The sequence below is a fragment of the Hakea prostrata genome, chromosome 7 (genome assembly GCF_041222555.1).
Source record: "Hakea prostrata isolate BN-2017 chromosome 7, UWA_Hpros_2, whole genome shotgun sequence".
Classification (NCBI taxonomy): domain Eukaryota; kingdom Viridiplantae; phylum Streptophyta; class Magnoliopsida; order Proteales; family Proteaceae; genus Hakea; species Hakea prostrata.
The window spans coordinates 27007987-27080075 of NC_142606.1; the positions used below are offsets into that span (position 1 = coordinate 27007987).

The 72089-nt window shown below is 38.6% G+C and overlaps 2 protein-coding genes across 2 annotated transcripts; both read right to left on the reverse strand.

The window, feature by feature from the left end:
- Nucleotides 1-23285: 23285 nt before the first annotated feature.
- On the reverse strand, nucleotides 23286-23798 carry LOC149010833 (uncharacterized). Its single transcript, XM_089162480.1, has one exon. It carries the CDS (start codon nucleotides 23796-23798, stop codon nucleotides 23286-23288), a length of 513 nt encoding a protein of 170 aa, XP_089018606.1.
- Nucleotides 23799-46379: 22581 nt separating this feature from the next.
- Nucleotides 46380-52649, reverse strand: LOC149010834 (uncharacterized). Its single transcript, XM_089162482.1, is given in 8 exon segments — nucleotides 46380-46857; nucleotides 47079-47617; nucleotides 49318-49393; nucleotides 49560-50006; nucleotides 50142-50727; nucleotides 50730-51036; nucleotides 51139-51188; nucleotides 51191-52649. Coding segments are annotated over 8 exon segments (3942 nt in total).
- Between the last annotated feature and the right edge of the window lie 19440 nt (nucleotides 52650-72089).

The following is a 72089-nucleotide window of genomic DNA, read 5'->3' on the forward strand; positions in this document are numbered from 1 at the left end:
ATATAACTTAGCAAATAATCTCGTTCAGGTATTTTGTAAGAATCTTCATGTGTATTATCATTTTTTTTTGGAAGAAAGAGGTCTATATATTAACGCGTGACCCACGCAAGGCATCAAGATTACACAAATCAAGAAACCTAGGATCTAAAATAGGCCAAAGAGTCTGGCACGCAACGGACACAGCCTGACCAGCAAGGAAGTCTGCAACAACATTACACTCCCTTTTAACATGACAAAAGGAAATACTCTGGAGGCGAGATGCTAGAATCACTACATCCCAAACAAAGTTTTGAATGTCCACTGGAATCAGCTCCAATTTGGTCACAAAATCAATCGCCTCCGCAGAATCTGATTCCATCAGGACATTTCGATAACCTTCCTCCAGAGCAAACAGAATCCCTTCACGAATAGCCATAATCTCACCAATTAGAATTATGTCGAAATGGGCCGGGACCGCAAAACCCTTGATGGGCTTTCCATCCGAATCTCTACTCACTAGGCCCAGCCCACTTCCAACATTGTTAAGAGCGGCATCCACATTAATCTTCACAAAACTGACTGGAGGGCACGACCATCGGCATCGCCTGAGATCCTCCGAAGCTTCATCTCTTCGAACGGAGTTGTCGCCGTCGCCATGCACGATGGAGCATCTTGAGAACTCCAAAGAGTCAGCCACCGCCTTTTCAACTACCTTCTCCGGAGGCCACTGTATTCCTTCAAATATCAGGTCGTTTCTTGCTTTCCAGATTCTCCAGCAGGTGTGAGCAATTAGGGATGAAGCTTCTTTATAACCCTTTTTATCTTTCGGCAAACAACTCTTCCACTCCCCAATCGACTTATGCAGTATGGGATTAGCTGGTGGTAAGAAGGACAAAGGAGAGGCGAACCAAACCCTTCGTGCAAATTGACAGTCCAGCAGAATATGATCAGTAGATTCCAGTTCACCGCATCTGCTACATCTGGGATCGAAGTGTTCAATTCTCTTTGCCAACTCCATAGCTGAAGGTAAAGCCTCTGAACAAGCCCTCCATAACATGTGCTTAATTTTTGGTGGGGAGTAACAGTTCCAAATGTTTTTCCATACATGCGAATACACATTGATTTTATATGAAACTGCTGATGTTGATGGTTGAATGCTCTTCTCCCACTCTTTTATATTTATGATATGATGATATGCCGATTTTACAGAGAACAAGCCACTTCTAGCCGGACCCCAAATCCTTTTGTCCTCCCTGGTAATTAGGCTTAGCCCAATCCTTAGAATCGCCTCTGCATCCTCTTTATCAAACACTTCATTGATCAGCTCTCTTTTCCAGGCTCTTGTATCTTCATCAATTAGTTCAGAGACTCACACAATTCCTTTCTGGTCTCGATTACAACTTCTAATTTTGAAACCTGGATTTGATGTGATCCATAAGTCCTCCCATACTCGGATTGAAGTCCCAGTGCCAACAACCCATACTAATCCTGAGTTTAGGATCTTCCTCCCCTCAAGAATACTCTTCCAAGCCCATGATGGATTAGAGCCAGCCTTTGTAGAAAGAAAGTTTGAATTAGGAAAGTAAATCTGCTTCAAAAATTTTACCCAATAAGCTTCAGGATTGCTCCACACTTTCCAAGCTAGTTTGCCTAACAATGCCAAGTTCTGGCACTGAGGATCCCGAAAACCCAAACCTCCTCTATCTTTTGACTTGCAAAGTCTCTCCCATGATACCCAGCAGATCTTCCTTTTATTCTCTTTTCCTCCCCAAAGAAAGCTGATAGCATCTCTTTTGATTTTATCATGATGGGACCTGGGAAGAATAAAATGGGAAGCAGCATAATTGTTCATGGTTAATCCAATAGATTTTAAGAGCACTTCTTTTCCAGCCATAGATAATAAGTTTGACTTCCAACCCTGCATTATGTTGCTTGTTCTTTCTTGTATCTCTCTAAACCCCTCCTTCTTAGATGCTTTGAACTCTGATGGTAGACCCAAGTATTTCTTTGGAGGCCCACCAAAAGGAATCTTCAGTATTCTTGAAAGCCATCTCTTAAATCTGGGAGCAGTATTGGGACTGAAGTAGATAGAAGACTTTTGACGGTTAATTTGCTGACCACTTGCTTGCACAGAAAAGATCCAGACAAGCTTTAATATTATGAAACTCCTGTAGACTAACCTCTAAGTACACCACTGTGTCGTCAGCAAACAACAGATGAGAAATTGGGTTAGTCCTATTTCTCACTTTCAGCCTCGATATGAGTTTTTCCTATAAGGCAACTTTTGAGGATAGCATTAAGAGCTTCAGTACACAATACAAAGATAGCTGGAGAAAGTGGGTCTCCCTGTCTTATCCCTCTAGAAGGTTCAATTTTACCTCTAGCAGCCCCATTACCCCATTAATCAAAACATGATAAGATACAGACTTGATATATGACATAACTAGCTCCACCCACTGATTACAGAAACCCAGTTTAGAGAGAATCTCTTCCACAAATTTCCACTCAAGACTATCATAAGCCTTCTTGATATCTAGCTTTAATGCCATTACTCTCTTTTTTCCTTTCTTTTTGTTTTTGATGTAATGAAAGCATTCATAAGCCACTAGGATATTGTCCGAAATACTCCTATTAGGGACAAAAGCAGACTGGGGTTCACTAATGATCCTATCCAAAATGCCCTTCAGCCTAGATGCAATAACTTTTGTAGCAATTTTTACAAAGACATTGCAAAGGCTGATAGGCCTGAATTGGTCAACAGTATCCGGTTGTTTACCCTTAGGAATTAAGCATACATATGTAGAATTAATTTCCTTAGGCATAAAACCGGTAGAGAAGAGATCAGAGACAAACTTACAGATATCATCATCCACTAGGTTCCAGTAGTGTTGATAAAAGGCTGGAGGTAGACCATCAGGTCCAGGAGACTTCAGAGGATCCATCTCTAACAAGGCAGCTTTGATCTCCTCCTTACTAGGACTTCTCATTAGCATATCATTGTCTTCTTGAGTCACTTTTGGATGGATTGATGAAAGAACATTTTTGAGAGCTTCTTCATCAACACCCCTAGTAGAGTAGATCTCCTTATACCTGCCCAACACCTCCTTAAACACCTCATCTTTAGAACTAGTCCATCTTCCAGAGCTTAATTTTAATTTCAAAATTCTGTTGTGGTTTCTTCTTTGGATGGTAGAAGTCTGAAAAAATTTTGTGTTTCTATCCCCGGCTTTCCGGGCCCACATTTCCTCATCTCTTCTCAGCTCTATCTCCAGCAAATGATGAAGTTGTACTTCCTTTCTTTCATTATCTTGTGATGGCTGATGGAGAACCCCTTCTAACTCCTTAAGAAGATATGCAATTTTTGTTTGCACATGGCCAAAAGTGTCTCTATTCCACTTAGAAAAAGTTTTCCTGACACTTTTAGTCTTGACCATTAACTTACCAGCAGTATCACCTCCTCCTTCAACACTCCAAGCTTGATTAGCTATATTTTTATACTCCTTATGCTGAAACCACATTGATTCAAACCTGAAGGGTCTTATGCCAGCACTCCTCCCCCCCCCCCCAACAGTATCAATTACAATAGGCAAATGATCTGAACCAGTTATAGGATGAACCACAACTGAGGCTTCATTTAATCTTTTATAATTTATTACCATTCTAGTTTTTCCTCTAATTTGTTCAGCGTGATTATTTACAATGAAGGCTGCACTAGAATGTCTAGAATTTAATTTTTGTATTAATTTATATTTTAATAATTCTTTCATTATCTTTAGGTGTATATTTCACTTGTCCTGTATCTATTCGCATTTCAGGATTAATTATTTCTAATTTACAAATTGGTTTTGTAACATTCCAATGTTTGAGTGGATTATCATTTGCTATGATTTCTAGTTTTTCTAAATTTCTAATTATCTATTGGATTTCATTGTTTGAGTCAAGACTATAGTATAAAGATTTTCCTGTAATCAGATGTTCAAAATGTTCAGGTTCTATTATGCAGAAGTCATTCATTGTTCCTTTTTCAGAAGTTTCTGCAATATGTTCATTATATTGTAATTGAAGTGGAAGTGGAGGTAATCCACATTGATTTCGTGTACATGCGCATGTGTTTGAAGAAATGTTAATAGGTTTTGTTTTTTGAGTTTTGGAAGTCATCTTAATGATGCCACCACGCGAAGTTGCCGACTCTGATTGGGTGATGCGATGGCGTGACGCTCTATATTCATTGGTAGAAACCGTGGGTGTAAGGGTAGAACCATCAAAGAGAAGAAGGACCTCTTTGGTGATAAGAAGACCCGCATTGTGATTTAAAAGGAAATTTAATCCTAAAATCATATCAATAGAAGGGGGCATGTCGGTTTTGATATAAACGGTGTCAAGGGGGTAGGAAAGAGAATATTGTTTACAATGGTTGTGAAAAGCAATTGTGGAAGGTTTGAGTTGATGAGCATATATATGTGGAATATTATCAATACCATAACTGATCGTGGTTTGTGGGTCAGATATGGGCTGAGTATCATGTTCAGAGATAAAATGGGAAGAAATGAGGTTTTTTGTACATCCGGTGTCAACATGGGCAATAAGAAATATCTCTTTGTTAGTTGAAAGAATTGTTAGTTTGACTTTGACCAAAAGAGTATTTAAAGTTGGTTGAGGTGAACATTGGAAAGTAGGAAATGGAATGGGGTCAGAGTTTGTGGAAAATTCAATGTTATATAGCTCGTTAGGCGGTGATTGAGACTGTTGTTTTAATTGTAATAATTCAGTAATATATTGGACCTGTGATGTTAAGGTATTTAGGGTTGTGTGCATAGTTTGAATATCAGATTCGAGGGCTGAAACACAAGTTTGAAGTTGTGCATTATGTTGGCGAGAATTTGATTCAATTTGTGTTAATCAAAGATCAGAAGGTGCAGTTGTGGTTTGTGTAACAGGTGTGTTTTGGGTTGAGATAGGTGAGATAAGAGTTATATTTGAATATTCGGGTATTCGTAAAAATGGAGAGGTTTTGCCAGTAAGGCAAGATTTACAGGCTTCTTTATAACATTTGTTACATTGATACCTGTTTTGTAAAGATGGCCAAAAGCCACAGTAGAGACATCCTATTTGTAGGTTGCCTTTGTTGTTTATCCAATTATGAGAACAACTTGTCATTTAATAAATATGGTTTAAATTGATGTTGTGGAATAATTCTTCTATTGGTTTTTGTTCAAGATCTTCTTGTTCTGTATCTTCCCTATCATGTATAGTAATTATACTATAAATGCTTTCTGTATTTGAAACATCTTTGTCAATTTCTAATAACGCTTGATTTGTATTTTGTACTAAATAAGCATTCTGAGTATATGTATTTTGTAAATTTGGGCAATTATTACTAAAATGTCATGTATTGCCGCAGGTATAATATTTTAATTGTTGTTTATATGTCCTTCGAGGATCATATCTTCTAACATGTTTTTCTTATAATAAAAATGGTTTTCTAGCTGTAGATTTTTGGATAGAGTAATTTGAATTTGTTTTTCGAGGTTTACTAGTATAGCTATTTTGGCCTTTAGTGGAATTTATATTGTATTTCGGATTCTGATAATTTATATTTTGTTTAGCTTGTTTTCTATAGAAGGGTATATTTCTATTGTATTGTTGTGGGACATACATTATATCGCAATAGTATCACCCTTTAATTGTTTTTGTGCTAATTGGTCAGCACATTTAGCTTTGAGTGTTTCCATTATAAATTGTACTTTTATACTGAGGCCGTGCATATCTATTTTATTTATAAGTTCAGCCTTGTCTTTTAAAAAATTATCCCAAGCTTCGAGTATTTGTTGTCCTAATATTCCGGGTAATTTTAAAAATAATTTGTCACTAATTTCTTTATTAAAATATAATCCAGATTTTATTCCATAATACATGTAATCATTACAAAATTGTTTAATATATCTATAATTTGTTAAAGACATTTGTTCTAATGTTTTTAGGGCATCAACCTGTTCTGTAGTGTTTCCTAAATTTGGGTCTTTTCCAGTGACTAATTGTCCTACATAATTTAAAAAATTGAATGGATTATTTCCTAGATTTATTAAATATTGATTTGTGGGTTAATATTCTTGTTTAAATTTTTCCCATATCACTTTAACTGAGTCACCTAAATATGTTTCTAATCTAGCAAATAATTCTTCTGTTATTAAATTTTCTACATTAAAATTTTTATAAATATCATTAGTAACTCTTTGTTTCCAAATAGATATAACAGTATTCCATTTTTGTGGATCATGATGTGTTATATTTACTATAGCTCATTGTTCATGATTCTGGAGTATTATTGGTTCATCTGTAGGGTATCTTTGTCCTCTAGATTTCCATTGTATATTATGATTAAAATTGTTGGTATTTCCCGGTAACCAAAATATATCTCTATGTTGTGCAGATGGTCTAGGTATATTCATTCCTGATTATCCATCTTCAGTATTCATTGTTGTATCTCGTATGTGAGTATTTTGAGGTGGATTTGAAGCACTAGCTCTAGATTCTTGTGGTTCCATATATTCATTATTTATATTATCTATAATTTCTTGTATATACTCACGTTCTGGATCTATAACATATTCCGTATTAATAATATTTGATATTTCTGATTCGAATTCTATGTCAGATTTGTTGGAATTTATTAATATGATTAATAAATTAAATGCCCAAGGGCAATATTGGAAACTCACTATTAGGGCGGTTACAAAATAGGGTTATATATTTTGGTAACCACCGCATTAGTGAGTAAGTGTGTGATTCATTCGCACGAGATTTATCTCTGAGAAACGGCAGCTCCATCTCTCTCTCCCTCTCTCCTAGAATCGCAGCTTGAAAAATTTTTTCCTTTCCTCGTTTTTGATCTTCATTCCATTAATCCACGGCATTTGGGTTGTGGATATCATTCCCTTTCCTCGTGATTGTGGAATCGCCCTGATAGAGCTTTGGTGGTTGAACGAGAACGTGGATCTAGACTTCCGCTGCGAATACTTCATAAAAGGAAAAGCAAATCCAGGTAAGGAATCTTTCCCCCGTCAATTAAACAATATTGATATATATGGAGTATTACCAACAAGATTCATAGGTAGTATTTATATCGGGTGTTATAACAAGTTCTTTCTGTTTTTCTATAGCCTTTAATTTGTTTTCTTGTTCTAACTTATCTTTTTTACATTGTTCTTCTACTAATTTGGTAATTATTGCTATATTATTTGTTAATTTATCTATTGATTGGTGCATTTCTTTTAAAGTATTTTTTATATCTATTTTGTTTTGTTTAATCACTAATTGATTCAGTATCAGTGTCTGTCTTAGGTTGAGCTAGAGTTTAATAAATTGTGAATTTTATTAATGTCTCTCCTTTAGCTATTTGATACATTGAGTGATCAGATGGAGTTATTGTCATTTGTGTATCGTTTTGCACTATTTGAGAAATGTTCCATGGTAATCCTGCATATTCAAAAGAGTCTATTTTTAGGAGGTGTTATGGCTTTTACTCCTTTACTAGCCATACTTTCTACTATATCTTTTATATTTATTTTATAATTAGTGGTTGAATTTTGTATTCCGGCTCTTAAAAATCCTGTACAAATTATAAGATTGTTTCCTGTAAATCCTTCATATCCTTTAGTTTGTATTCCTATCTGTATATTATTTATAAAAGCTTCTTTGTCAATTAACATATCAAGAGTGAAGAATACTAATCCTACATTATTGTTCATATCTATTTCCATTAATTGTATTATTGAATTTGTGTTTTTCCATATAGAATCATATATTGTTACTAAGGCTTTAGTGCCTAAATGTTTTCGTGTAAGGAATTTTATTCCAACTACAAATATTCCAGTGTATATTAATTTAATATCTTTAGGTTTTAGGAGTAATTTAAGTTCTTTATCTACCATAGGTAATCTTACTGTTTGTCCTTTTGGGCAACTAATTATTTCTTCAATTTTTATGTTTTATAAAAACTGTATTTCTAGGGAATTTAGCTGTATTATATAAAGATTTAGGATTTAATAGGTTTAAGGCATTGTTCCTAAAAATTTCTATGTTTTCATTTATATCAACGATCTCTGTTATTTTATTATCTTGTGGACTTTCAGTTGTTCTTAATGATTGTTCTATCATTTTATTATTATAAAATTGTCTTATCATTTTACTTATGATTTTTGTATGTAAAATTTAGCTAAGGGTTTTGGTTGTTTGAGTCTATCTATTCCTGTTGTCTTGTTAATATTTAGATTTTCCATTTGAGATAATATATCATTTACTGTTGTTTTCTTTGGTATTGAATCTTGTAATAAAAGTAAATCTTTGTGTAATTGTTCTATGTTATTTAGGAGTTTTAAATGTAATACTATTATTACATTATTTTTTTTAAAGAGAATTTTATCAGTGGGTTGTCATGGATCATATTTTGATAAACCTTCCGTTTCTGGGTGATATTATTTGGCTTGTTGTAAAATTTGTTGATATATAAGGTTGTCTTCCATACTTAATAGCTTAATATCCTATTTGTTTAATTATCTTTTCTAAATATTCTAATTTTTCCATTATTTGATCACATCTAATATTTACTTTATCACATCTTTCGTTTAATAAATTAAATATTTTTTTGTAATTTATATGTCTATTTTGCTCTTGTTCAAAGAAAAAGATTAGTTTATGTATATCTTCACTTGTTGGTAATTGTTGTAATTTAATTGGTTTGTTACAGACATAATTTGTTCTAATTCACTTTTTATATAATCTTGATTTTGTCTAAGTATTATTAGTTCATTTTTATAATTTTTATTTTCTTGGTCCATTTAGTAATATTCTTCTGAATTATGATAATCTTCAAATAAGCTGTCATTTTCTTCATTTACTCTAATTATTTGTTCAAATTGTTTTAATAATATTCCAATTTTTTCAAATAATTCATTATTTTGTTGTCTAAATTCTTTTAGAAGTTCTCTTTCATCTAGGGTAGGGCCTTGCGGGCCTAAATATCTTGGAGCAGTTAATCTATGTATACTATCATAATTATTTATGATTTGTTGTTTCAATATTACTATCTCATCACTTATATCTTTTTGTTTTTAGATTTCTATTTTCATTTCTTGAGTTTTTATATTTATTGTTTCGATTAAAGTTAAACTCCTATCAAATGGTTCATATCCGTAAGATATAGCTAATTTCATTTTCATATTTTCTATATTTTTATACCAAGGGAGTTCTTCGTCAGGTTGATCGAAATAACTCGAAAACCTATGTATACAATATTTTTGTCTTTTTGATCTTGTGTCTTCTTTTAATTGTGTAAATTGTGATAATAATTTTGAATTTGTGGATTCTATGGATGACGCTAATTTATCAAATATGAGTTCCCTTATTTCACTGGGTAAAGTTATTCCTTGAATAATAGTTTCTTCAAGGAGTTCAATAATATTTACTGCATGTTTAAAATATTCTAATAAGCTACATAAAGCTATTCTCTTTCCGTTATTTGTATGGCTATTTTGTAAAGCAGCTATATATACTATGTATGTTTCTACTAGTTTTTGCATAATTATTCTAATTCGTAATTATCACTATCTTCATTATAAATTGCTGTATTTAATTCATTTTGTTTAGGCTCCATATATTGTTGAATATTTTCATAAATTTTTATTAAATTCTTAATTTGTTCAAATAATTTATGATTATTTCTTTCAATTTTATTCATATGTTTTCTATCTTTTTTACCTATTAATACATGACATTTACTCATAATATTATAGATTCTGTTATAATTTTGTTGAATTTTTGTTCTTAGATAAACAAGTTCATCACTTATATTTCTTTGGTGTAAAATTTCTATTTTAAGTTCATTTTTTTTTATTTCTAATGTTTCAGACATGAGTAATTCATATGTATAAGGATCAAATCCCATTGATGTGGGACTTTTATATTTTATTCCTTTTATAAGATCATACCAAGGTAATTCTGTTTCTTTTTTGTCAAAATAATTTACTGCTAAATATATCACATATATTTGTCTTTGATTTTTAAACTTATTTCTTAATTGTTCTTTTTGTATTATAGTATTGGTTTGTTTAATAGAAAATGCTAACTTGTCAAAGATAAGTTCGTGGATTTCTATTGAAGGAGTTAATCATTGTTCAACATATGGTCGTGGAAGTTCTATAATATTCACAATTGTTTTGTAATATTCAAGTAAACTGCAAAATACATATTTTATTTGTGAAAAATTATTACAATTATGCAAAAGATGAATATAAACAGTAAATTTATCTACTACTTCCTTCATTATATAGAGTTTATAAAAACAGTAAAGAAAATTAACTAGAATTCAGAAATGTAAACTTACTAGTGGTAGGTGAATAGTAGAATGAATAGTGCTTGTGAATAGTGAACAGTGAATAGTGAAACGCAAAAGAACGATGATTGTGTATTCCTACTCAGTACTACCTGAGTGGATAAGATTTGCTAATCTTGGCCTGATGCAAATTTATACTAAATGAATGCAAAGATATCGAAGGGTTTACGTTTCCCGTGGTCATTACTGGCTTTTTCAGTCAACTTGTCGAACATCCAAAGGCGCAAAACACCAAGCCTACAGGGCTCCTTCTATTCATTAGACCGAGACTTATAGCCAAGCTCGCTCATCAAAGTCTTAACGATAGAATTTCCTTTTGGGCAAGGGAATGCATTCCTAAGGAAACTATTAAGAGACTCTCAAAGTTTGATTTTAAGGGAACTTATGACCTTCATAATATCTTAATGAGATGCGATGAAATGATCGATTAAAACCACGCTCTGATACATATATATATATATATATATATATATATATATATATATATATATATAGGTTGCAAAGTGGCTCACGAGTCCACTTAAAATCATTTGTAAGTCTTTTAGCTTCGTATTCTTTGCTTTGAGAAACTGACTTCATCTATGGAATTAAATAAATATATATATATATATATATATATATATATATATATATATATATATATATATATATATATATATATATATATATATATATATATATATATATATATATATATATTAATAATAAAATGCATGTATGATGTGTTGAGCAATTAAAAAAGTATGAAAATTGTTTCATCTCAAAGATCTAGATTTAGAGGTCCATCTCCTAAGATTGTGCCCCTACCACAGGTCCATCTCTTGAGGTTCAACCCCCACACTATTATGCATCAATCCTTGCCAAGGAAAATTGAAGTTGAAAAATTTTGGGGGTTGTTGAGTTGACAAAAGATCAATGCCTCCAAGTAAGAGGTCACAACTTGAATCCTCTCAAGATCTATATTTAGAGGTCCATCTCTTGATGTTGTGCCCCCATCACAGCTCCATCTCCTGAGGTTCAACCCCAACACTATATGCATCAATCATGGCCAAAAGAAAATTGCCAATGCAGGGTTGGTAGAGTAGTAGAGATCCATGCTTTTCAATGGAGAGGTCGTGGGTTCGACCCTTGCAGACGCATCTCCCCCACAACTTGAATCAATCTAGGTGAACAGCTAAGCTAGGTTACCAAAAAGGAAAAATAAAAAAATAAAATAACGCACGCACTCTAAATTAATTTTCCATATATTGTCCTTTTCACACCAGCTTTCATGTTGTTCTAGGTGTTGCCTTTCAGCGAATTTTTGGACTATTTATCTGTGATTGACAATGATGCATACAATTTTCTATCGTTATGGCGAACCAATTCTATTAATGCAGCAGCAGGTTTGGGAAAAATTAGAGGATCTGGGAAGAAATGGGTTGAGGACTTGCTATTAATCAGAAACCTTAATTCTCATTTAAAATGGCAGGAGAAAAGAGGTGCTGCACCGTCTAATAATGGGCAAATGTCTGCCTTTCAAGATACGACAGGGCAGTCATGGCCACTTTATACATTTACTAATGGAAAAACAAGGAATGCTTAATATGTTTGAATCGTGTCTTATCTAACCCAAATGCTGTTGTCTACTTGGGTCTTCTCAATTTGTAGAATATGGTTTCCAAACTCTATTCTGATTAAGGAGTTATGGACAAGGTCATCTCACTCACAGGTAGTCCCGCCTTGACTTTCTGGCTTCCATCGCTTTCTCTCCTACTTTCTTGTGCATTGAATCTCCTCTCTAGCCTTATCAAAAAAACTCTAAAACGGCATGGTGTGACCCCCTTTTAAAATTTAAAAATGCCATGGCCGTTTCACTAATAATGTGAGACCCCTTTAAAATGTAAAACGGCATGGTGCCGTTATGTGCAACTGTGAAACCGCACTATGCCGTTTCACTTATTTTGTGTTTAAGGGTCTGAATGGTCATCATGTACACAACCTTACTCCCACTTTGCAGAAAGGCATTTTCCTTACTTGAAACCATGATCAAGTCAATGAAGCAACTTCAACGTTGCACCAAGGCCTGCCCACTGCACGACGACAACTATATACAGAGAAACTGGTAGTTTGGATGTAAATCATCGTTTTTTGCCGGCTATAGAGTTTGTCTAGTATAAAACCTTTTCCTCATACTATGCCAAATAATGGTTCCAGATTCAAAATCTGACACCAAAAAAAGATGAAACTGCAAAAAAAATTTGTAAACATGTTCCTATCATGTCAGAGTTGGACTCTGTTTACACAAACTGGACACAACTTCATCTCCTCTTCAAAAGTGTCCAGGAAACATAACCTTATCCCATAAAAGGGGATCAAAGTCATGACAGGGGATAAGGAACCCCAACTACCTAATCATAAGGTTGATTTAAGAAGCTCATATTGCTTGGTCCACATAAGGCCATCTAAGCATGTTCTCTGTAGTCATTTAGTTTTGACCTTCCCAACAACTTTGATCTGGCAGTTTTAGTTTTCTTCATAGAGTCTTTTATTTGAAGCCTTGATCATCTAAATGTAGAAACAACATCATGTTCACTGGATTACCATATGATAACAAGAAAAAATATAGTTCATGTTAACAAATTAGGAAACCCAACAACACCTATGTCATTGAGCTCCTTAGATCTGACATTAATATAAAAACACTAGGAAACGTCGAGACACCCATTATACCCAATCTTAACCAGTTAAGGTGTCCAAGATGTACACAACACCAGAGCACAAAATCCAAATCCATTGTTTGGAAACATCACCACTAGAAAATCTAAAACCCAAAACAGAGCAGTCTGAACAAAAAAAACAAGTTATCCAGGGAGAAATGGATTTTTGTTTAATACATGAATACCTGAGTGGCCTAACAAGAATTTGGTTAAAAGATTTTCATATTTCCATAAACTTTGTCATAGTTCAAAGACACAACATGTATGTGAGTATACAGATTTAAACAATTAAATGAAGGCAACGCCATTCACAGGTATTTTGATCACATAATAATCCATCTTGGGTTGAATGCATTGATTTTGCACTATTGCCGCTTTCAGATTCCTATGAGGAAGCCCCCTCTTCACCTATGAACGTCCTCACCTTGACATTTTCATGGACACCTATTTGGTCCTGCATCTTAAGCTTCTGGTAAGCATCATATGATAAGTGATCTGCAGACGATCCTGTGTCAACTAGTACTCTGTGCACCTCCCGACGGCCAATCTCGATCTTGATCACAATCGCATCTTCATGGGGTGTGCGTACACCTCTTTCATCTTCATTGAATGTGATACTCTCCTCCACATTCGGTCTTTTTCTTTTCTATGCCTCTCCCGAACCCATGAATTTAGTTTTAGCTTTCAATTTTCTGAGAGATTAGGGCTCCGGGCCCCTGAATATGGTAAGAATTGGGGATTGGCTAGCTCCTACAATTTCCTTTCCCTTCTTGGATTGGGGAGCTTCGGCCCGACAATCTTTGCTTTTCGAACGGTCCCTTCTTTTTTGACCAGTCATTCTTCTTTCTCGATCATCGGTTCGTCCTTTTACAAAATTGGTCAAGTGCTCCTGAGATATCAGCCTTTCAATGTTCGCCTTCAGATGTCTGCACTTGTTCATATAATGTCCGTAGTCTTTATGGAAACGGCAATACTTCTCCATATTTCTCTCTCTTGGTTTGGCAATCATCTTCGGTGGCTGTTTCAGGATATGTTGATCTTTGATTTGCATCAAGATTCCAATCGTGGCATATTCAATAGTGTATACTCCGGATGGTTGGGCGAACGTTGCCTCCATCCCAATCGAGCTTTTCGGCCTCGATCATTGTTTGGCACCTTCAAGCTTGGCCTTTTTCATATGCCTTTTGCTCTTTATTGATTGACATCATCTCTCCTTGGCGAGCGTCAAGGATCTCTTCACCCTCAGCTTGTTTTTGACACCTTTGTACGAGTTCGGGATAGGTGGCAGGCATGTCTTGAAGCAACAATTCCAAGAGTCGTCTGTTGGTGAGGCTTGTGAAGAGAGTTGTCTTGGCTACTTGTTCGTCTAAGTTCCCAATCTCCATTGTAGCTTTGTTGAACCTTTGCAAGCAGTCCCGAAATGACTTGTTCCTTCCTTGCTTGGCCGTGAACAACATTTCCTCGGTCTTTGTGGTCTGGATCCCACTTTGGAACCGACCTATGAATTTTTGGGCTAATTTGCGCTGCCCCTGTAAGTGATGACCCAAACACTCTACACATGATTTCATCCGAATTACCAATAACAGCCAGGGTCTATTGGTAGTAACTTATTGGGCGATTGGATCTCCCGAACCATCAAATGGGGAGAACTCATACCTGGCAATAGCATCCACAAATGGAGTTTTCCTGAGTATATATCATTAGTCCTTCTTCCTCTTGTAAGTTGCCCCAATTTCTGGTTGATGTCTGCCAGTTCCTAATCGATGTGCACTGCCCAAGTACCATCTGATTGAATGCTATTTCGACCCGAACGCTAGAATGTTGGCGTATGTGTGCGCACCCCTCATTCCAGTTTGGTAAGAGTCCCAGTCTGACTCCCCTAGGCCTGATCTCGATCATGTCGTTCATCTCTTTTGGGTAATTCTCCAGTTCTTCTTGCTCCCAATCGGCCTTCCTAATCTCTTTGAGGATCTTGCCTGAAGTTCTGGCCTTCAATTTGCTGTTTATTTCTCTGAGGAGAGCGTCCTTGGACTGGGGAAAGTCGAATTCTAGCTCTTCACGCTTGCCCTTGGGCTTCCTCCCGATCATGAAGATTAGGATCTCTGGGAGCTCCCAAAACGTCTAGCCATCGTCCGAAGCATTTGCTGCATCTCCAGAAATTGATTCTACATCTGATTCATCTGTTCTTGGAGGTTATTCAGGTTGTTTAAGCGTTCACCTCTAGCTAATCCTCCTTCTTCATGGATTCCTCCATCGAAAACTCGATTTCCTTTAGGGGGTTTCCTCCTGGAGAAGGAGTATGTATATTCTGATTCCTCAACATGGTAGATCTTGTATCCACCATGAATTTTCGAAGCGTTTCCCACAAATAGCGCCAAATGATGCGTCTAAATCTGCTCAGCCTTCAGATTCTTGAAGAATGACCTGCAAAACAATGTTAGAAGTGGCCCGACCATGGGGTCGGGAGGCCACCTCCAAAGTCTAAGTCAGTAATGGAATTGATCACAAAACTCTGATGAGTTCCATTACTGACTTGGCCTTCACTGTGGGTAACTTTCTTGTTTAAATAGGTTTTACTTGTCATTCTTGACTGTTAGATTCGTTCGTGTCTTCTCTTGATAACTGTTCAATCTTAGCGTTTTACCCCTCTTTCGCAGATGATGGCAGTTACCATGATTAGCACGATTGCCCACTTTGCATAGTGGTAGTTGCCGTTCATGACTCAATCACGTGTCCCGAATTCCATGGGATTATGCTTATCTCCGAAACCGCAGGGTTTCCTTGTCCCTAAGCAATTATCTAGCTCGAACCTTAGACCAGTCTTAATCATGGTCGAGCTACTCCCGACCAGAATCTATGACCCGACCATGGTTAAATCTAGTCCATACTATTTTATCCTCATCACTATGATATCCCAACTTGTTTAATAACAAAATAAGACACACAAAAAACATATGGTTGATTCATTTTCAATAATAGTTTCAATGCTCTCTTACCAAGCAGCTTACCAACACCTCTAATATTCTAGAAGAATACCATAATCATTAAAAAAATATATTGGATAGTTTTGTCACCCTATTAGAGTGACCAAAAGAAGAAAAAGAAGCTCCTTTCCTTACTAGTAATTCGTCAGCTTGAAGAATCTCTTCTATAGCAGCAGATGCAAATCTGCTCCTTTTTGTGCCATTGCCCCCTCTGTTCCTCCATTAATTTTTTTGGACGACCGACCTTCCATATAATACTCCACCCAAAAACAAGATAATAAATGAAGTTGAAGTATTGTTTGCCTAGAATAAGAGCCAACTAAAAACTACTCTCTTACGGCTCCAATAAAGAATGTCAAATCTTGCCTAAGAGCAAGTTACAATCTAAAAATTATTCCTCCCTTAAGAAAAAAGAATGGAGTCCACCAAATGGATTATAGATGTTTGGGCATTCATTGTCACATCTGCCCAGCCGGTACCCTACCTGGCATACCCGAGTGTGTGATCCACAGCTTCGAAGATCAAGTATCGAGGAAATCATCCTCCCACATTTACAATAACATAATCATGAACAAGATATAATCAATGTAACATTATATAAACAACGAGATCAAGATAAGAAGAAGAGAATGACAATATAATCAGAGTGCGGAAAGAATGATACCAATATAATAATCAAAATGTAGAGTGTGCGGAAAAGTCACCCACAACTACAGTGGAATAGTAGATCGAAAGTCAAAACTAAGCTATTACATCAGGGAACAAAAGCTAAAAGAAAGAGGAAGATTGTTCTATCAACTAAACTAAGGTCTCTTCCAACTTATAAAGAATATCTTCATAAACATAGACTTTAGAAATCAAACACGACCGCTTCCACTCCAAGGTAGGACTAATCTTGGTATGTAGCATGATCACACAAGGAATCTTCACTGTTATCTTCATAACAACTAGCACCTTGAGAGTAGTATGCATCATCGGCTTGTGCTTCATAGTACTGGCCTTCATACTCATCAGCACCTGCAAAATAATCTAACAAAGGATATTTGCAAAAAGGAGTGAGTTGAAAAGAACTCAGCAAGGCAAGTTATTCCATAACAACATAAATAACATGATGGCAGAACATAGCAGATGCAATATGATATGAAACAGACAATGCATAGATGAATCTAACTCTATGTATGTTGGTCTTTATAGGCAAATATGCTTTAAGTCATAGCAACATACTTCTTTGGGTAGATCTCAAATCACTCTCGCTCAACCATTCTGGTATCTTGGGTTCTCTAGTGGTAATTGGGTCATGCATCTCTCTGGACATTCCTTGGCTAGGGTTTAGGTCACCGCTCTCTCACATCACCATTGGTCTAAGTATTGGCGCATGTCAAGGTCAAGCCTAGCCAAATGCAAGTCATCTACTTGGTTATAATCAACTTAAGGTTGGATACTTCCATTCCTCGCCCCGGGCAATCCTTTCCGGTACCTTCCCCCCTAGAGTCATCGTATCCTATGGCTACAACCAACTCAGACTACGGACTCATCAACCTTATTGATCATTGGTCATCCACAAATAATAAATGGGAAGCTCTCATGTCCTCTCACAGATATAACTCACCAGTCTTGAGCGCCCATGAGCCCAAGTCTACTGTTTGCGACCCTACCAATAAATGGCCCCCACAATGTGATCCATGTCCTCTCACGGGTTGGTTACTGGTCTTGAGCACCCACACCCCCAAATTTTTACCATGAGTTACTCGGTCTCAATACCCTTCCGAATCGGGTCTGATATAACAGGGACATCCTAGCCAAACATCGCTAGACAAGCCCTAGGTATGACAAACAATAATCTGAGAAAGAGTCAAAAGGCACCATCGGAAATGTCCCATACCACTTCCACTGATGTCCAAGAACAGAAATGTCAAAAGGACATTCTCCAATCCCAAATCATACCAAAACAATCACATTCCCAATTCAGTCATAACATACACAACAGATATTCCATCATATAGAAAGATACACATAAACATGATCAATCGAATATGTAAATGACAAGAATAAGTATTCATACATGATTAAAGTGATAAAGAAATACATGAACAAGGTATTACTGTACTTTAAGTACTTACAACAGTAACATCATACTAAGAAAATATAAAAATGGCAGTAAATCTAAGAAATTCCCAAATTAGAAACTAAGATTCACGCAATCTATGTTAAATGGAAATAACTATCCTTACCTTAAGTAGATTTGAAGAAAATCTGCAAGAACAAGAGATCAAGTCCAAAGTTAGCAATTAAACCCTAGACAAACATAGATACAACATTAGGAAAAAGCCCTACAACATTGGAGGTCAAACGGATCAAATTGGACGAAGAAACCAATGCTGTCCATGCCTGGTAGCCTAACTGGCAGCCTGGTCCAGTCGACCAGGTGAACAATACTCGTAGCCAAAAACTAAATTTTGGTTCGAAAGTCATCTTCTGGGATACGAAACACTCTGAAATTTCAAAGGAACCTTAGGAATAGTAATCTAAGACTAACTACCATTGATTAGACGCCAAACAATGATCAAAACAAATACTTTCTATTTTGATAAAAAACATGGTTTTCAATGAAAACAACCATGGATGCAAAGGAGGATGAAGGATTCACTCAAGAGGATCATTAGCAATAGATCAGAGATGAATACCAACATAAAATCAGATCTAATATGCTAGATAAATCAAATTAAAAGAATGATCATGGCTTCATGAAGAAATCATATGAATCATGGCTAGAATCAAGTATGAAGATCATAGCATCATCAATGGAATGAATGGAGATTCATTCTCAATATTGGAGATTGTAGAAGAGGTGTTTGCAAGGTTGCAATACCTTCTTCATAATCACAGTAGTAAGAGTTTGATCAACAAGAGTAAATCAATAAGAAGTATAAGAGATTCCTAACCTTGAAAATGAACAAGAGATGAAGAACTTGAGATCTTGCAAGAGTCCTTCAACAATACCAAGGAGAGGCTTCCCACGTTCTCTAAGGGTTTTTGAAACAAAAGAGGCTAAGAAACACAAAGTTCTATTACATAGAGCACCAAAAGACCTAAACATAAGATATTCTCGAATTTTGTCAACAGCTAGCAGCCTGGCTAGTTGACCAGGCTAGGACAACAAGGTTTAGACAGGCAATTGAAGGTCCAAACTTCCTCAAATTCAAGTGGGCTTCTCCCAACTCAACAAATGACTCACCTAACATAGAGGAATGCCTTCAAACCATGTCCAAGTAGGCTTTAGGTCTATCAACTAAGCTCTCCTTCATCAAGGTGTAGTTTCTTCTCAAACACAGCCAAAGCTTCTAAGTATGGAGCACCATCATCAATCTCCATGGGTTTGGGGTCAAACACCATGTCTTCTATTGAGATGGCCCATAATTGCCTTATTCCTTCACTTCGACTCTTCGGACCTACAAACAACAGGGTTTCCCGGTCAAGGTTAGGGCTGAATTTCATATTTATAATGGTTTGTTTGATTTAGTGTAGTCTACCAGACCACTAATGGTTTAGCCTGGTATCACACAATTTTGTATCCCTCAGCCTGTACCCTATCCAATATGCACCATTTTCAGACATAATGGGCTTGCACAGTTCGGTTTAGAAATTGACACCCTTAGCATGAATGAAAAGTGAATATGCAATGGTCATTATGGCATTAGGGATAGAAAATCTATTTAGATTTCTAATGGATGTGAATGAATAATTTCAAGGGAATATGCGATGGTTGTAATGGCTTTAGGGATAGAAAATCTTTTTAGATTTCTTATGGGTGTGTGTGAATGAATTAATTTCAAGTGAATATGCAACGATTGTAACAGCTTCAGGGATAGAAAATCTATTCAGATTTGTATGGGTGTGAATTAATTAACTTTTGTAAAATGGAAAGTAATATTAAATATGAATAGTTCTAAAAAGTAAACAATAAATGATTCGTAAATGCTTTGACGGCGTTATAACTGACGACGTGATAGTTGCTGTCTGTATTGTTACGATGCTGTTAACAACGTCGAAGATGGATTGCTATCAATGAATGGGGTGTTGATTGCCGTGATAAATGGTGCAACAAACGGAATATGGATTGACGTCAATAAACGGTAGAACTAACAGAGTATGGATTGCTGTTACTGTTAATAAACGGAAAATAAAAGTGAAAGAATGAGGTGAGAGTGAAAGAGATGTAGCAGTCCTCAAGTATAAAGGGGGGACCTGGGTGTGAGGGTAGAGGTACAGACGACGGTGGAAGTCCCATATTGAGTGTTCTGTGAGATATGTGATCATTATCACTCTGTGTGTGTGTGTGTTGGTCCAAGAGAGCTAAGAAGCTTGGAAGGCCCTTCTTTCATCTCCTACATCAGTCAGGAGATCGATCCCATATCACTGATACTAACCAAGGTGACTTCAATGTTATTTTTTTATTGGGATCATATCCTCTTCCCCCCCCCCCTCCAATGATGACATTTAATGTTGCAATCTTATTAAGTTCTGTCTCTCTGATTGTTCAGTTGATCTTCTATATTACTCTCTTTCTCTGGTTGGTTATGTTTCGTTTTGTTTTTGGGTTCAAGGATAAAGAACGCTTATGTTGTTTTTGAAATTTGAGAAAAAGGCGTTGTCTTTTCCTGCTTCAATTATTTTTTGGTTTTAGATTCTCTCATATGCAGTAATTTCATATTTTCACCTCAGCTGAAGCAAGTAACTTCCGTGATGCATTGTGGGACAAATGTGCTGCCCTCCGCATCTCTATTCCTTGCACAGGGGAGAAGGTCTTTTACTTTCCCCAAGGGCATATTGAACAGGTTATGTTCCTCCCTACAATTGTTCTTTTTTCTTCCGAATATTTGATCAATAGGATTTACTTCAATAGTTAATTTGGTTGTTATCCAAATAGCAAATTTCTGATTTAATTTACTTTCTACGTAATCTGATTTTAAGTACTAAAATTGGGTTTCATTAGGTTACATGGAGTCCCTGAGAGAAAGAAATGAGAAGCTTAGTACCTACTGCGACTATTGTAAGAGTGGCAGAGATGAAGCTGTGAGGAAAGAGAATGAGGTAGTAAAGGCTAGGGAAGCTCTCCTCCAAGAGAAGCTGAAGGTGGATGCTGAGCAGTTCAAGCTATCCACCCAAGTGAAGGAGCAGGAGAATTCCTTGGCTGCACTTCAAAAAGAAAAGGATGCTCACTTAGCTTTGTGCATATAGCTAAATTCTGAGAAGCATGCCATGGAAGCTAAGCTGAACAATATGGATGAGGAGGTGCTGAGGCTGAATGAGAAAGCTGTTGTCCATTGGGAAGAGGCTATGAGGGACTTCAGGAAGTGTTGGAGGCAGCTATTCCAGGCTTTGAGATGGGCCTGGATGAAGCCTTCAAACTTATGGTTGTGAGGCTACCTGAAGACACCTTGGAGAAGGTCTATAAGGGAGCTCTCTTCAATGCTAACACCTGTAAAAGGTTGAAAATCCTAGTGTTTAGCTGGATGTTGCCCTCACAGGAAGTACTTGCTCCACCTCCTGAAGTTTCTGCTCCTCCACCAAGTGATGGAGCTAAGTCTCTTCCAAATCAAGCTCCTCCTCTTGTCTTGCCTGCGATTCCAGATCTTGGGACTCCTCATCCAGAGATCAACAGAGACCCTCCTCCTCTTGAAGAAGTTGTTGATCAAGTTCCTCCTCAGCAAGTCATTCCTAATGGCACCACCATAGTTACCATTGAAGACTATGCAGCTGCTGGTGCTTCTAAATGACGTGTCTCTTGTTTTTTGTTTTGCAATCATCAAACTTTGTAATTTCTCTTTCCTTTTTTTCTTCTTCTTCTTCTTCTTCTTCTTCTTCTTTTTTTTTTTTTTTTTTTTTTTTTTTTTTTTTTTTTTTTTGTTTTTTTTTTTTTGTTTTGTTTTGTTTTGTTTTGTTTGTTTGTTTTTTTTTGGTACCTTGGATCAAACATCAATGAACAATACTTTGATTCACCACTTCTTGGTTTGCATGTACAAAATTTGCTAAGTATGGGCTTCCGGGAGCATTAGATTGAAAATACATCCTTCAACCAACTTCACTAAAAAAATGGCTAAGTGTTGGTTCTTCGAGAAAAGTTCTCAGCATAGGTATTCTCCCCAAGAAGTGCACACAAATGACCCAAGAAATTACCAATTAAATGACTAAGTATGGACTCTCGGGAGGAGTTCTCAAGGAACATGCCCTCCTTATGAGGAGTAACACCACAAAAGGCAAACACTTAGTTATTGTCTAGTGACATGTCTCATCTATTGGTAGAACCTCCTTAGATGTACAACATTCCATGCATGAATAAGTTCTCTGTCAGTCCCCATGTCTTTGAGCTTGTAAGTTCCTGGCTGGAGCTCACGCACCACAAGGTAGGGGCCTTCCCATCTAGGAGATAACTTATTCCTTTCTCTTGGAGCTGAGACATCAACTTGTCAGAGGACCAGATCTCCTTGCCGAAAAGTCTTGTTGCATACTCTAGAGTTGTAATACTTGGCCATTTTCTTCTGATAAGTTACATTTCGGTAGAGAGCAACTTCTCAGACTTCATCAATGAACTCCAAATTTGCCTAAAGCCCTTCTTCATTTGATGCTTTATCAAAGTGTGTTCACCTTTGTGATCCTACTAACACTTCTACAGGGACTAGTGCCTCAGTTCCATAGGACAATTTGAAGGGAGTTTCCATCGTTGGCGTTCTTGATGAAGTCCTATAAGCCCAAAGGACATGAGGTAGCTCCTCTACCCATTGTTTGTGACTTTCCTCCAAATGCCTTTTGATGCCATCCAGTAAGGTACAATTGCTATCCTCCACTTGGCCATTGCATTGGTGATACGCCACTACAGCCCTTCTGAAGTCAATATGATAAGTCTGGCAAAATTCTTTGAACACAGGATTATCAAATTGAGTTCTATTGTCAGTTAACAGTATTTTTTGTAAGCCAAATTTGTAGATGATTTTGTTCAAAGTGAACTTTTCCATTTTCTTTTTTTATGGTTGCCACAGCTTCAGCTTCTATGCACTTGGTGAAGTAGTCAATGGCAACTATCAAGAATTTTCTTCCCCCTGATGCAAGTGGAAATGGTCCTAAGAGATACATTCCCCAGCTGGAAAAAGGTATTGGGGTTAGAATTGAGACTAGGGGAACAACTGAGGCTCTTTGTACTGAAGAATAAAGTTGGCAAGGTTCGCAATAGCGAACCTAATCTTGAGAATCCTTCACCATGGTTGGCCAAAAGATCCCCTGCCTTAGGATTTTGAAGGCCAGAACCCTTGCACCCATGTGAGCTCCACAGATCCCTTCATGAACTTCTACCAAAGTGTACCAAGCGCCTGTTAGGCCTACACATTTTAGTAGTGGCCCCTCCACAGATTGCTTGTGTAAAGTTCCTTCTATCAGAGTAAACTTTGATGCTCTTCTCTTAATGATGAGAGCATAGGCTTGGTCCTCTGGAAGTTGGTCATATTTCAAGTAAGCAACTAACTCATTCATCCAGGAAGGCTTTGATTCCTCAATCTCCATTATTTCCCAAGCATCAATACTTGGTTCGTGATGGATTTCCTGGTAAACAAAGGCTTCTATATCTTCAATGCCAGCTGAGGCCAGCTTGGCTAGGATGTCAGAATTCGTATTCTCCTCCCTAGGAATTTGAATAAACTCACACTGAGTGAAGTTGGCCTTTAACCCATTTGGTTTAGCAAAGTATTGTGCCATCTTCTCTTCTCTGGCCTCATATACACCTTTGACTTGACTTACTATTAACTGTGAGTCACTATGTATCCTAAGGCATTTGACACATAAAGAGTTGACCAAGCAGAGCCATGCTAGTAATGCTTCATATTCTGCTACATTATTTGTTACTGAGAAGGTGAAGTGTAGGGCATAGTTGATGCCAAAGCCATTGGAACTTTGCAGCACAAGGCCTGCTCCACTTCCTGTAGCATTGCTGGCTCCACCAACGAAGAGAGTCCATGTTTTAGTGATTGTCTCTTTGTCACATCCCGCAAAATCCACCCAGGGTATACCCTACCTGGATTACTCGGAAGAGTGATCCACAACCTAAAAGATCAAGTTTAGGAACGATCATATCCAGTTAGCACAATAATATAATCAAAAGCAAGAACAAATCTTTGTATTCAAGTAATTTAATAATAAAAGTCAAGAAGGATCTTAGAAGGATCATAAAAGAACATCAGAGTTCGGAAATGATACCAATAGAATAAATAATCAAAGTGTGAAATGAAGAGGGAAAACCATTCTACAACAACAGCAGAAGGTAGATCGAATAAAAGTAAAGGTTACAACCGGTTCCCAAGGTGAAAGGGGAACAAACTAAACTACAGTCTTAATGAATCAAATACAAGGTCAAAATAAAATGGGACGATATCCCATCGCTGGCATGCAAGTGCAAAAGCCGAACTGCTCCAGATAAGAAACAATCTCATACTGGTAGCCTTCATCAACATAGTCGCGGTAACCAGTATTGTATGAGTCGCGAACTTGGTCTTCAAAGTGTTGACCATCGTAGTCAACAGTAGTAGTACCTACAGGAAAGTCTAACAAAAGATGTTGCAAAAAGGAGTGAGTTCAAAAGAACTCAGCAAGGCAGGTGATTCCATAATACATAAGCCATATGATACAAATCATAACATGATGCAAAATGATATGAAACACATGATGCAAGTATGATTCTAACTCTACATATGCTAGTCTCTATGGTAGACATGCTTTAAGTCATAGCACCATACTTCTTTGGGTAGGTCTCCATCACTCAAGCCTGGGGAATTGGGTCATGCATCCCTCGAAACAATCCATGGCTAGGGTTTAAGTCACCACGCTCTCACATCACCATTGATCTAAGTAGTGGCGCATGTCAAGGTGAAGCCTAGCCCAATGCAAGTCATCTACTTAGTCATATCATGTGAGATCCAGATACATCCATTCCTCGCCCCAGGTGATCCTTTCCGGTATCCTTCACACTAGAGTCAGCATAGTCCCAGAATACGGACTCATCATGTCACGCCCTCCCAGCCGGTACCCTATCTGGCATACCCGAGAGTGTGATCCACAGCCCGAAGATCAGGTATCGAGTGATCAACCTCCCACATAAACAATAACATAATCATGAACAATCATAATAAAAGTGCGGAAGATAAATCATAGATCCAATAAAGAAAGAATGAATCATAAATGAATCAGAATACTAAATATAATCAGAGTATCAAACAGATAAGTAAAGCGAGGCAAAAATCCCACTTTACAACCAGCGGAAAAGTAGCTCTAAAAGAATAAACTAGACAAAACCTAATCCCAGTAACAAGTACATTGGGTAACTAAATTGTTCTCCACTTTATAGACAACATCCTTGTAAGAGTAAATCTCATAAATAGCACAAGGACGCTTCCACTCAATGGTCGGACTAAGCATCGTTGGAGCATAACCACTCGCGGAATCTTCAGAGTAATTGTGGTAACCGCAATCACCTTCCTGGAGATATGCCTCTTCGCCTTGCGCTTCTTCATAAGGACCGTCATAGTACTCAAGACTGCAGGATAGTCTAACAACATTGTACAATAAAGGAATGAGTTTCAAAGAAACTCAGTAAGCGATTAAAAATCCATAATAACATAAATGGCAGAATTCCGGAACAAACATAAATGCAATATGATATGAGACAAGCAATGAATGAATGAATCTAACTCTATGTATGCTGGTCTCTATTGGCAGACATGCTTTAAGTCATAGCACCGTACTTCTTTAGGAAAGTCCACTCACATCCTCAACCATTTAAGATATCTTGGATTCTCTCACGGATCATTTCACCGGTCTTGAGCAGCCGATTGGTAAAGGGTCCTTCATCCCTCGGGACAAACCATGGCAGGGGGTTAAGTCAACACACTCTCTCACAACCATTTGGTATAAGTCATTGGCGCATGTCGGGGTAAAACCTAGCCAAATGCAAGTCTTCTACTTAGTTACATCAAGTCGGATCCAGATACTTCCATTCCTCGTCCCCGACGATCCTTTCCGGTATCCTTCACACTAGAGTCCTCATAGTCCCTGACTACGGACTCATCAACCCTATTGATCATCCACATATGGTAAACGGGAAGCTCTCACGTCCTCTCACGGGTTGGTTACCGGTCTTGAGCGCCCATGAATCCCCATTGCTACCACGGGTCGTTCGGTCTCAATACCCCCTCCGATTAGGGTCGACATAACAGGACATCCTAGCCAAACACTACTAGACAATCCTAGATATGTCATCCAACAGTTTAGGAAGGTGTCCAGAGGGCATCTCCGGAAACATCCCATAATATTCCCGTAGTAGTCCAAGGACAGAAGTGTCGAAAGGACACCTCTCCTTTCCAAACCATACTTAAGCATACACATGCATCAATTCATATCATCACATATATGGTAACTTCATATATGGAAAGAAATCAATAAGTACAATCACTTGTATATAATTGGTAAGTAAATCATACATGAATCAATTCAACATGAATAAATAATGCTACTGTAATCAAAGTTATGCAACAGTAGTATATCATTGTAAGAATCTAATTTAGGAATCATATCAATGATATTCAAATATAGAAACTAGATTCATGCTATCTATGTAATTATGGAAATAACCATCCTTACCTTTTATAACCCGCAAAGGAATCCTAAGAAATCAAGTAAGATCTTGGCAAACTTGAGAAGAAGGTCCTAAACAAGTATATACAACATATTAGGAAAGATCCCTAACGGAAAAGATATCAAAACATCCGAAGCAGCACCAAATCTGGAGAGTTGCTGTACTCATTGGTCGAGTGGGTTGGTCGAGTGGGTTGGTCGAGTGGTCCAGTCGACCAATCAGTCGACCAATGCAGACGATAGCCTATAAAATCAGAATTTTAAGATATGAAATCCGAATTTGGTGGTTCAAAAGGGTACTAATCAAGGGGTAGACTACATCAGTAGTATTCTAACAAATAGGGGACCTCAAAACACTAATCCAATCAAGGTATCAAGATCCAAATTAGGAAACAAAAAGTTACCATAATTAACTCAACCATGGATCTTGATGAATTTGAAATAGAAAACAAAGACAAGAACAATAGGAGGATGGATCATTGCTTTCGGTAATGGTATCATGAAAACATACATAGATCTTCATGGAATAAGGCTTAGAAGTATAAATCTAAATAAGGAAATAAAACCTACCATATATGTAACTACCATGCATCATGAAGAACACATAGTATGGTAGAAGAGAACAACTAGAAATCTATAGATTATGGATCATGGGAAGAAAACACAGTAATTAACTACTAACATGACCAACATAGAAGATCCAAAGAGATCGAATTCAGATTAGAAGTTTAACGAGAGATTAGATCATGGTTTGATCATGATTCCTTCAAAAGCTTGCAATGATCATGGTTAAGATCATTGTTCTAGCCTCAAATCCTTAGGATGATCATGAGAACATGTTCGAGAGATGTTTGCAACAGAGAATGCAACATCTCTTCTACTGTCTCAACTCAAAAAGGAAAGAAAAACAAAGATGGAGGAGAAGAAGAGAGAGTAGACATACCTTTTGATGCAAAAAGAAGAGTTTCGACGAAGATCCGTCAAGAAAACACCAAGGATGCAAGAGAGATGACTTGCAGAGGTCTTTGGTTCGTTCCGGAGAGTTTGGAGGCAGCAAATACGAAGTGGACTCGAGATTGGACTTAAATAGAGCAAGAAAAACCTAATTGCCAAAGACAGCACTCATTGGTCGAGTGGATTGGTCGATCTGTGCCCATCGACCAATCAGTCGACCAATGCTGACAGCAAGACCAAAACAGGGAATTGAAGGTCCAGATCAAATCCAATTCAAAAGGGGTTTTACACACAAGTCAAGTGACTTACCTAATAGGTAGAAATGCCTTCAAACCAAGATAGAGAACACTCCAAGTCCATCAACTAATTAGATCTTCATCAGGATTCAGTTTCCATAAATAGAACCTCATCATCAACTTTCATGGATTCAAAGCCAGACACCAAGTCTTCTACTGGGATGGCCCAAAGCTGACTTCTTACTTTACTTCGGGTCATCGGACCTACAAATAACAAGGTTTCCGGGTCAAGGTTAGGGCTGGGTTTTACACATCAACCCTATTGGTCATCTACAAATAGTATACGGGAAGCTCTCACGTCCTCTCACGGGTTGGTTACCGGTCTTGAGTGCCCATGAGCCCAAGTCTAGCTATTTGCAACCCTACCAATAAATGGCCCCTTTCGGTATCCGTAGTATGATTTATGTCCTCTCACGGGGTGGTTACCGGTCTTGAGCGCCCATCAAACCATACTACTACCACGGGTCGTTTGGTTTCAATGCCCTTCCGATTCAAGTTTGATACAATGGGGATGTCCTAACCAACACATCTAGATAAGTCCTATGTATGTCATCCAATAATTCGGGAAAGCGTCGATGGGCATCTTCAGAGAACATCCCATACTATTCCCTCTGATGTCCAAGGATAGAAATCTCAAAAGGACATTCCCCAATCCCAAATCATACTTATCCAATCACATTCTCAGTTCATCATATCATACACACATGATACATCATCATATTGAAAGATACGTCCTAACATCACATGATCAAATGCATAAGTAAATAACAAGAATGAATAGACATGATAATAAAAGTAAATAAACAAGGTGCTATTGTCATAGGGTAACTACAATAGTCATATGATGTCTAAGTACAACTAATAAGCTGAGCCTACTAAGTTGCCAACATCAGTGTAACAATCACATAGTCTATGTCATATGGGTATAACCGTCCTTACCTTAAGCCACGATGATGATAATCCAAAGGTCACAAAAGAATGATCCAAAGATGGTATTAAGACCCTAGACAAACATAAATGAAAGATTAGAAAAGAAATCGGGAAAATCGGAGGTCGAACGAATCAAATCGGCAAAGTACACAATTTAGCAACTGCTTGGCTGACTGACTTGGTCGAATGACCCAATCGTCCAAACAGTCGACCAAGTGAACAATGTCGGGGCTGAATAGTGCTTTTTGGCCTGAAATCTATCTTCCGGGGCTCGGATCGATCCGAAACTTGGAGGGATTCATTGTAACAGTATAAGAACACTACATAACAAGAATTAGCCTAATCCAATGGCCCAATTGAAAACCCCCAATTTGAAACCCTAAGTTCTAAAGACAAGAATCATAGCATCAATTGAAATCAAATGTAAATGCAAGGAACATTAGGGAATTCAAGTAATGAAATGATGGACAATAGATTAGGATCAATTACTAACCTAAAATCAGACTTGGCATACAATAGAAATCAGATTAGGTGATAAAATCATGATGCTAGGAAGGAAATCATGGTAATGCAATGATAAGAATCAAATGGGAGCATAGCATTAATTGGGTGAGAGGAGTTTAAGCAAATGTAAAGGGGGAAACACATGAAGAGGTGGTTGCAAGGTTGCAGCACCATCGTCATGGCCTCAACAGCAATAAAGAGAAGAGGTGAGAGTAGATTAGAGAGTAAGAGAGAGAAAATCCATACCTTGGGGAAGAGATTTGAGAAGAGCGACTATGCTTCTTGAAGGAGACCTTCACCAAAGCCAAGGAATGGTCTTAAGAGGCTCTCTCCACGTTCCAAGAGAGTCCCAACAGTTGAATGGGGTGAAAACCACAAAGTTCCACATAAATAGAACCCAAAATGACCAAAAAACCAGATTTTCTCGGGCTTATAATTCCTTTGGTCGACTGGGTTGGTTGACTGGCTCAGTTGACCAAGCCAATCGACCAAGTAGTGACAGTAACTTGGGGGAGGGAATTGGAGGGCTAGAATAACTCAAATTGAGGTGGGTTTTTCCTACAAGTCTAGATCAGAGGAGTACCTTCGAATCATGTTCGGGAGTGCATTAGGTCCACCAACTAAGCTCTCCTTCTTTAGGTTGCAGATTCAAGACTAACAGTGACAATGCTTCCAAGTATGGAGCACCATCAACAATATCCAAGGGTTTCGGGTCAAACACCAGGATCAACACTAAGGGAGAGGCTTGGCTTGACTTTCTAGGGTCTTCTAAACATATCTAAGCTGAACTTTGGGTCCCACTTCAAGGTCAAACACAAACAAGCCTTTCTTCACTCAAAACAAATAGGATGTCCTAGCTAGGTTTGTGCTGGGTTTCACACTCTTGCTCTTCTCCAGTACTCCATCCAGTGGTAGATTTGACCACGAAGTCCGCCAGTGCCTGTCCCTTTATAGCAGTCCTTGGTTGGAAGTCAACCTGATGTTCACTCAGCTCAATTTCCCAAGTGACCATTCTTCCTGCTAAGTCTAGGCGATGAAGGATATTTTTTAAGGGAGCATTGGTGAGAATTATTACTGGATGAGCTTGGAAGTAAGGCCTTAGTTTCCAGATGGATACTATCACTACTAAGGCAAGCTTCTCTATCTCAGGATATCCAGTCTCAGCATCTAAAAGAACATGAGAGACGTAATAAACAGGATTTTGGATGCCTTTTTCTTCTTGAATTAATACTGAACTTACGGTCTTAGAAGATGTGGCAAGATACATATAAAGTCCCTTTCCAAGAGTTGGACAGACAAGAATGGTTGAAGAGCTTAATTTGAGCTTTAGTTCCTCAAAGGCTCTCTGGCATTGAGAGCTTTTAGTGCTGTGAAGAAAGGCTGGCAGTGCTCCCCATATTTTGCTAAGAAGCGACTTAAAGCAGCAACTCTTCCTGTCAAGCACTGGATTTCCTTTATGGTGTGAGGTGGCTGCATATCCATGATGGCCTTGATCTTTTCGGGATTTTCTTCAATACCTCTTTGTGAAACCATAAGCCTAGGAACTTCCCTGGATAAGACTCCAAAAGCACAATTCTCGGGGTTCAAGCACATCTTGTGTTCTCAGAGGACATTGAATACCTTTGACAAGTCATTGAAGTGGTCTTTCTGCTGAATATTTTTGACCAACATGTCGTCTACATAGACTTCCATGTTGTGCCCAATCTACTTGGCGAAGATCTTGTTGACAGCACGCTGATAAGTGGCTCCAGCATTTTTCAAACCAAATGGCATGACTCTATAATAGTAGCTTTCCTGATTAGTCATAAATGTTGTATGGATCTCGTCTTCTGGCTTCATCATGATTTGATTGTATACAGAGCAGGCATACATGAAACTTAGCACTTCATGGCTTGTTGTTGCATCAATTAAGAGGTCAATGCGAGGCAGGGGGTAGCAATCTTTTGGACAAGCTTTGTTGAGATCTGTGTAGTTTGTACATATTCTCCACTTTCCATTGGTTTTCTTTACCATTACCACATTCGTCAACCACTTAGGACACTCAATTGGATAGATGAATCTAGACTTTGCTAGCTTCTCGACTTCCAGCTGAATAGCATGTTGCTTCTCAATGGAGGAATTTCTCCTTCTTTGAACTACATCTGTAGCTCCTTTGCTAATCCAACGACTATGCTCAGCAACATTACAATCAATCCCAGGCATATCTTCAACTGACAACGCAAAGACATCTGCATTCTTGGCTAGAAAGGTGGTTAGCTCCTGTTTGAAGCTTTTTGGTTGTTCTGAACCAATGTTGGTCTCTCTTTTCAGATGATTAAGGCTCAAAGGAACCTTTTGCAACTTCTCAACCGGTTATCCTCGTTGCATCAAACTCTCATCTCTGTCGTCATGTACTTCCTTTTACAGTGGTGGAACTTCTCGGGAAGCCATACATCAAGGCTGCAGTTGGTTGGAATGCCTCTTGGTCAATCTTAAACAAGCGAAAAGCATCCAGAGATAAAATGTATGCTGATGATCCAGTATCAACAAAGACTCTATATATCAGGTGGTTAGCCAACCTAACCTTGATCACAATGGCATCCTCGTGAGGGGTATAGACATCATTGAGCTCCCTCTCGGCAAAAGTGATTGGCTCACTTTAAACAAAGCGTGTCAGTGCAAAGGGCTCAACAACGCCTATGATACGTGTTCCTTGCTTTATTTGCCTCAATGACTCGAGAGTAGGCCTTCAGAATATTGTGTTTATTCTAGAAAGGTCCTTGTCCCTAGGTGCCATTGGAGCTTTCCCTCTTGACTTAGTCCTATCATGTCGAGGAGTCCTACTACGCCTTCTCGGCGGAGGTGAGGCCTCACCACTGTGAGTTGCCTTCACATGCTGATTTAAGTGCCCCCTAGTGACCAACTTCTCAATTTCCACCTTCAACATGTGGCAGTCATTAGTATGATGCCCTATATCTTTGTGGTATTGGCAGTATTTTGTCATGTAAGCCCTATTTTGAGGGCGTGTGTGTAGCTTTCTAGGGGTTTTCAACAACGCTGAATCTTCAGAGTCTCAAATCTGCATCAAAACTGCAGATCGTGACTTGTTCAAAGGAGTGAACACTTCTTCATCCTCCTTGATGAGCACATTTAAGTGTGAAATCTTAGGGCATAAAGCATGCATTTTACACACTTAGAGTAGAGCTACCTTGGGTTTTATGTTGTTTTTGCAGATTTTAGGACTTTTCAAGATTTAAGCAAATATTTGGAGTTTTGGGTATGAATCATGCAATTTTACACGTCAAAAGGTCCATTCAAATTCTCAAATGCGAAAATGGGGCTGATCTGGAGCATGATGGGGCTAGAGATGTGATTATGGGCCAACTCCGAAATATTGAAGAGATAAATAAGGCAAATTTGATCTACGGCTAGGATTATAAATTATCAATCAAATCTACAGAGATATTATTGAGAGAGTCCAAATGGAGAAAAGAGTCCTTGCATACTTCAATATCTTATTTCCTATTTGGGATTTGATTAAAGAAAGAAAAAGAGGAAAAAGAGGAAAAAGAGGAAAAAGAATTATATTTACAGAAGGAAGAGGCAAAAATCCCGTTTTTGAATGTCTCTGTCCAGTTTCGGTCAAGCCCTTCATTGAACGGTCATCCGGTGTCCGATCGTGCTGATTTTTGGAGGAGAGCTTCACGACTTCCTAAACCTCAAATCCACGGTGGAATTATGCATCTGATCTCTTTAAGTCGGTCCGATTGGTACGTCAAAACCATAATTGGCTGAGTCAAATAGGAACCCGGAGTTTGATTCAAATTCTGTGAAGATTCATATCTCATGTAAATTCTATAAAAGGAGAGCATACTCCATCAAAGGAGAACGTGTTTTAGAGCTTAGTAGAAGCATTATTTCTTCTCTCTTCAGTTTATTTAGGCTTTCTCTAGTTTTCTTTGCTTGCATTTGTGAGATTTAAATTTCTAGATTGAATGTTTAGGTTTAATTTTTCTATGTAATGCAATTCAAGTTCAAGTTTCAAGTTTTAAGATTCATTTTTTTCTAGGTCTAGCAATTGCAGATCTAGATCATTCTAGATCTAGATCTTGTTGTTAGGGTTGGTTGAGATTCGAATCGTTTGTTCAATTCACAAGTAAGTAACCTTCTTCAATAATCTTCTCTCCTCCCTCCATTCCCACTTCTATCTACCCCTCCATATTCTTAATTTAGGATTTACTTTCAACATTTATTTATTGTTCTCCCTTCCCCTGGGTCCTTGATCAGAGATGCCTACAGTCGTGCCTCTCTTTGGTTAAGGTTTCCCTTTCCTTTTATTACTATGTTATTTACTTTCTGCAATTTACTTTCAACATTTATTTATTGTTCTCCCTTCCCCTGGGTCCTTGATCAAATATGCCTACAGTCGTGCCTCTCTTTGGTTAAGGTTTCCCTTTCATTTTATTGCTTTAATTATTTCTTTTTTGCAATTTCTTTTTCTCTAATATCTGTTCCCCCGATCGGTGGACTGTAAGCTACGGCAAAGGGTCCATGGTCAAAGTCATTATAATTATAATCCCCTTCCCTAGATCCAGAGCTGACACTCGGATCACTTCCCTTTTATTTTTATTTATTTATTATTCACATTTTTTCTGCCTTTATTAATTATGTGTTGATTATGTTTGCTTTAATTTTCTTTTCAATTTGATTGCATTAGATGTATGGATTAGGACCGTTCGTTTAGTTTAATTATGTAATTAACAAATTTTAATCATTGCACTCTCGCATTATCATTAAGAAGTTAATTCTAAAGTTGCATATCTCCTTGAGATCGACCCGTTAGCTACACAATATCGTGTGCTTGCGGTTACTTTTAATTTCACAAACAAGTTTTTGGCGCTGTTGCCGGGGAGGTATTAATCCACTTAATTTTTCTCATTCTTAGGTAAATCGAAGTGAAAAAAATTTAAAAAAAAAAATCAAAGATATTACTCTTAATTTGAGTAAAAACAAAAACGTATAGTAGTCCCCACTCTACTACAAAATCCATAGGATTCGATTATAGGTGGCTCCGAAGAATATACGGATTACCTTGCTGTCAAACCTATACAACGCTCAGCTATACGGCAACCTTACAACTTTGGAATCATTGTTTCAATCTTTGTAGTGGGGAAATTCACTACTTTTCCTTTTGTTTTTATTATTTTCTTTTCTTGTTTAGTTACTTTATTTAATATATATATATATATATATATATATATATATTAAAAATTTTCATTCTCCCATAAGAGCCTTTAATTGCATTAGGTGGTTAGTGCATGTGTATTTGGACTTGTGATTCCACAAATCGAATTGTCCGAGTGTCTACCTTGCCCATGGAAGACCTACCTCCACCTAAGAGTCTTAGAAATAGATTTTATCCAACTCGATCTGCACAACCCTCCTATATACGTTTACTTGATGTGAGAGGTAATAATTTTGAACTTAAATCTCATTACCTGTCTATGTTACCCCAATTTCATGGGTTACTTGATCAAGATGCATATTTGTTCCTTAGGGTGTTTGAGGATGTTTGTGTCCTTATGAAGGTACAACAACTCACTGATGATGCTGTAAGACTATGGTTTATTACATTTGCATTAAAGGACCAAGCCAAAAAGTGGCTTTATATACCTAGGATAGCATTACCACATGGGAACAATTTATTGTCCTATTCTTGAAGAAATTATTTCCTTTCTCTAAGACGAATAAAATAAGAAATGATATTCTTCAATTTCGTCAAAAACCCAATGAGTCCTTTGCTAAGGTAATGGAGAGGTTTTAAAGCCTTCTCCAAGAATGCCCTCACCATGGTATAGAATTATGGCATTTATGCCAAATAATTTATGAGGGTATCGATTATCAAACAAAGCAATATTTAGAATCTATGTGCCCCACAGGATTTACATCGTTCACTGATGATTTCGAAGCTTGGGAATTTCCCTTAGACCTAGCAGATAGAACTAGGGAATGGGAGTCAACCCAAGAATTTGAAAGGACTAGTAGGGGATTTTTTGTTGATAGCCAAGTTCATAAAGAATCACAAATAGATAATCTTTTGAAAAAGTTAGAGACTTTGGTAGTTAAAGTTACACCACCACCACCTAGTCAAGCACATTTTATTGACAAATCTATTGCTATGTGTGCATGGTGTCAATCTCCTACACATGTAATTGAGGAATGCCCAAACTATTCTGGAGGCCAACATGAAAATGTCAGTGCGATGTTTCCAAACCCGTACAGTAACACGTACAATCCTGGGTGGAAGAATCATCCTAACTTTTCATGGTCTCAAGGGTAAAACCAAAATAGATTAAGCAATTATTCCACACAAAATCACTTTGGTGCCCCTAAAAACCAAAGTGCACAATTTTCTCATAATCAAAATTTCTAGTTCCCTCAAGCCCCTAATTTCAGAATGCCAATTTAGCTAAGCCTGACAATCCACCTATTGTGCCTCGTATGCCTCATATTGCACAAAATCAATCACCACCTGGTTTCAATAGAGGTAATAATCCAGAGTTTTCTCATCTTTCTACCTTAGAGAAGAATATGAAAGTAATTTCCAGCACCTTCATGACTTCTTTGCATAATATGAAAAAACAAATTTCCACTCTAGCAAGTGCTTTGTCTGAGCGAGAAAAAGGAAAAATGCCTAGCTAGCTTGAGTTAAATCCTAGGACTCAGATTCAACAAGGGTCACCAAATCAAGTCAACCAAGTTGAAACCACCTCTTCTTCTTTAAAGCCAATTACTTCTATGTATGCACTGAGAAGTGGAAAAGGGTATTTAATATGTGAATCTCCTATTACTGACCAGAGCAAAATTAGTGGCCATCATGATGCGGAGAATGTTCAAGTATCTCTTAATGAGGGTTTGTTTGAAGAACCCTTAGAAGTTGAGGAGGAACCAATTACTTTAGAGATACCTAAGTTTGATGAATCATTATCTGAAACCTTGAGAAAAGAACAAACTTCGAATGAGAGATCTTATGTACCTAAGGCCCCATTCCTAGCCGATTAGCAAGTAACAAAAGGAATGAAAATGTTGACAAAATTTAGAAGTTTTAAAAAATGTGAGTATCAACATTCCACTTTAGATGCTATTTCTCAAGTCCCATTTTATGCTATGGTTTTTAAAGACTTGTGTACTCAAAAGAGAACCACGAATGTCCCAAAGAAGGCCTTTTTAACAAAAAACATGAGATCAATCATCTCAGAACAAGTCCCAATTAAGTATAGAGATCCAGGAAGTCCAACAATTGCATGTGTTATTGGTGATAAAACAATAGAGCATGCTTTACTAGACCTGGGTGCTAGTGTTAATTTATTTCCATATACTGTTTATAAACAATTGGGTCTTGGGGAACTCAAACCAACCTCGGTTACTCTCCAGTTGGCTGATAGATCTGTTAAAATACCCAATGGAATAATTGAAGATGTGTTAATTCGAGTAAGAGAATTTGTTTTTCCTGTTGATTTCATTGTCTTAGACACACATCCAGTTACAAATCTTAAGGACCAAATTCCTGTGATATTAGGGAGACCGTTTTTAGCTACAAGCAATGCCCTTATTCATTGTCGAAATGGTCTTTTGAGGTTATCATTTAGGAGTACATCCATTGAGTTCAATGTCTTTAGGTTGGGGAAACAACCAAACTTTTCTGAGAATATTAGTATATTGCAAAGCATTTCTAATGATATTCATTTCTCCATTGAAAAAGGTTTTGAGGATGATTTTTACACTTCTTTGGAAGAACTAGAGGATATAGGGAGTGATTTTTTTTCTGATATGATGAGCTTGCAACAATTTAATGAACCACTTGGTAAGTTGTCTAGAAATCTTCCTGTCCCATCTGTGGTTGAGGCCCCCCAACTCGAATTGAAACCTTTGCCTTCGATTCTTCGGTATGCTTTTCTAGGCCCCAAGGAAACTCTTCCTGTAATCATTACCTCTGATCTTACCAAAGACCAAGAGGATGAGCTTCTTAGTTTGCTTAAAGACAATCAAGAAGCCATAGGTTGGCAAACGGCCGACATTAAAGGAATTAATCCCTCCATGTTCAACATCATATAATTTGATTGATGGATCAGAACCCTCTAGGGAGCCCCAAAGAAGGGCTAATCCTGTGATGAAAAAAGCCATTCACAAAGAAGTGTTGAAATGCATGGATAATGGGATTATCTATCCCATATCAGATAGCCAGTGGGTAAGCCCAGTCCAAGTTGTTCCTAAGAAGTCCAGAGTCACAATAGTTACATCTACTACCAATGAGCTCATCCTGTCACATCCTCCCAGCCGGTACCCTAACTGCAATACCCGAAAGTGTGATCCACAGCCCTAAAGATCAAGTTTAGGAACGATCATATCCATTTAGCACAATAACAAATCAAAAGCAAGAACAAATCATTGTATTCTAATAAGTTAATAATAAAATTCAAGAAAAGATCTCAAAAGAATCACTAAGAATATCAGAGTGCGAAAACATGATACCAAATCAAAAGACAACTGTAGAGTATAGCGGAAATATACTCCACAACATATGCGGAAGGTAGATCGAAATCTAAGTAAAGCTCTAAGCTAATACAAGTAAAGTAAAAGATAAGTCTAGAAGAAACAAAAGAAATCTAATCCACATCTTCAGTCTGCTCTTCTTCATCTTCAGTCTTCATCTTCTTCACCTTGCCCTTCCTTATATGGACCGTCATCATATTTCAAACCTGCAGAGAAGTCTAACAAAAGATATGGTACAAAAGGAGTGAGTTTCGAAAGAAACCCAGTAAGGCAGTTAAATCCATAATAACATAAATGGCAGGATTTCAGAACAAACATAAATGCAATATGGTATGAGACAAACAATGAATGTATGAATCTAACTCTATGTATGCTGGTCTCTATTGGCAGACATGCTTTAAGTCATAGCACCGTACTTCTTTAGGAAACTCTCATTCACTCATCATCAGTTGGTAATGGGTCCGGCATCCCTCGGGACATTCCATGGCTGGGGGTATAGGTCACCACTCTCTCACATCACCATTGGTCTAAGTACCGGCGCATGTCAGGGTAAAGCCTAGCCAAATGCAAGTCTTCTACTTAGTTACATCAAGTCAGATCTAGATATGTCCATTCCTCGTCCCTGACGATCCTTTCCGGTATCCTTCACACTAGAGTCCTCATAGTCCCTGACTACGGACTCATCAACCCTATTGGTTATCCACATATGGTAAACAGGAAGCTCTCACGTCCTCTTAGGGGTTGGTTACCGGTCTTAAGCGCCCGTGAGCCCAAGTCTATCCATATGCAACCCTCCAATAAATGGCCCCCACAATGTGATTCCTGTCCTCTCACGGGTTGGTTACCGGTCTTGAGCGCCCATGAATCCCCATTGCTACCACGGGTCGTTCGGTCTCAATACCCTTCCGAATTGGGTCTGATATAACGGGTTATTCCTAGCCAACACTGCTAGACAGCCCTAGGTATGAAAATCAATAGTTCAAGAAGGTGTCAATGGGCATCTTCGGAGAATATCCCATACTATTCCCTTCGATGTCCAAGGAGAGAAGTGTCAAAAGGACACCTCTCCTTCCCGAACCATACTTAATCAATCACAATCACAAATCAATCATATCATACACATTTACAGTATATAGAAAATATACCATAATAAGATTCATCTCATATACAGTTGACAAATAAAGACTTTCATAAACTAAAGAAAGCAAGTAAATAATGCTACCGTAATTAAAGTAAGTGCAGCAGTAATATATTCATAAAAGAATGTAATTATGGTAACAAATCCAAAAGATTCTAATATAGAAACTAAAATCACACAATCTATGCTATTATAGAAGTAACCATCCTTACCTTATATAACTTGAAGAGAATCTCCAAGGATCAAGGAGAATCTTCCCAAACTTGGCAAGAAGGTCCTAAACAAGTATATATATCATATTAGGAAAGAAACCTAGAAGGAAAGATATCAAAACATCCAAAACAAACCAAATCTGGAGTTGCTGTACTCATTGGTCGATTGGATTGGTCTACTGTCTCAGTCGACCAATGAGTCGACCAATAGAGAAATCAGAGTTTGTAGAATATAGAACCGAATTTGGTGGTTCAAAAAGGGTACCAAACAGAGGGGAAACTACTATGAAAGTATCCTAGTATATAGAGGACTTCAAAACACTAATCAAATCAAGTCTTCAAGTTACAAATTAGGAAACAAAAGTTACCGTAATTAGATCAATCATGGTTCTTGAAGAATTTATAGTAAAAATCATGGACAAGAACGATAGGATGATGGATCATAGGTTGTGATAAAGAAATCATGAAAAGCATGCATAGATTTTCAAGAAAAATATATCTAAGACTGAAGAACATGAATCTAAATAAGGAAACAAAACTTACCATAAATGTATCAGTCATGGTTCTTGGAGAAAGCATGGTATGATCAAGAAGAAAGAACTAGAGATTGATAGGTTACAACTCTTGTAAAGAAAACACAGCGATTGACTACTAATATGATCAATAAAACAGATCTAAGAAGATCAGAATTTGAATCAAAAGATGAACAAAGACAAGATCATGATTTAGATCATGATTCCTTCAAAAGCTTGCAATGATCATGATTAAGAACATTGCATTAGCCATTAGTCCTTAGGAAGATCATGAGGGATGAGTAGAGAGATGTTTGCAACAGAGAATGCAGCATCTTCTCTACTGTCTCAGCCCAAAAAGGAAAGAAAAACAGAGATGGAGAAGAAGAAGAGAGTGTAGACATACCTTTGATGCAAGAGGAAGAAGATTACTTGAGTTCTTGCGAGAGATCAACCAAGGATGCAAGGAAATTGATTAGAATGGAGTTCTAACTCGTTCCAGAGGCTTAGGAGGCAGAGGAGACGAACTAATCCCGAGATTGGACTTAAATAGAGCAAGAAAGACCTAAATCCGGAAAACAGATCTCATTGGTCGATTGGATTGGTCCACTGGCCCCGTCGACCAATGGAGACAGCAAGGTACAGATTGCACTGTTTTGGTCATAACTTCTTCGTTTGAAGTCCGATTGATCCGAAATTCGAAAGGGAACTTCACACAAACCTAATAAGACTATCTAGCATGAATTGGGCATCATCCATGGTCCAAAAATCAGTACTTTATAATTTGGAACATGAGTTTCTAAATTGGAAACAACATGGTTCTCATAGCAAACTCACCATGGATTCAAGGGAAGAATTAGAGAGAACAAGGCTTCTCTCTAATGGAATATCAAGAACATATTAGAGGAAAGAATAACTAAATAGAAAATCAAAAGAATACTAATCCTAGAATGAGAGGAATCAAAAATAGAAACTTACTAGAATGCTTATATCAATGGTCAACATAGAAGGCTAAAATGGCTAGAAAGAAAGGGGAATTGATTCAAGGAGATGAAATGCATTGGAACAGCAGCAAAGGCTAAGATCAAGCATGATAAACATTAATTAGAATAGAAGCTACAGTAGAATGGTCATGCTGTCCAAAATTCAATCAAAATCAATGAAGAATTGAGGAGATTCACCATGTGGTTTCAAGGAATGCATAGAGTGATTGGGAGTTCACTCTAAGACATAAGGAGATTAGAGAATAGGTAGTTATAGTAGTGTAACACCTTCTCCACAATCAAAACATCAAGATAGAACAGTAAGAAGAAGAAAAGAGAGAAGAAGGAGATAGAACACTGAAATCAAGGTCCAACTTCAAGATGTAACATTAAACTAACCTTTCTTCACCCAAAATAGATAGGGTGTCCTTGCTAGGTTTGGGCTGGATTTCACACATCCCAACTCATATTCAAACTGGTTGGCGTGTTTGTATTGATTACCGGAAGCTTAATGTAGCATCTCATAAGGATCATTTTCCTTTGCCTTTCATTGATCAAATGTTAGAACGTTTAGCCAGCCATGCTTATTATTGTTTCCTTGATGGTTATTCTGGCTATAATCAAATCCCTATAGCACCAGAAGACCAAGACAAAACCACATTCACATGCCCATATGGAACATATGCCTATCGACGCATGCCCTTTGGGTTATGCAATGGTCCTGCCACATTCCAATGATGCATGATGAGCAATCTCAGATATGGTAGAGATTATTTGGAAGTATTTGTGGATGATTTCTCTGTTCATGGGTCTACCTTTTCTGATTGCCTTCACCATCTCCGCTTAGTTCTTGAACGTAGTAGAGCCAAAAATTTAGTTCTTAATTGGGAGAAATGTCACTTCATGGTGAAGAGTGGAATAGTCTTAGGTCATATTGTTTCTAAGGAAGGAATTATGGTTGATAAGTCTAAGGTTGATCTTATCTCTAATTTACCATCACCTAAGAGTGTCAAGGATGTTAGATCATTTCTAGGTCATGCTGGTTTTTACCGCCGCTTTATAAAGGACTTTAGCAAGATAGCCAAACCATTAACTTCATTACTTGCTAAAGATGTTCCCTTTCATTTTACCTTTGAGTGCTTACTATGTTTTGAACTGTTGAAAGAGAAGCTCTCCATTGCTCCTATAATACAAGCACCAAATTGGTTAGAACCCTTTGAGTTAATGTGTGATGCTTCTGACTATGCTTTAGGGGCAATTCTAGGTCAAAGGCTAAATAAGATGCCCACTGTGATTTCTTATGCAAGTCAAACCCTTAATGATGCACAACTTAACTATACAACAACTGAAAAAGAATTTTTGGCTGTTGTGTTTGCATTAGAGAAGTTCCGCCCATATTTGATAAGTAGTCATGTAATTGTTTACACTAATCATTCAGCTATCAAATATTTGCTACAGAAGAAGGATGCAAAATCCCAACTCATTTGTTGGGTCTTGCTACTACAAGAGTTTGACTTAGAAATTAGGGACAAAAAGGGAACTGAAAATTTAGTTGCAGACCATCTATCCCGCCTTTCTAATTCTAGAAAGGAAGAGAGTCCAATTCTAGAAACATTTCCAGATGAGCAATTGTTATTAGTAAACACAATACCTTGGTATGCAGGTATTGTCAATTATCTTATGACCAATGAAACCCCATCCCATTGGTCCACCCAAGATAAATATCGGTTCCATTCACAAGTGAAATATTTTTCTGGGATGATCCATACTTGTTTAAAATAGGTTCAGATCAAATCATTAGGCATTGCATACCTGAGCATGAACAAATGTCTGTTCTTTCATTTTTCCATGATCATGCCTGTGGGGGTCATTTTGGGCCTAGGAAAACTGCAGAAAAAGTGCTTCAATGTGGGTTCAATTGACCTAGAATATTTAAGGATTCTTTTTTTTTTTTTTTTTTTTTGGGCAGAGCTTGCAAAGCTTGTCAATCCCTTGGTCGAGTGACCAAAAGGAACACGATGCCCCTGAATCCAATTTTAATTGTTGAAAATTTTTATGTCTGGGGTATTGATTTTATGGGACCATTCCCTAATTCTTACGGGAATCTATATATTCTGTTGGCTGTCGATCATGAGCAAATGGATAGAGGCCATAGCTTGTAAATCAAATGATCACAAAGTGGTAGTCAAGTTTTTAAGGGAAAATATCTTCTCTCGTTTTGGCACTCCTCGTGCTCTGATTAGTGATAGGGGCAAGCATTTCTATAATTGGCCTTTTGAGGCCTTGATGAAAAAAATATGGAATTTGAAGCATTTGGAACATCACCGGCTTAAGTTCAAAGTGTAAGGCTTGAATATCTGGCCGTACTATGCTTGGATTCAGCTCATGCAACATGGGGACAGCATATGCTCTGATGGCTCTACCTCTATCATCACCCTCAGCTGCCATATTATTCTCATTATTATTCAATCCATTTCTCATTGCTTCAGCCATTGTTGGAACTGCTGCTAGGCCTCGCTGCTCCCTTCTTCTAGCTCGAAATGTCCTTTCTATTTCGATATCAAAGGGTGCCAACTCGAGAGCGGGGAAGGTGCAAACAGAAGGGAAAGCCCCGGGAAAAAAAAAAAAAAAAAAAAAAAAAAAAAAAAATTTAAAAAAAAAAAAAAAAAAATTATAAATAAAAATAAAAAAAAAAATTATTTTAATATGCTTTAACAAAACCTTTTGCTTGTATCTCAAGATATTACGCAAGTATACGTATCGCAATCAAGTAATAAATGATAAGTACAAAATCGATCCCACAGATAATTATATCCTTAACTTTCAATGTAAAAGTAAAATTGATTTAAATGAAATTAACAAGGTTGATTGGTGATTAACTAACTAAATAACCAAATGACAGGTAAAGAAAACTAAGGAACTAAAATGTAGATTAAGCAATGGAAGAAACTTAATGAGTGACAAGTGTGTTAGGAATCAAGTTTCCCTTCCCCTGAATTTTATAACACAAATACTAAAGCAATACTACAACCCCAAGATAAATCAAGAACTTGGAATGAATGGTACTATGGTATTTTCCAATACACATAAGCTAGCATCCTAAGTCAACATCTGCATATTCCTATGAAGAATTGAATTAAGTATGCAATTTAAACCCAATCCAATCAATGGTAATGTGAGGTAATTGGGTATTCCTACCCAACCTACTAATTAACACAACCTAATTAAAGATGATGCTAACTCACACAATTCAACAAACACCTAGACTTCATTAATTTTCCAATTAATGAAATCATAACATTCATTCAAGAAAGATCATTCAAGAACTGAAATTAGTCAATATAACATGCTGAATTCATTAACAATAAAGTGGATTGCAATAAAACTAAAGAACACATGATTAGTTACATATCAAAATTCAGGTTTAGGTACTACTATCATCCCAACACAGCTAAGATTTAGCCCATAACAGAATTCAAATGCATAAAACCAAGTATAGTTGACATGAGACTAGAAAGTAAGAAGATAGAGTTATAAAAACAAGAATAAACTAAAGCTTCCTTGCTTCCACAAGAGCTCCAGCCTTCTTCTCTAGCAAATCAGCAACTCCAGCAGCTCCTTGCTTCCACAAGAGCTCCAGCATTGGTTCTATCTTCCCTCCTCTCAGCCGAGTCTCTATTCCCAACCTTAGCTGAATGTGGTTCCCCTTTTCTCTTTGCCTCTCTTCTCTTTCTTCCATAAATGTCTTCAATCATTAGGTTAGATTCTGGCCATAGGATTAGAACTTTCCTCCTGAGATCAAGGGCTGAAAACCATCATGTATTTGCAAGAATTTTGTCCATTTAAGTTAGCCCTTTTTGGTCAATTCCATTTGAATTGGATCTGAGAATATTTTGCTCCGTTGTTGTAACAATGCAGCAACAACTCTTCAACAAAGTTAGAGGACAGGTTCTTCTATTATGAATCTTCACCTAAAAATTCAAGAGAAAGAGAAACAGTCAAATTCATCCATAAAAAGAAGGGAAATTCATGTAATGGTGATAATAATGAACTAAACAAAATGCAACATGTTAAAACTAAATAAGACAACACCTAATGAATACTATCACTAAAACAAAGACAAAATACTCTTAAATCAAGCAATCTCAAGTATAAAAGTTATGAATCTTAACTCTATGAAATAGAGTTATCACACCCCCAAACTTAAGACATTGCTTGACCTCGAGCAATAAAGACAAATGAAAACAACAACTAACTACTAATGAAAGCATTAAAAAATCAAAAGAAAAGAAAAGCAATAACCTGGCTTAATCATGCATTAGGATGAGTGTTAGACAAAAGTTGCCTCTCAATCTTTTTCTAAATTTTCAGATCCAACACGTCTGGCCAATAACACTTAGATGTCATACTTTACTCATCAGGATGCTATCAAGTGTGTGTGTGAAAGTTAAGGATCTTGCCCCAGATCACCCTAGTCTAAGCTGAATCATGGCCATCAAGTTTAGTTCATTGATCTAATATGTTGACCAAATGATTACCTCTCCACTAATTAGGAATCCATATCCTTTTACACCCCCAAGAACTTGTTTCATACTCTTTTAAGCATTTGACCCCCAAACTTATTCTTTTTGAACCATTTCTTCTTTTATTTTTTATTTTTTATATGAATGTTGTTGTCATCCTGCCTTTTTACGTGAATATCGCTCATTGGTGATGAAGATACCCGGTTACTCAACAAGATCACAAACAAGATTGCCTTGCATGCTCATATTCCGGGCCACCGTTGACGTCAAAAATACACATGGGTTACATGCATATTCCCGGTTACTAGATTGCCCAAAACAGCGGAACATTATTATCCTTTTTTTTATTTTATTTTTATTTTATTTTATGCTCATAATCCGGGCCACCGTTGACGTCAAAAATACACATGGGTTACATGCATATTCCTGGTTACTAGGCAACCCAAATCAGCGGAACATTATTCATTTGGGGAAGGGAAGGGGTCAAACCTCAATCAATATTCACAATACACAAAGTTCTTGGAAACAGCCAAATGGGGATTCCTAATGTGTAAGTCTTGAAGTTCTCATTTAACCAATTCTAAAATCCTAAAAACTCTCACATTGATCCAGCTTTCCCCAGGTTCTCTAGAGCTTGAAACATCACTTGGTGCATCAATAATATGGCATCACAAACATGAGTAAATGCAGACATCATATCATTATAGCAGAATTGTGCTAAGATTTCCAACAAAACCAGAGTAAGAGGCACTGACATTCACATTCCTTAACAACCATCCAAATTTCATGAAAAGCCAGATTAACTACACAAAACATCTACCCAAAACAGCTACTCTAAAACTGGACAGCAACTCTAAACTATACAGCCACAAAAGAAAGCTAAAGAAAATTAAGTAACTGGGGACATCCATAACATGAAGATAACATATGCAATTATTGGAACATTGCAAAACTTACCCCCAAACTAAAGATGAGCAGTGTCCTCACAGCGAAAGAAAGGAAAAGAAAGTAAGGTAATAAAAGGAAAACACAGTAAAAGAAGAGAGAGAACAGAACTTCCCTGAACAAGCTAGGCCTCATCATCATCATCGAAGGAATGGAACTCATCATCAGCAGCAGCTGCAGCAGCTTCAGCTTCATCCTCCTCATCTATATTAGGAATGTAGTTCCCATCTTGGCCCCAAGGATTAGCTAAGAGGTGGTTGGGAAAAGCTAGGAAAGATTGGAACCGGGTGCTATTCATCCTTAAGTTAGACTCAAGGGCGCGATCATGGGCAGCCACATAACGCATATAATCAAGGAAGAGGTCACGAGAAATTTGATGTTCCAACATCATTTGAAATTGGGTGGCTTCTACTTGACTGAGGCGCTGTTCCAATTGAGTGTAACTAGAGGATGGAGCACCAGAGGTAGAGGAAGTGGGAGGAATGGCTGATGCAAGCAATAGGAGGTGGTGCACTGGAAGGGGGAGCTGAACTAGGTGTAAGCATGCGAGTGATACTGAAGTGTGTAATGGCACCTTTGTTAAGTGTATGGACATCAGAAGCCTGCACATCAACATGGTTAGCCAAACATAAAGCAGTAATTAAACATGGAAAAGCTAAACTACCACTCTGCCTAGCAAAGACAAGCAAAAATGGCTTCATGAATGCGATGACCCACATTAACCCGACGCCCCTCCAAAATAGAGTGGAGGAGCAAACCTCTATCCATTGAAACAGTCTGGCTATGCGTGGAGGGCATCAAGTGGGTCTGTAAGAAATGGTACCAAATTTTGGCTGCTGGTTGCAAGGTGTGGCGGGCAATAGTTAATGCACCTTGAGGGGATGAGGACCAATCCGTGCCATGAGAACATAAAGTCTGGATAATGTTATGCATGGCAGTTGGATCTGCCGAAGCAAGATAAGCATTGTGCTCATCCTCCACATTGTCCAATGCATAATAGGAATTAATGGATGGTCCATCTATAGGTATGTGCATCCCCCTAACATATACCTGATCCTGAGATGGGGCAGTTAGATTGGCATAAAATTCGTAGACTAGGGAAGGGATGCAGGCACCAGGATGGATGCAAAATTGTTCCCAATGATGCCCAGCTATAATGGATGGGATGAATGGAAAGGCTTGTGCTTCGGGTTTCAATTTGAATCCCTTCTCCGAAAGAAAGTTCTTGGTGGAGATGGATGTGAAGCGGTTCTTAGCGATGGGAGAGGCAAAATAAGAGGGACCCAGTGAAGCACTAGAACTAGGGTCGGTTCTGCTCTTCTTCTTAGGGGCCATGTCGAATGGAATGCACAAGGTTGGCCCCTAACACCCAAAATTGAATTCAAACAAAAACACTATCAAACTAAACATAAAAAAATAGAAACAGTAGAAGATAAAAAAAAAAAACAACTAATAAAAACAAACTAACACTAAAACACTAAAACAATAAAACAAATAACAAACAAACAAACACTAAAACAAACACCATATCTAAAACAAACAAACACTAAAACAGACCATATCTAAAATAGACCATATCTAACAAAAACAGACACACCATACAAGTAGAAAACAAAAGAAAACAAACAAGTAACAAACAATTATCTACAACTAATCAGACAAATAGCAAGAACAAACAAATAACAAAAACAGAGGAGATGAGCATAGGGTAATGATGACCCATAAATTATGTGTTGGTGTGTGCGAGTGATGGTAGCTCCAAAACAACACCTAAAACAAATGAAAAACTTTGCATATACCCTAACGAAAACAGACACCAAGACAATTTAAGAGCAAACACATAAACCATAAACCAAAAGTGAACATTCGACAAGAACAACACCAACCAATCGAAATGTCACAAATATGGAATGAAAGAAAAGAAATGGGGAGAACACTTAGCTGATGTGGTGTAGGGAAGATGGAAGGTCGAAATACCACAAAAACATGCCTGAAATCCAGTACAGCACCGGTTGTCCTCTGAGAAGTGATTCGATGATGGAATGGGGAAAAAGTTAGGGTTTTTTTTGTGAAAGATGGGCTATCAGTGAAGAAGAAGGTTGCTTTGAAGGGAGAATGTAGGTAAATGGAGGTGTGAAAGTCTTTGAGAAGCAGAAAATGGAAGAAAAAAGGAGGAGGAATCGCAGTGGAGAAGACGATGGTGCTGGTTAGGTGCGAAGAAGTGAGCTTCGAGTGTTTTGGGATTTTGTTTGAAATGAGAAGGTTAATGGGTTGGGGTGGGTATTGGTTCAGAATCGGTTCGAATCAGTATTGGTTCATAATGGTTTAATAGAAGTTTTGAAGTGTATTTTTGATGGGTTGGTTGGGTTTAAGGTTAAACCGGGTCAAGGAGTGGTTTTATCGTTGCTGTGGTGTTGTGGCAGCTTTGCTATAGAAACGAACACAGAATGTAATTTTCAACAGAGAATGTAATGTGTCAACAGAACATGTAAGACCCGTAGCTGAGGATCAAAACTTTGTAGTAGCATTGTGGCCACATCGCGACAACAAAGATAGTGAAATTTGTCTGGATATTGAAACATGCTCTCTGTTCAGTGAGTTTGATTTAATGATAAGTTTGGCAAAACACCCAAGCACTCTCTGTTTGTTCCCCACACTCCCTGCACATCAAAGACACCTGTCAGCAGATTATCTGTCAGTGTTTTTTTTTTTTTTCTTTTCATCACACATTATGAACTACCCATGACTTTATTAAACACCTAATGAACTACTAGCACACAATTAAACTAAAAATAATGAAATCTAAGTGACCTCCCTTCTTTTTAAGCCTCTTGAAAGATGATTGAAGATTTGTCCCGCTCCAATGGTGGTCCCCAATAATGCTTGATTCTCTGCCCATTGACTAGAAATTTCCTGTTAGAGATGCCCTCTTGCAACTCCACTGCTCCATGTGGAAATACTGTCATTATTGTAAAAGGACCTGACCATCTTGATTTCAGCTTTCCTGGAAATAGTTTGAGTCTGGAGTTGAACAGTAGAACTTGCTGACATGGTTCAAATACCCTCTGCAAGATTTTCTTGTCATGCCATTTCTTCACTTTCTCCTTGTAGAGTTTGGCATTCTCATATGCTTGGAGCCTGAATTCATCAAGTTGATGGAGAATTGAATTTCTTAATTGCCTAGTATGCCTTATGCTCTAGTTTCAATGGTAGATGGCAAGCCTTTCCAAACACAAGTTGATATGGTGACATTTCAAAAGGTGTTTTGTAGGCAGTCCGGTTGGCCCAAAGGGAGTCATCTAACCTTATGGACCAATCCTTCCTTGTTGGGTATACTGTTTTCTCCAAAATCAATTTGATTTATCTATTAGAAACTTCAGCTTGCCTATTTGTTTGGGGATGATAGCTTGAGGCAACCTTATGACGAACTCCATATTTAGACAATAGAGCTCCAAGATATTTGTTGCAAAAATGTGAACCTTCATCACTGATTATGGCTCTTGGAGTACCAAATCTAGTGAAGATATTCTTTCTCATGAAGTCAATAACCACCTTGGCATCATTAGTTGAACAAGCAGCAGCCTCCACCCACTTGGATACATAGTCCACTGCTACTAAAATGTAAAGATTGCCATATGAAGGAATAAAAGGCCCCATGAAATCAATTCCCCAAACATTAAACAATTCTACTTTCAAGATATTGGTTAAGGGCATTTCATTCCTTTTGGAGATGTTTCCCACTCTTTGACATCTATCACATTTTTGAATGAATTGATAGGCATCTTTGAACATACTTGGCCAATAAAACCCCGATTGCAAGACCTTTGCTGCTGTCCTATCTCCTTGATAATGTCCACCATATGGGGAGTCATGGCATTGCCTCAACACATCCTCTACTTCTACCTCAGGGATACAACGCCTCAATATTTGATCTGCACATAGCTTGAATAAGAATGGTTCATCCCAGAAATACCTTTTAACCTCATGTAAAAATTTCTTCCTTTGTTGAGTGGGCATCATAGGGGGTAGAAGTCCGCTGGCTAAATAATTAGCAAAATCAGCATACCAAGGTGTTTGTGAGAGGGAAAGAGCAAAGAGTTGTTCATTAGGGAAGACTTCTTTAATTTCAAATTCAGCTGCTTGGTTTGGATTTTCCAACCTAGACAGATGGTCAGCCACTTGATTCTCAGTCCCCTTCCTATCTTTTATCTCCAAATTGAACTCTTGAAGCAATAAGATCCATCTAATCAGCCTTGGTTTAGCATCCTTCTTGTGTATCAAATATTTGATGGCTGAATGATCTGTGAACACAATGACCTTTGCCCCCACTAGATAAGCTCTAAAATTTTCAAATGCAAACACAACTGCCAAGAGTTCTTTTTCGGTGACAGTGTAATTCAGTTGTGCTCCTGATAGGGTCCGACTAGCATAATAGATTGAATGGAATACCTTATTCTTACGCTGTCCCAAACTACTCCTACAGCCCAATCACTAGCATTACACATGACCTCAAAGGGAATAGACCAATCCAGTCCCACAATGATGGGTGTAGAGATTAACTTCTTCTTCAACTCTAGAAATGCTGTCATACATGCTTCATTAAAGCTGAACTGACTTTCTTTTTCAAGCAGGCTACACAATGGTTTAGATATTTGTGAAAAATCTTTTATGAACCTTCTATAAAACCCAGCATGTCCAAGAAAGCTTCTAATCCCTTTCACACTTGATGGTGGTGGTAATTTTTCTATAATGGCAACCTTGGCTTTATCCACTTCTAGACCCTGTTTGGAAACCTTGTGTCCAAGAACAATCCCTTCTTTAACCATAAAATGGCATTTTTCCCAGTTGAGGACTAAATTAGTTTCTTCACATCTCTGTAGAACTTTTGCCAAGTGAGTGAGACATTCAACATAAGTTTCTCCAAAAACTGAAGATCATCCATAAACACCTCTACAAATTGTTCCACCATATCAGTGAAAATGGCCATCATACATCTTTGGAAAGTGGCTAGGGCATTACATAGACCAAAAGGCATTCTTCTAAAGGCAAAGGTACCATATGGGCAAGTGAAAGTGGTCTTATGTTGATCTTCAGGAGCAATGGCTATTTGATTGTAACCTGAGTATCCATCTAAGAAGCAATAATACTCTTTTCCAGCCAATCTATCAAGCATTTGATCAATGAAGGGTAGAGGGAAATGATCTTTCCTTGTAGCCTTGTTGAGCTTCCTATAGTCCATACATATTCTCCACCCACTCACTATCCTTATAGGTATCAGCTCCTTATTATCATTTTCCACAACTATCATTCCTCCTTTCTTGGGGACACATTGTACTAGACTCACCCACTTGCTGTCTGAAATTGGATACACCACCCCAGCATCTAACCATTTAATGATTTCCTTTTTGACCACTTCCTTCATAATTGGATTCAGCCTCCTTTGATGCTCCACAAAATTATTACAGCAGTCTTCCAGCAGAATTTTGTGCATGCAAATTGATGGGCTGATTCCCTTGATATCTGATATGGTCCATCCTAATGCTTTGCTGTATTTCTTCAGCACTTTAATTAACATATCTTCTTGCTCTGCTGTTAGCACTGCTGAAATGATAACTGGAAGTGTCTTTCCTTCACCCAAATAGGCATACCTAAGGTGTCCTGGAAGAGGCTTCAATTCTAACACAGGAGGCTCTTTAATTGATGGCTTAGGAGATTGAGTTGCATGCTCAGATAATACAAGAGGATCAAATCCACTCTTTCTTAATGTCTCAGCTGGTCTTGCATCTAACCATTTAATGTAGCTGGTTGCTTCATCACCCACTTGTGAAATTTCAGATGTTAATGAAAGCTCTAATGGATCTATACTGCCCTTTGTCTCAACTTCTTCTAAAACCAGCTCCTCAATGATATCTACCATTGAGCATTGCTCTATCTCATCTGGAGATTTCATTGCCTGGAGAACATTGAAAATGACTTGCTCTCCATTTACCCTCATAGTTAATTCTCCTTTATGCACATCAATCAAAGTCTTTCCAGTGGCCAAGAAGGGTCTTCCAAGAATGATGGGCACCTCTCTATCAGGTTCAAAATCAAGAACAATGAAATCAGCAGGGAAGATGAACTTATCAACTCTTACCAAGACATCTTCAATTTTTCCTTCGGGATGAGCTAAGGATCTATCAGCCAGCTGAAGTGTTACTGTAGTTGGCCTTGCTTCTCCCACACCAAGCTTCTTGAAGATTGACATTGGCATAAGGTTAATGCTAGCTCCAAGGTCACAAAGGGCTCTCCCAATATAATTTTCTCCAATAGCACAAGGAATGGTGAAACTTCCAGGATCCTTTAATTTTTTAGGAAGCTTGTTCAGCAAGAAGGCACTACTCTCTTGTGTCATGGCTACAGTTTCAAACTCTCCAAATCTCTTTTTTTTAGAAAGGATGTCTTTCATGAATTTCACATAATTTGGCATTTGTTCAAGTGCTTCTACCAATGGTATATTGATGTGGAGCTCCTTCAAAACATCCAAGAATTTCTTGAACTGATGGTTTTGTTGCTGCCTTTGAAATCTTTGAGGAAAGGGGGGTGGTTTATAAGGCACTTTTTCTGGAGAACCCTGTTGCAATGGAGCTGTAGCTGGTGGTTCAGCACTTTGGTTTTCAAAATTAGATTGGTCCTTTTGAACAGGAATAGGCTCCTTCGGTTGACTGGACTTAAAATGAGGTGGCTCTAAATGTTTCCCACTCCGTAATGAAATAACCTTGCAATGCTCTTTGCCTTCACGCCTAGGATTTTCAGTATCACTTGGCAATGATCCTTAAGGTTTGTTGCTTAAAACATTAGCTAGCTGCCCAAGTTGATTCTCCAAATTTCTCAATGAAGATGCTTGGCTCTGAATAATTGCATCATTCTTTGCCATGTCAAAGAATCATGCAATTTTACATGTCAAAAGGTCCATTCAAATTCTCAAATGCGAAAATGGGCCTGATCTGGAGCATGATGGGCTAGAGATGTGATTATGGGCCAACTCCGAAATATTGAAGAGATAAATAAGGCAAATTTGATCTACGGCTAGGATTATAAATTATCAATCAAATCTACAGAGATATTATTGAGAGAGTCCAAATGGAGAAAAGAGTCCTTGCATACTTCAATATCTTATTTCCTATTTGGGATTTGATTAAAGAAAGAAAAAGAGGAAAAAGAATTATATTTACAGAAGGAAGAGGCAAAAATCCCGTTTTTGAATGTCTCTGTCCAGTTTCGGTCAAACCCTTCATCAAACGGTCATCCGGTGTCCGATCGTGCTGATATTTGGAGGAGAGCTTGACGACTTCTTAAAACTCAAATCCAACGGTGGAATTATGCATCTGATCTCTCTAAGTTGGTCTGATTAGTACGTCAAAACCCTAATTGGCTAAGTCAGATAGAAACCTTGAGTTTGGTTCAAATCTTGTGAAGATTCATATCTCATGTAAATTCTATAAAAGGAGAGCATACTCCATCAAAGGAGTACGTGTTTTACATGAGAGCATATCTCATGTAAATTCTATAAAAGGAGTACGTGTTTTAGAGCTTCGTAGAAGCACTATTTCTTCTCTCTTCAGTTTATTTAGGCTTTCTCTAGTTTTCTTTGCTTGCATTTATGAGATTTAAATTTCTAGATTGAATGTTTAGGTTTAATTTTTCTATGCAATGCAATTCAAGTTCAAGTTTCAAGTTTTAAGATTCGTTTTTCTCTAGGTCTAGCAATTGCAGATCTAGATCATTCTAGATCTAGATCTTGTTGTTAGGGTTGGTTGAGATTCGAATCGTTTGTTTAATTCGCAAGTAACCTTCTTCAATAATCTTCTCTCCTCCCTCCATTCCCACTTCTATCTACCCCTTCATATTCTTAATTTAGGATTTACTTTTAGCATTTATTTATTGTTCTCCCATCCCCTGGGTCCTTGATCAGAGATGCCTACAGTCGTGCCTCTCTTTGGTTAAGGTTTCCCTTTCCTTTTATTACTCTGTTATTTACTTTCTGTTATTTACTTTCTGTAATTTACTTCTGTAATTTACTTCTGCAATTTACTTTTCAGCATTTATTTATTGTTCTCCCTTCCCTTGGGTCCTTGATTAGAGATGCCTATAGTCGTGCCTCTCTTTGGTTAAGGTTTCCCTTTCCTTTTATTGCTTTAATTGTTTCTTTTCTGCAATTTATTTTTCTCTAATATCCGTTCCCCCGATCGGTGGACTGTAAGCTACAACAAATGGTCCACGGTCAAAGTCATTATAATTATAATCCCCTTCCCTAGATCCAGAGCTGACACTCAGATCACTTCCCTTTTATTTTTATTTATTTATTATTCGCATTTTTTTCTGCCTTTATTAATTATGTGTTGATTATGTTTCTTTAATTTTCGTTTCAATTCGATCGCATTAGATGTATGGATTAGGACCGTTCGTTTAATTTAATTAAGTAATTAAAAAATTTTAATCATTGCACTCTCGCATTATCATTAAGAAGTTAATTCTAAAGTGGCATATCTCCTTGAAATCGACCCGTTAACTACACGATATCGTGCGCTTTGCGTTACTTTTAATGTCACAAACATTCCTCCATCACTTGTTTGCCATGCCACTCTTGCCTGGGCTTTGGGTCCCTCTTGGTGAAATGTGGCTTAGAGCTAAATTCAGGAGCCTTTCTAATGGCAAGCTATCTTTCTCTCTGTAATGGCTGCAGTTAGCTTCAAGAACTTTTTCTATTGTGGCCATCTCGTACCCCAAGTCCAACAACTCAACTAGGGTCTTGGGCTTCTTTTCTACAATAAATGTGACTAACTTTTCATTAGTCACAATCCTCTTGAAAGCTATGAAGGCTACCTTGTCGTGAAGGTCTTTGATCATGATGGAGATGCTGTTGAAATGAGAGATGAAGTCTCAAATAGAATTTGAATGTCCTTACTTTAGGGCAAGCAAGTTGTACTCTATCTTGTCCTTCTTGATTCCACTCTTGAATCTAGCCACGAAGGCATACCCCAACTCCATTGTGCATGGAGTGTTTGGGTAGCCGGGAGGCCACATGGTTGTTGGCTTAGTAAGAGAAGCTTTCATCTACACTTGATAGGATCCCCTCCTCCGCACATAGTCATGATAGATGTGAAATGATTGATGTGCGCCATGGGAACCCAAGATCTCAAGTACAAAAGGATCCTGACTCAACACCAGTTGAACTTCATCAGGAACTTTTTGTCTAGGCTGAAAGAGACGTTCATTAATGTCTTGCACTTGCCGGTATAGGCTTTCATCATGAATAGATGCTAAAGCCTTGGAGACCCTGTCATCAAGTAGTGGTCCCTTAGACTCAGCCACGTGCTCCCTCAAGGTCCTTCTGGGTTTTGAAGCCTTAGGCAGGTTGGCAACAGCTCCAGGAAAGGAGTGTCTGTCTGCATGGGTTCCCAATCTATCGAAGACAGATTTGTTTGCACCTTCTTCTGCTACTTTGGCCTTGCTCTTCCCCCTACATTTTTCCAGTTGAGCATGAAGCATATTTTCTTCATTTCCCTGTGCCCTGTCTTTGAGATCGATAGGGGAAGAACTCGTTGTCCTAGGCAAAACGGTGGCAGGAACAGAGGAAGGTAGGAACTGACTCCATTGGTTCACCATTGACTGGAAGGAACCCACCATCTCAAGCATTTCCTGATGTAGATCCACTGGCTGTATAGGATCTGGGGTGGATGTGGGAGTGACTCCCTGAGGAGGGCGCTCAGTAGGCAACTCAGCAATAGTTGTTTGTCGTTCACACTCCACAAAAACTTGTGTGTCTTTTGAGGTTCCAACCCTTTAGCTAGCCCCCTTCTTCTTGACTCGGAGATTTTCTTTAAACTTAGAACCTCTATCTCCTGTGTTTTCTCCAGCCATCTTTCATAGTTAGTGAATGTATTAAAACAAAGAAAAAGCTACAAAACTTTTTGTTAGCGTTTCCCACAGACGACACCAAATGTTGTAGTGAAATTGTACTTGGAGCTCCCTAGTTCATTCGTGATCCGGGTCTGGTTTCTGAGACCAAAACAATGGTGAGAGTGGGCCTATCACACCCCACCCAGCCAGATCTAGTCATACCCTAATACCCGTGGGGGTGATACACCGCAAGACCTAGGTTCAGTGACAATTCCATACAACATATGATATAACATAATTAAGGACAAGAATAATCAAGTTCAAGTATTAAAATCCAAAATATTGATTATAGTCATCCAAGGTTTAGAATCCAAAGACATAAATATTAGAGTTTAATAGAAAAGATTATAGTTTGTTCGTAGCGGAAAGTCTCTAAGGAAGATTCTAATGGAAAGCGACTCCATAAGAACAATCCAGATAGGAGCATGATGCATCATGTGCATCCACCTCTTCTCCGATCACGCTCTCATGGAAATCTCCCACCGATGGATCCTCCATGGGAGTGGGGTCCTTGTAACCTGAAGAGGTGTCTAAAAATATACACAAATAAAGGAGTGAGTTTATAGAACTCAGTGAGGCTAACTAGCATCCATGTCATACATTCATCCATCATTTCCACATCATAAATATAAGATAAGCATGTGTTTAATAATATTGTAGGTAATACATCAAAAGTAATTCAATTCAATTAATTGATGGGGAAAAATTCCTTACCTGGATTCGCTTTCCCTTACTTGAAGTATTCGCAGCGGAAGTCTAGATCCACGTTCTCGTTCCACCACCAAAGATTTACCGGCGAGATTCCACAATCACAGGGAAAGGGAATAATATCCACAACCCAAATGCCGTGGATTAATGGAATGAAGATCAAATACTAGGAAAGAAGAATTTCTAAGCCTGCGATTCTAAGAGAGAGGGAGAGAGAGATGAAGCCGCCGTTTCTCAGAGATTCGCTCGTGCGAATGAATCACTCAATTACTTACTCACTAATGCGGTGGTTACCAAAATATATAACCCTATTTTGTAGCCGCCCTAATAGTGAGTTTCCAATATTGCCCTTGGGCATTTAATTTATTAATCAAATTAATAAATTCCAACAGCTCCCACTTGCACAAGGGCAAGTGTTAATCTTTCAATGTGTCCCGAGACACACTTGTATATCCCAGATATACACATTCAATCTCTCTGCTATGTATCCCGGATACATAGACCTCTTGTGTCCGCACACACACATGCATATCCCGATATACATATATATTGATCTCTTCACTATGTATCCCGGATACATAGACCACCCGTGTCCCGCACACTAATATCCACAAGTCATACGGCAAAATGGGTTGTGCGACCGGTGATATACACGCACGCGTGAGCCCCAAACTAGAAACCTTCCCGGAAGGCCGTAATGGCACATCACTCATAGAAACAAATCAAATAAGCATTAGTATAACACAGGTGTCCTAGGTTTATTCAAACTCACCGAGACTAAAGGTATCTCGATCCCTCCGAGAGATCACCTTCTTGTCCTTAAAATGTTCACTACTGTAACACATACGTTGGCACCAACAAACACTTTTTAGGGTGCGGTTGAATCAAACCTTTCCTTTCGCTGCAGACCATCACTACACTTAGGATTGACTCCTTTCCCGGTAGTGCCCCTTTAGGTCGAATCAATCATGACCATAGGTAACACCCCAAAGTAGCCACATCAACCCTTCGTTTCATGATGTCGTCAAAAGTCACTAAGAACACTAATGGACCATAAGGTCCAGGACTCACACAATGAGAGGAGCAAGGATCCATCCTCTTATTTCCAATGATCGCTAAGCACACATAGTATGATATATGTGCTATGGTGGAGCATTCTATATACAATAGAACGTATGTCCATCTCAACACCATACAGGTCTTAGTCTAGTCGCAACCTCTTGCGCCTAACCCGAGTTTCTTTATTGTCGCCACCCTAGCGCCACATAAAGTACTCGCACCTTGCTCCTATAGGCAACATGAATAGTGGGAACATTCATGTCGATTCTCTTCACAATAGAGAAACTCATCTTGATTCCAAATCAAGGCGACATAATGATTATGAATTGACCTACACAAAGTCATTCACAATCCGTCTCATCTCTGCTCGCCTCCAAGGCGCCAGAGGCGAATGCTCGTGTGAGTGAGCCATTCTCTTGCCTATTGACATATCTTGTTTTATGCTAGCAAAACACAATCACACAGAAAATGAATAAAAAAATGCTGGAATGAACTCATATTATTCATTAATAAGAAAGTCACAGTACAAAAATAAGTCACAATCTACGCAAGCCCAAGGATTTTACATGAGAAATAAAAACATCCTTGGCTATAGGTTTGGTAAGAGGGTCAGCTACCATCAAACTAGTAGATATGTGCTTAAGTACAACTTTCTTTCTTGATGTAATGTCTCTAACAAAGTGATATCTCAACTGTATATGTTTGGTCTTCCCATGATACTTGGGGTCCTTGACATAGCTAAGAGCTGCTGTACTATCAAAGAGACAAGGGCAGCCTCTTTGGATGTCATCACAATCCCAAGTATGTCGAAGGAATCTTCTCAACCAAACAGCCTCTTGAACCGCAGCTGAGCATGCCACATACTCGCTTCCATGGTCGAGAGGGATACACAAGCCTCGCTTCTTGCTACACCACGAAATGGCCCCGCCATTCAGCAAGAAAGCATATCCAGGAGGTTGATTTGCGCTCATCGATGTCTCCAGCCCAGTCGGCATCACTATAGCCAACTAACCGCAAATCCGATCCTTGGTAACACAACATGTAGTTACTCGTTCCTCTCGAGATATCTCAATATCCTCTTGATCGCTTTCAGGTGCTCTATGCCGGGTTTGATTGGTACCGACTAACCAAACCCACTGCATAACAAATATCCGGCCTAGTACACATCATAGCGTACATAAGGCTACCCACTGCACTGGAATATGGAACTCTTTCCATCTTGGTTTTCTCCTCTGAAGTCTTAGGACCCATATCAAGGCTCAAATGCAAACCCTTCTCCATTGGAGTATCAATTGGTTTGCAGTTGTGCATATCTGTATCTCGTCAAGACATTGTCAATATAGGTCTCTTGAGATAAACCCAGTAATCTCTTTTGCCTATTTCTGACAATCTTGACACCAAGCACATAGCTTGCTTCACCCATGTCCTTCATATCAAATACGGAGGACAACCATTTCTTAATGGTTTCCAATAGCTCCTTGCTATTGCTAGCCATAAGTATGTCATCTACATACAATGGTCGAATGACATAATTATTATCAGATAGATCTCTTGGTGTAAACACAGTGGTCTTCCTCAAGCATGGAAAAACCATTTTCCATCATAGCTTGGTGGAAGTGCACATTCCACTGTCTAGATGCTTGCTTTAAGCCATATATGGACTTCTTAAGCTTGCACACTTTGCGCTCAAGTCCATGTGCTTCAAAGCCTTGAGGTTGATCCATATAGATCTCTTCCTCAAGTTCTCCATTGAGAAAAGCAGTTTTTACATCCATCTGATAAAGCTCCAAGTCCAACTGAGCAACAATGGCTAATATGAGGCGAATTGAGGCAAACCTAACCACAGGGGAAAAAGTTTCCTCATAATCAACGCCCTCTCGTTGGGTGTAGCCCTTAGCCACTAAACGAGCCTTGAATCTCTCAATAGATCCATCCGCCTTTCTTTTGATCTTGAGAACCCACTTGTTCCCAATCGCCTTTCGGCCTGGCGGCAAGTCAACCAAGTCCCAGACATGATTAACTTTCATCGACTCCAACTCTTCCTTTATTGCTTTTAACCATTCCTTTGAGCTTGACCCCGCAAGAGCTTCCCGCACGCTCTTTGGTTCATGCTCATCGACCGAAATCATCTCACGTCCCGATCTCTTCAGAGTTACCATGTAGGCTTCATCCTCTATGTCGAAACGTCGACGAGGAACTAGCCCGCGCCCACTACGGCGCAAGTGCATGTCGATTGCTCACCGTCTAAGGTAGCTATCACATCTGCACTCCCACTCCCACTAGGATCTTCCGGATGAACCCCGGGTTCATTATCCGAATCTGAATCCCGGAGTGACAAGACCACTATCTTGTATCTCAAAGAATTCCGATGATTCTTTGTTAACTCCTGAAAGAGATGGAAAATCATTCTCCAAGAATGTTGCATCCCTAGACTCAAGTTCCGTTCTCCTCTCACTCTCATCTAGTCCAATGAAGACATGGCCCTTTGAGGGTTTAGAATATCTCACAAAGATACACTTTCTTCCTCTGGATCCAAGCTTTCCATATTGGTGAGAAGTAGAGTGAACATATGCTGCACATCCCCATGCGCTCAAGTAACTCAAATCTGGCTTCCTTCCGGTCCACAACTCATATGGTGTGGAAGGAACCGATTTGGTTGGAACTCTCGTTGAGGATATAGGCCGCGATCAAGCAAAGCATCTCCCCAATAAGAGATGGGTAGATTTGCCCGCACCATCATGGATCTCACCATGTCTAGCAAGGTTCTATTCCTCCTCTCAGCAACCCCATTTTGCTGTTGAGTCCCTGGAATAGTAAGTTGTCTAGATATCCCCTTTTCATCACATAACCCTTTGAACATATCGGAGAGATACTCTCTACCTCTATCCGTTCTAAGAGTTTTAATCCTTTTATCTAATCGATTCTCAACCAAGCTCATGAATTTCTTAAAACATTCCGAGCTTCGACTTATGAGAAATTAGATAAATGTGACCATACCTTGTATAGTCATCTATGAATGTGATGAAATATGATTGTCCTTTTCTAGTATGCACATTCATGGGTCCACACACATCTGAATGGATAAGTTCTAAAGGAAGAGAGGCTCTCAAAGCCTTTTCAAATGGTTTTCTAGTTGCTTTTCCTGCTAGACATGACTCACAGGTTGGCAAATCAGATATTGAACCTTGGCCTAAGAGACCTTCTCTTGCCAACCTGTTCATCCTATCTAAGCCAATATGTCCTAGTCTAGCATGCCACAAATTAGAATCAATACACACAGTATTTTGGCAAACAAAAGCACTACTAGAATTAAATGAATAATCAATTGTATCCAATACAATTAAACCATTATCAAGAAAACCATAACCATAAACTGTATCACCCAGATACAAAACCAAAGAATTGTTTTCAAATACAACTCTAAAACCATGTCTTTTAAACCACTCTTGTTTCTGTTCCCACCTCTATTACTTTGCCTAGACCACTGAGGTTGAGCTCTCTCCTTCTTGCGCTTGAAGCCTGCACCCTTACGAGTGCTTGCTTCAGCAGCAACTATTTCAATGTGAGGGACATCGGCCAACATCCGATCCTCCTCTAGCTCAAGGTGCTTGGCAGCTTGATCAAATGTCTTGACCTCATCAACATGAGTCAAGAAGATCTTCATATGCTCCCAAGACTTAGGCAATGACCTAATGACTGCAGAGACTTGCTCCTCATCAGTCTTTAGGCGCCCACATTCGCTCAACTCACTAATCATGTTGGACATGATGGTTATATGCTGCCTCATGGTGTGACCCTGGCACATCTTATAACCGTCAAAGGTGAGTCCGAGCTAGCAGCCTCTTGTGGTGGAAGTCCCTCCATACTGGAACTTCACAGCCTCCCACAAAGACTTTGCAGTCCTATGCTTCTCAAATCGAAGCATCAGGTCATCCCTCATGGAGCTCAGGATTGTAATCCTGGCTACCCGGTCTTTCCTCTTCCAAGCATTGTATATATCAAGGTCCCTCGCGATGTTTGTGCGGTGGTACCTTCCTCGGGTGGGTTCATGGTCCGGTTTATGGTCTCTAGCATATCCCCGCTTCTTCCAGAGATATTGCACCTTTCGGTGCTAGAGGTCATAATTCCTCTCATTCAGCTTATCTCCTTTAGTGAGGTCAGCAACAATGCTCTTGGTAGCAGCCATTTATTCTAGAGACATTACATACTAGGATGAGTTCAACTATTCTACATAAAACACAACTCAAGCAACAGCAAATCACACTAGCATAGTCAACCTATGGGATAAGCATTTAAACCAAAAGAGATGCTTAAAAAAACATTCAATCAAATTCTCATGCAAACCCACATAGACTTATACACTAACTTCATTCTATGCAAGAAACATGATTGATAGACCCATAAATAAAAAATAGTTTTATTAAAATAAAACATGCAATCATGTTCAAGCTATGAGGTGGTTCACACAGAACACTTCTACCTCATTAGCTCCCACTAGACCCCATTAGGCCCTCAATGCCCAAACATCACACAGATTGTCGGGCCATTGGTGTCCAGTAAGTTAGAAACACATTCTGAACTGGACAGAGCAATATCCAAAAAAATCCATCTCCCAGACGGACTGCCGTCTGCCCAGACGGAATTTCGTCTGCCTTTTATGCCCAGACGGATGACCGTCTGCCCAGACGGAAATTCCGTCTGGCATTCTGTGACCAGACGGATGACCGTCTCCCAGACGGAAATTCCGTCTGGGTCACTGTGACTACTCTGATAATAGACGGTCATTTGTCTGGTCCACAGTGACCAAAAATGGCGATTTTTCAATTTTTCTTGAACGAAATTTTTTTTCAAAAAAAATGGAAAACACGTTTTTTCTCCCAAAAAATCATCCAAAAAATACATGAAAAAATCCAGCATTAATTATTAAACAAAAATAATTATCATCATGGATTATCAATTCATGCAAATCTCCATTAGGGAAATCCACAAGGATCTCCCACTCGGATCCGAATCAAAATTAAAAGGTTTCCAAAAACCCTATCAATTCTCCCATGGGTTTCGTATTAAACCCTTGATCCTCCCATTGGATCCATACAATAAAATTAAACAATGGGGAGGAACAATAAACGTGGGAACCAATGGCTCTGACACCAATTTAGGTAATACATCAAAAGTAATTCAATTCAATTAATTGATGGGGAAAAAATTCCTTACCTGGATTCGCTTTCCCTTACTTGAAGTATTCGCAGCGGAAGTCTAGATCCACGTTCTCGTTCCACCACCAAAGATTTACCGGCGAGATTCCACAATCACAGGGAAAGGGAATAATATCCACAACCCAAATGCCGTGGATTAATGGAATGAAGATCAAATACTAGGAAAGAAGAATTTCTAAGCCTGCGATTCTAAGAGAGAGGGAGAGAGAGATGAAGCCGCCGTTTCTCAGAGATTCGCTCGTGCGAATGAATCACTCAGTTACTTACTCACTAATGCGGTGGTTACCAAAATATATAACCCTATTTTGTAGCCGCCCTAATAGTGAGTTTCCAATATTGCCCTTGGGCATTTAATTTATTAATCAAATTAATAAATTCCAACAAATATAAATTAAATGATGCATGATTATGATATGATGTTCCTAACTCTATCATGTAGTCTCTATGATAGACATGCTTTAAGTATAAACACCAATCTCCTTTGGGACGGTCTCAGTCACTCTCCCTCAACAAGAGATGTCGATTTGGTTCTCCGCGGTTGTTGGGTAAAGTCTTATCAAACCGTGGTTGGGGTATAGGTCATCACTCTCTCACATCACCGTTTGGTATGAGATTTGGCGTGTGTCAATGATAATCCTAGCCCACTGCAAGGTCATACGGTCTTGTACTACATATGGTCCAGATATCTCCCCTCATGCCTAGTGCCCTTTTGGTTCGATTCCTTCCCACCTATGAATGGAATCCTCAACGGGAGGCAGCTGTTGGACCCCATTCCTTAACCCAATGGTCATTCACACATAATAGACAGGATGCTCTCCATGTCCTCTCACGAGTTGGTTACTTGTCTTGAGAGCCCATGAGCCCTTATCTATTGTATGCAAACCTACCTCTCTATGATAATAGTGGGCCTGTTCGACATCCAGAACTCAGCCACCAGCATCACGGATTAACCGGCTTCAATACCCCTACCGGAAGGGTAGTAGTAGTCATAGAAATTCCTAGCCCAACACTTCTAAACACCTATCATCTATGCAACTTAGTCTAGATACCATCACATGAGGTCACTAAAGTAATGGGCGGACCCATAATCCTAGTTGATAAAATAAATTAAGAAGAATGATTCCATTCAACATCATTCATCACATACATTCTCATATTGTATACATATCATTAATATAAAGTTTCAAATCAAGGATAATACCCAACATCAAACTTACCTTCCGTTCGCGCAAAGTCACACACAAGCATATTATAATATATATATATATATATAAATATATATAAATTTAGAGCAATTTATATCACAAGTAGAATACAAAATAACAGCACTTAATAATACACAACATGGTTAATCATTCCTCACCTTTCAATTCGGTTTCTTTCTTAATTTCACAATTTCGACTCACCCGAGTCGGCGATTAAACTCACAAAAATTCCTAATCACACAAGAAGATTAATAGACACAAATTAGAAGTCGAATGGGTTTCAAAAGAGTTCCCAAAATCACCCAACATAACCCAATCTAACAATTTAGTTCAAACCCGCCGTTCTAAACCTAGTTTCGGCGAAAATTCAATATTTCGCTACCGATTCGAAGTCAAATCAAAACAAAAATTTGGGAATGTCTAATTGGAAGCAAAAGGGTCCTAAGGGCATCTTAAATTTGATCTAATTTGTTTTAGATTAAAAAGCCCCAAATTTGGCTCTCCAAATCGCCCGCGTGCGTCTCGGAGAGTCAAAATGCGAAACCGTTCACAACGATTCGCACAAACCACTTCTAAATTAATGAATAACTAAACAAAAGGAGGGCTGGTGTTGTATCTTAAAGCATGTCAACTGTTAGAGACTTGCACAGTTAGATCTTAGCGGTATTCATACCTTGCACTCATACATAACATATATGCATTTCTGATGGTTTGACATATGGATGGGAATTATTGTTGTTTTTATTGAGTTCTCCAGAACTCATTCCTTTATTCGTCTTTGTTATATTAGCCTGTACAAATGGAGGAAATGCACCGGAGGATCGATTGGTTTCCTATAAGGAACCTTCTCGTATGAAGAAGATGTGGCACAGGCAATGGGAATGGAGATAGCCTGTGTGGGAGCTCCTGCGAGTGCATGGAATGCGCTTATAGCACCCATTGATTGGCAGAGGAGACAGGTTGCCAGGCAGTTTGCTCATCGAATGGAGAAGAACTGGAGGACCCCTTTACTAGAAATTCATGAGAAACATTATCTAGCTTTAGAGAAAGAAACTAGAAAGAAAATCATTTAATTCTTTTTTATTGCTTCCGCTGAACTCGTATTCTTCTTGATTATTTTATTGGAGTATTTGGACTCCTGTAATCCTTTTATTTAATTATTGGACTTATTCTTGTTCATGATTGTCTTTACTTACATTTATTATTATTGATAGACTAAAACCGTGGATCCTGTGATGGATCACTCCCACAGTTGTCGGGCGGGTAACCAGAGACCTGCGGGTGGGGTGTGACACCATGACTTCTTGCAGCAAGAATGCTTCTGTCCGAGGCAGTACCTCCCGAGCCTCTTCCTTTAGAGCTCCTCCATCCCCCCATGCCAAATCATCTGATGATTCCCCTAGGCTAGACAAGTGGTTTTGGGATGATAAGGCCCAGGACCTATATCCCCGAATTGTCAAGTGCCACATTGATCAAGGCAAGTCCATTGACCATGTTGTCCTTGCTCAATTCCCAATCCTACCACTGTTCTGGGACATGGGTTGGGGTTCCAAGCTTAGGGCCAACGAGCCCACCTACCCTAGGCTTATCCCCCCTTTCTATGCAAATCTTTTACATGAAGGGGAGGGAGAAGAACTAAAAATCACCTTTTATGTCAAAGGAGTAGACATGGCCCTCACCATTCCTATCCTTCACACCATGTTTAGAATCTCCACTGAAGGGGCTCGTAGATTCTGGACCTATAAAGATCCCCAACCCAAGGACATCAATATAGAAGAAGTCTACCACCGTCTCTTGAAACCCGTAAATTGGCCAAACTACTACCAGGATATCCAACAAACCATGTTTAATGATCAAGCCAAAGCTATTAGCCACATCCCTCAGCTAAACATCCTCCCTAGGAACGGACACCAAACTGATGACACCTCTCTCCAAACCTATATCACATTTTGCATCATTTTTCATCAACCTCTATGTCTTCCTTACATTATTCTTTCATACATGATACAAACTACCTCCACTGGGAATATGAGTCTACCACATGGTAGTCTTCTAGCTCTCGTTTTTTGGCAGTTTGGAGTAAGCCTTAAAAATGAACTCTCTTCCCTCACCACCACCTCTTGACAGGTTGGGAGCTGCTCCATCCTGCAAAAGAATTGCAGCAACAACTCGTTGAGGATCCACAACCCCCCAGGAAATGGACGCACCGGCCAGGCTCCAATAGCCAATCCCTACTTCGACAATGACTAGTCTGCGATTTCAGGCACTTGATTCCCGCCTCACCACCATATAACAATATTTTGACCATTGATTTGATTATTTGGCTACTCACATGGGCTCCATTGAAGACCTTATACACCACATGATGACTCACCTTAACATCCCTCCAATGCAGCCACAAGGAAATGACGGTGATGATGATGAGGATGATGGAGCGGAAGATGAGGAAGGTGATGCGGAAGAGGGAGATGATGAAGCCGATGACTAGTTTCATGTTATCTTTTGTCTAGTTTCATGTTATCTTTTGTTTTTATGACAAGACTTGATGTGACAAGACTTGATGTTTCACTTTTGACCAGCATAGTGATGACTTCATCACTCTTATGACTTGTTTTTATCCTTTAAACATGTTCATCTTTTATATAATGACAATACACAATGTTTAGATTTTCAAGTTCGACCTATGCAAGTATTAGCCCTATGAACTACTAGCACAAGCACTAGCCAATGCGAGAAATAAAAGGAGCATATGGGATTCAAACTTGAGACATGGGGACTTCCAAACCGCTTGAGAGTGAGCTTGGAACCACTAGACTACCACCCCTAGTGGTATTTGTCCTACAGATTAAACAATCCTTATTTCAACAAGTTCATGATCAGTTATGTATTATAACATAATATGTGTTGTAATTAAAAATTTTAAATCATCAAAACAACAATACAGGATATGAGAGTTTTTTCTGAATTATGATGTCATCCAAAGATCACTTACAAAATAAATTTGGTATAGAATGTAAAATACACAAAATGATCAGTAAGTTATTCAGATACTGAAGAATCAAAATCACAATTAAGATGAAAGCAGAAGATAGCCACACAACATCTAGTAATTCAGATACTGGAAAGAACCAACAAGATCCAGTCCAAAATTGATTTAGACCAACCCCTTGAACCTAAAATATTTAAAATTCAATTTACCAAAACATTAAGCCCGTTTACTTGGGGATCTCAACACCCGTTCATAAAACCTACCCTTCCTTTTTTTTTCACAAGCAAATAGGAAGGATCACCGTATATAACACAAAATTTCTCTTCCAATTCTTTCTAGTCAAGCCTCCTGATCTATCATTATAGCTCGAAAAATAAAAAGAATTACAATCTCCATTCCACCCAAAATCTTAAGAATTCATTCATAATAGATTCGTAAACGGGGCCAGTGAATACATTTACATTTGATCACCTAAAAATAGATTATAGGCAATCCTCATGCCAGCGTAGAAGGCTAGTGTTGGCCGTCATCTGTAAGTCCTTTCATAAACCCTAACACACAATAATGAGGAACTATCTGATAAGGGAAGCTTATATCTAACGGGTATAACCTGTCTAAACCAGGTATAACCAGGATAACCGGGTCTTACCTGGGCAAATGAACAAATCTAGACGGTTCATCTCATCAGTGCCTATATCAACGGGCTACGCACGAATGGGGCTTTGCAGTCAATCGGGACATGACCGATTGTATTGGCCAAAGCGCACGTCACGCTCAACAAATAAGGCAGTCTCTCCCTATTGAGAAAGTCAACTCCACCGGCTATCCTGCTGGAACCAATAACGGAAAGGCATGATCCTCGGTGATACGATGGTTCCTGTCAGGCGGACTTACCAAACACACATAAGGTAAGTAACACGGTATAAGATAAGGGACGCACTCCCTTGGTAAGCAATCCAATACACTGTGAGTATAATCTTGTGTAGCTTTTGCATGAGACCTCACTCTGTTCATTATCTGACTTTGCCATCGGAGGCGGCTGCCCGGCACACAAGCCGGCCCGCATCTAACCTTTCTTGCAGGACTCATCGTCCCGAATACGAGAGGAGGCTCAGTCGGATCCAGAAGTATAATTGATCCGCATCACTATCCAAGATATGTTAATGTCTATAGCGGAACACATAAGGCCATCCTTCTAATGAAACCAATTCATCCAGTGCCAAGCAAGTGCCATATGCAGTTTCTAAACATCCATTCGATGAGACATCATAATTAAACTTGAAAATGGAGAAGAAGGTGGAGAGACACATGCAAAGGTATATTAGGACAAAGGGGAATCCAATGTTGATTTGGAGAAAAGGTCCAGTGAACCAGTTAAGGCCAAAAGCTAGGTAATCTCATTTTGTTTTTCAATCCCATCATATATGAGTCTCACATGTTTTTTTTTTTTTTTTCATCTCACCCTCTATTTCAGAAAACAAACGACGCTATAGTGAATCTAGGGATTTGTTTGAAATGCTAATGTGGAATGAGAGTTCCTTTGGTGCGAATTTTGCCCGAGTTAAATATAGAAAAAATACTTATATTTTAAATTCAACCTTAGATCAAGAAACAATAAGAAGAAAGAGAGAGATAGAGAAGTATACATGTATATGGGTTGAACTAAAAAAAATTATTTGAAAACCTAAATCGATCGAACTTTCGTCTTCTATCTCAATCTGAAAGCCTAAATCGAAAATTGGAAGCGAAAGTGGCGACCTTGCTAGACTTTCGTCCGAAACTGACTGTTCAGGCAATGGCGAGAGGATTTTAGGGGGCGTTACGACACATCCTAGCGAGTTACACGGCTGTGGTAGCTGCTGTTGCAGCTCTCCAGAGTAAACCAGAGATCCGATTGAAATATCAAATTGGGTGTGGAATCAACTACCTAAAGTCTTCAAGGAAGGAAGCATGTCAAACGATCGCACTTCATGATTTTCATTACAATAGATCCAATAGAGGTTGATTAACAAGAAAAAGGAAGAAAGAAATTTAACCGGAGATGGAGGAAGGCGTTTGGTAGCATAAAGACGTTTTTTGGAAAGAATCTAGTGACGATCAAAGAGCTGGAAGAATCCAATCATGCATCCCATTTGCTAACTCCATATGCTTTTCCAGATTTTTATTCATTCATCCAAACAATGAAAAAATATTTCTTTTTTAAAACTAATGATTGGGATGCATGACATGTCGACGAAATCAACTATGTAATGCAAGCTCAAATATCAGACTAGGTTCGAAATGGAAGATGCAGAAAAGTTGGATCGATTCAAGTTTTCAGGTCAATGTTGAAGATGATGTAGAGGAGTTCGATCGATTTAGGTTTTCAGTTTTGTTTAATTATTAAAAGTGAGTACAAATAACCAGTTTAGTTTAACCATCTGAACATTCCATCCAAACCACTTAACGGTTCAAGAAAAGCATTGTACGAAAATTGAACGCCTATGATTAAATTTTGTGACACGTGGCCCACATCCAGAGCAGTAGCTGGGTGGCCGCTCCTTTGTGGGCCGCAGAGGATATTGACCCCATGAATACTGGTAGAAAGCTGATTTTCTTAAGGAAGACATTATCCTTCAATGGTGAGCCAGAGAAGAACATGCTCTCTCGAAGGCTGTGAGACTGGGATTGTTGGGACATTTGGTAGTGACCATCGTGGTTTTTCAGGAACCATTATCCTATCCATTTCTAACAATGTGACATGTGTCCCAACATTACATTAGGTCCATTTACAAGTAACATCATTTAAAAGGTTGATGATGATGATCACCAAATGGAATTCAACCATTTTATGTGATATTGGGACACATGTCATACACCTACTGATGCATCCAAAATTTGTTCAGCCCTTAGATCGCTGATGAATGACCTGCAAAACAAAGTTAGACGTGGCCTGACCCTGGGGTCAGGAGGCCACCTCCAAAGGCTAAGTCAGTAGTTGGAACACCATAGAGCTCTGGCGAGTTGCAGAGCTTAATTGAGAGATAGAATGGAAGAGGAACGATTGAGTTACCTCTGTTGGGCATAAGGCTTTAGTTTATATAGGATTTAACTCCCTTCCTTGACCGTCGGATTAATTCATGATCCTTCTTGGTGGCCGTCCGATTGTAGGGTTTTTCCCCTTTTCTCGAGGGTGGAAGCGGTTTCCATGATCAACACGATTGCCCACTCCTCAAGGTAGTTGTAACCGTATATAACTCAATCACGTGTCCCGAATTTCTCGGGATTGTGCTTATCCTTGGAACCATAAGGTTCCTTCCTCATCACGCTACTATGATGGCCGGCCGATCCAGATCGTGATGGCCGAACCCGAACATGGGGTCAGGCCGTCTTCAACCGAGGTTAAAGACTGAACCGAAGATGGACCCAGTTCAGTACTATTTTATCCACAACATAAGCCCCCCAAGCTGAGTGTTTGTGAGAAGCCCCTAGACCGAATGCTTGGCTTGCTTGATCAGACGGAAATGTCCTCTCATTCTTTGAAGAAATCATATTTATTGCCACTCCACCTCTGCTTCAGTGTTGTGCTACCAAGTGTTAGGAGGTCTTATTCGGGCATAGTCGATGCCTATATGGGGTCTTATTTGGGAAATCCAAAGCCCTGCTAGAAGATCATTAGTCGATCGGAACCAAAGCCTTTGCTTTGGAAGGTCTTAGTCGGTCGGAACCGAAGCCTTTGCTTTGGAAGGTCTTAGTCGGTCGGAACCGAAGCCTTTGCTGGAAGGTCTTATTCGGTCAAAACCGAAGCCTTGTAGAAGGACTCACTCGGGTTTTAAACCGATGCCTTGTGGAAGGACTCACTCAAGTTTTAAACCGATGCCTTGTAGAAGGACTCACTCGGGTTTTAAACCGATGCCTTGTGAAGGACTCACTCGGGTTTTAAACCGATGCCTTGTAGAAGGTCTAACTCGGGTTTTAAACCGATGCCTTGTTGAAGGACTCACTCGGGTTTTAAACCGATGCCTTGTAGAAGGTCTCACTCAGGTTTTAAACCGATGCCTTGTTGAAGGACTCACTCGGGTTTTAAACCGATGCCTTGTAGAAGGTCTTACTCGGGTTTTAAACCGATGCCTTGTAGAAGGACTCACTCGGGTTTTAAACCGATGCCTTGTAGAAGGACTCACTCGGGTTTTAAATTGATGCCTTGTTGAAGGACTCACTCGGGTTTTAAACCGATGCCTTGTAGAAGGTCTCATTCGGGTTTTAAACCGATGCCTTGTAGAAGGTCTCACTCGGTTTTAAACCGATACCTTGTAGAAGGTCTCACTCGGGTTTTAAACCGATGCCTTGTGGAAGGACTCACTCGGGTTTTAAACCGATGCCTTGTAGAAGGACTCACTCGGGTTTTAAACCAATGCTTGTAGAAGGTCTCACTTGGGTTTTAAACCGATGCCTTGTTGAAGGAGTCACTCGGGTTTTAAACTGATGCCTTGTAGAAGGTCTCACTCGGGTTTTAAATCGATGCCTTGTAGAAGGACTCACTCGGGTTTTAAACCGATGCCTTGTAGAAGGTCTCACTCGGGTTTTAAATCGATGCCTTGTAGAAGGACTCACTCGGGTTTTAAACCGATGCCTTGTAGAAGGTCTCACTCGGGTTTTAAACAGATGCCATGTAGAAAGACTCACTCGGGTTTTAAATCGATGCCTTGTAGAAGGTCTCACTCGGGTTTTAAACC

Bases quoted from the DNA above. Each gene is read 5' to 3' on its own strand.
- LOC149010833 (XM_089162480.1), bottom strand. From the start codon at position 23,798: ATGGCACAATACTTTGCTAAACCAAATGGGTTAAAGGCCAACTTCACT.